The 72089-nt window shown below is 46.3% G+C and overlaps 1 long non-coding RNA gene across 1 annotated transcript; it reads right to left on the bottom strand.

The window, feature by feature from the left end:
• Nucleotides 1-23183: 23183 nt before the first annotated feature.
• Nucleotides 23184-30524, bottom strand: LOC149370194 (uncharacterized). The gene is made up of 3 exons (XR_016285606.1): nucleotides 30231-30524; nucleotides 28880-28987; nucleotides 23184-23310 (listed from the first exon to the last, which is right to left on the bottom strand). It is a non-coding gene; the product is annotated as an uncharacterized LOC149370194 (long non-coding RNA).
• Nucleotides 30525-72089: the final 41565 nt, after the last annotated feature.

Raw genomic sequence — 72089 nt, 5'->3', positions numbered from 1 at the left:
AGAGGGGACCGCAGCTTCGCAGAGGAGTGCTGCAGGCGCCAGTAAAATGCGCCCTCTCCGGCCGACACCCCACCACTGACAGGGCAGATCGGCCACCCCTCCCATTGAGTAACTGCGCGGATTAGTCAAATGCCAACAGCGCGGCGCCCACGCGCTGCGCAGTTCGAATATATCTTCAATGCGCTTTTACCTGGGTGGTAACAAAGACGCACTAGTGTGGTATATGACTGTATCACTGATGTCTCTACCGTAGTTGTGTTGCGAGCCAAGAATAAGTGTGAGGAAAATAAATTCCAACAGCGGAGCGTGTAGGCACCGCTCTGTTCGCATTTCTTTCTGTCACGACTACACTCTGAGATGTAGGTTCAAAGAAGAGTAATATGCGTTGTGGGGCTAGTTGGTTCATGCTCAGATTTCTTTTATGCGCACAGAAAGACGACACAATAAGACAAGGTAGACAGGACGGAGCGCAAACTTTCAACTGTTTTATTCCGGAAAAGGTACATGACACTGATACCAAAAAGAATGGATAGTCATCAGTGCCACGTGCAAGCCAAAACCCGAGAAAAGCACATAGGAAGGGCACAGGTGACTCACCTCTTATGTAATGTATCTAAAAAGGCAAAATCTTTATCATATATTGTCACAGATGGTGCACTGACACATGAACTACCGCCTTTCCTTATATGGTAGGCCTCTGCCAATTCTCGCGCAAGCGTGTCAGTGCTCCTGCACAAGAGCTGGTGCCTTGGAGCGTTGCATCACACAGTTTTCGTGCTGTCTGTTTTTTATCGTTATCTTTTCCACACTCACTGATGTGCGCCGGCAGGTGCCAACCGGTACCGTTCTTCAAAGACAAATTGTGTTCCCTTAGCCGCTCATTAACACATCGGCCCGACTGCCGAATGTACACCTTCCCACACTTCAACGGAATTTTGTACACTACCCCTTTTTCACACTTCACAAACTTATTAACATGTTTGATTTTGCAATCTGAATTGCGGCTACCATCTTGCGAAACTAGACGACACAGTCTTGGGGCCGAGAAAACCACGGGGTACCTTAAACTTGTTAGCCACACGCTTGAGGTTATGAGCCACTTTATGCTGATATGGGATGACCACAGGTTTCACTTTCTTTTTTGCAACTGCAATCATTGTCTGGTTCCTATTCCTTTCTTGTTTGATCTTCTTGAGAAGAGCTTCAGCAACTGAACTCACTACTATCTGGGGAAAGCCTGCCTGTTTTAACTTCGCGATCTGATCGTGAAAGCTTTCCTGCGCCATGTGACAACAGGACTTCTTAGAGATGACTCAAGGCACATCAAAGCGATAGCACGTTTAAGAGTTTTCGATTGCTTGGAATCGAAAGGCAGCAATTTCTTCTGTGCACGCGGTTGGTACTTCCTTTCGCGCAATTGGAGCGTTGCATCACACAGCACGAAAACTGTGTGATGCAACGCTCCAAGGCACCAGCTCTTGTGCAGGAGCACTAACACGTTTGCGCGAGAATTGGCTGAGGCCTACCATATAAGGAAAAGCGGTAGTTCATGTGTCAGTGCACCATCTGTGACAATATATGATAAAGATTTTGCCTTTTTAGATAAATTACATAAGAGGTGAGTCACCTGTGCCCTTCCTATGTGCTTTTCTCGGGTTTTGGCTTGCATGTGGCACTGATGACTATCCATTCTTTTTGGTATAAATGTCATGTACTTTTTCCAGAATAAAATCAGCTGAAAGTTTGCGCTCCGTCCTGTCTACATTGTCTTATTGTGTCGTCTTTCTGTGCGCATAAAAGAAATCTGTTCAAAGAAGAGAGTACAGCGAAATTTTTTTTGCAGCGCAAACATAAAAAAAGAACTACTAGTGGATCAGGTCCACTCTGTGGAGCAGATTGTTGACGAAAACGCTGTTACCGTAAGGCGAAATGTGTGTTGCATGAGAATGACAAGGTCATTTAGGACAAGGAATTCGAGGTAAGTGCCTTTTTTTGGCATGGCAATCTTTGCAAAATACTTAATTTTGTTGGGTTTCTGAGCAATTCGGTGCACGCAACTTTGTTGGTCAAATATTTAGGATTTCGCAATGTTTTTCGCTTAGTAATAATAAAGATAACCGTTATTTGAACACAAAATAAAGTGCCCTCGAGGCGACACGCATGGCTGAAGAGAAAAACGAAAACATGCACGAAATGCGCCCACCAGCTGCTCGCTTATGGCTGAGAGAAAAAATGCTTAGTTTGGTCAGTCACTATAGGCCTACACTGAGTTAAGCAGTTCGTATAATTATTTAAATGCCGATTGCAGCGCACGCGCATCCTCAAATAACAATTTACTGGCAGAGCTATCGCTCATATGCAAATTGTCATTGAGGTAAAAGGAAACTTTTCGGTTACTTTAATTTTTAGAAATTTTTCACATATTAAAAAAACTTCGAAAAATCGCACGTCGGAACAATGAGAAGGTCCCTGACGTTGCCTCAGCCGCGTCTGCATAACACAGTTGTTGATGTCCATCTCCAAAATAATTTCTTGCATTACCTGACCGGCCGCAGGGCTTTATTAACAAGAAAATGAGTATAGTTAGCAGGAGCCCTACTACTAAACACTGCATGCTTAGAGTATTACAAAGAAAACTGCTCATAAATAATATTACAAAACCAAACATATCTACATGTAACCAAGCATATACCAAACGCGTTTACCAAAGAAAAAGCTTACTTCACCCCGCACACAAGAGTAATCCAGGCTTGCCTTCACTCGTTCTCAACCGTTTCGTGCCCAACAATTCCGCACAAAAGCATATCTCAAACGAGAAAGAGTGCATGAACGCATTTTAAGGAGAAATGCTTTAATGTCTCATCGTTGTAAGCAGCAGTTGTCGACAGAAATGTCACGCTTTTCAGTTGGTCGAAACGGTCGTGACGTCACAGTGCGCCAATTTCAAACGGGGCCAATTGTACTTTGGCTAGTAACCATGCAACCAATTGAAGGGATCATATAGTGATGCTCCAAGTAAGTGGGACTGAGCTTAGTTAATTGATTAATTACCCAATTAGCCTAATTAACTTTTCTAGTCAGGCCATATAAATAAATAAAACCGAGTAAGAAATTCGTCGAGCTCGGGAATCGAACCGCGGTCTTCGGAGTGCGAGACGAGCATGCTATCCACTCCGCCATGCCAGCTCGATGGTTTGAAATGAACAAAGGCGCGTCTAGTGAATACGGTGTCTTCGCTCACTGCCATCCTCCTCCCTTCCCTTCCGGCGAGGTTTAGCTGTCCACCGAGATATGAGAGAGAAATACATTTCCTTTCCTCAAAAACCAATTTACCGACGAGCGAGGCGTAGAACCGAATGGGCGATGGCGTTCTATGGACTCCCTGGCAGCGTTGCAAGCCGCTCTCGCGTTCCACTCTTAGAGGCGAAGCTTAACTTCTTAGCCACACATCAGTGACCGCACTTTAGGTCAAAAAAGTGCACCCCCCCCCCCCCTGAATTTTGACGGGTGTCCACCGAGATATGTGAGACAATTACTGCGTAATTTTCTTGCCTCAAATACAATTTTCATTTTCTTCATTACGGGCCATCTTTGTCTTTCTTCTTTCACTCCCACTTCCTCCCTTCCTCTACGGTGCGGTTCAGGTGTCCACCGAGATGACAGAGAATTACTGCGCCATTTCCTTTCCTCAAAAACCGTTGCGTTCAAACGGCAAGGCATCGCGCCGAACGGGTGGTGGCGTTCCGTGGACTCCTTGGCAGCGCTACAACACGATGTCGCGTTCCACTCCTAAAGGCGAAGCTGAAGCGTCATTAATTAGCAGTTAATTAGTATTCAGGCATTAATCAGTAAATAGCCATTAATTATGATTTGTCAACACTTAGTAATTAGTGATCAATTGCATGTGACGCCACCAGTGCCACAGAAGCAGTGAAAGTGGTGCGTAAAATGCTTTCGCCTCTACGCACTTTAGACAGTCAAAGTGTCCCCTGAATTTTTTTTTAATATATTGGAACATTTCACTATAGCAATCTCGCTTCGACAGTCTTGCATATTTTTTTCCTATTAACATTTTTGCTATCAACTACTCGGTGCGAGAAATGAATAAAAAATTAAGATTTTGCTGCGCACAGAAAGAATGGGCCCTTGCCGTCAATATTTCCATTAGAGTACCTAACAAACTTCTAATCAAATTTTTTTCAAGAATTTAGGACATGTCCAGGAAATCTGTAGAATTTCACAGTAAGCTCTAGGCCCTTAGTATTGAGAGAACTATTGTGACAGCCCCTTACACAACAATAAGTTTCTCTTTGAACGTCGCGGAATTCTAGCCATGGCTGACAACGAGTGGCAGCACCTCTTCTCAAAAATTTTAACGAGCGCGCGAGAATTTAACTAGGACTGAAAGAAGACACACACCACAAAGCGCCGTGGTCGTTTCATTCTCGTGCGCTCGCTAAAATTTTTGAGATGTGTAACCAAGCAGCCCGCCAGTTCGTCCTGAGCACCTTTTTTGTGCACTTACGAGCAGGACGGCGCGTGCTCACAATGAGTGAGTGCCAGCTGTGCGAGCAGCACCCGCACCTTCGAGACGTTGCTGAATCATTGCAATGGTGGCTATCAATGCGCTCCGCCAGCGCCGAGCCCGGAGCCCCTGACGGAAGTGCGGAAATGACCACCAGGGCAGAGGCGGCGCTGGTGCAGTCTGGGCAAACCTTAGGTACGCTTCCTTATAAAAGTGAAGCGTGTTTCTTCGAAGGCACGATGACGTGACTCCCGTTTTATGACATCTGCTTTTGATAGTGCTTCGAGCCTGTGCTGGCAAAAGAATGCAAACTTGCTTGTTTTTTTTAATAAACCTCATTTGAAAATTCGCGCTCGTCCCGTCTTCTCCATACTTGCGAATGTCTTTCTGCGCAACCTATCTTTCGACCAACGCGAACAAACTTACCCAAGAGTGTACCCTACTAAAGGAAAGGCTATTCGACTTTTGATAGGAAGGCATTTCTCGGGGCAGCCGAAATCAAGAAGAAGCAATAGGCAAAACACATACCGGTTATCAAAAGTGCGCCCTGGTTCAGTGGGCGGCTGCGAAGAGCTAATAATAAGAAGAAACGTTTCTATAGGCAGGCAGTTGCTGACAACCAATTAAACACATGGGCAAAATACAAACAAAGTGATAAAAACTACCAAAAAATGCTTAAAACTACCCGTCGCCAGTTTTATAATGACGTTTTGCCTACCATGCTATCTAATAACCCCCGTAGGTTTTGGAGAGTAATTAACCCTCATTCGCGTGCTGATTCTTTTTTGACAAGTTCTGATGGTGACCAGCTGGACGATGGCCATTCTGCTCAGCTCTTCAACAATGCCTTTTCATCTGTTTTCACTCAAGAAGTCACCACCTCTCCAGTTCTCAACCCATTTCGAGATTATTCAATGCCCCCAATAGTCATCAGGGAAGATGGTATTCTTACTTTGTTAAGTAATCTTAAAATTACCACAACCGCGCATCCACTGGGCTTTAACAACAAAATACTAAAAAACATCTCTCACAGAATTTTCCAAGTCTTGTCTGTACTTTTTTCTCAGTCTTTATCTTCTAGCTCCATCCCGCACGACTGGCGTATAGCCAAAGTAATTCCAATTTTCAAATCTGGCGTCCGCTCTGATCCTCTAAACTATAGACCCATATCATTGACTTGCACTTTCTCTAAGCTCCTTGAACATGTCATACACACTAAGATCATTCATTATCTTGAAGATCATAACATCATATTTAAATATCAGCACGGTTTTCGCAAGGGATTTTCTTGCGACACTCAACTCGCCGGATTTACTAACGACTTATTTACTTCTTTAGATGTCGGAATTCAAGTCGATGCTTTGTTTTTAGAATTTTCAAAGGCATTTGATCGGGTTCCCCAGCATAGACTACTTCTCAAGCTATCGCACCTTAATATTCACCCTCAGGTACTAGCATGGATTAAAGACTTCCTTTCAACTCGCGCTCAGTTCACTTCTGTTAATGGTTCTAACTCTACAATGGCCCATGTCACATCTGGTGTGCCTCAGGGGAGTGTGCTTGGTCCCCTGCTCTTTCTAATATTTATTAATGACTTGGCAAATTGCATTTCTTCACACATTAGACTGTTTGCTGACGACTGTGTTGTGTATCGAACCATTACAAATGACTGTGACCGACAATCCTTACAAACTGACCTCGATTCTATTAACACTTGGTGTCAGTTGTGGCTTATGACCCTAAATCCCTCTAAGACAAAGCTCGTCTCCTTTACTAGAAATTCTTATCGCATACCAACCGCATACTCTCTTAATGACATAACAGTTGAGACAACTTCCACTTACAAGTATCTAGGAGTTCACGTTCAATCAGACTTAACTTGGAACTATCATATTAACTTGATTCTAGCAGCTGCTAACCGTTCTCTTGGCCTTTTAAAACGTAACCTTCGACATGCTCCGGCGCATGTGCGTAAACTTGCTTATATTACATTAATTCGACCTAAAACTGAGTAAGCTTCCGCCATATGGGACCCAGATCAAGCCTATATCAAAGATAACATAGAATCCCTGCAAAACCGTGCTGCTCGTTTCATTTATTCTGACTACTCACGTTTCACTAGCGTCACGGCTTTAAAAGCTCGTGCTGGACTTGACAGCCTTTCCCATCGTCGTAAACTGGCTCGCTTAACTCTTTTTCACAAAATTTGCCATCATTCGTTGCTTCACGACGAATTCTTTCACTTACCCTCAGCAGTGTTTCCACGCCGTGACCATCCTTTCAAAATCAAACGCATCACATGTCGCACTTCAAGTTATGCTAAATCATTCATACCCAATACCATTATTGATTGGAACCGGCTGTCTTACACAATCGCAACTGAAACGAATGCGACATCATTTCATGAACTTTTAAAAAATCAAAGCCATGTGTAGTTTTCTTCTAGTTCTGTTCTGCTCACCGCAATGGGTTCGAGTTTTGCTTTTCGTTCTGTTTATTCCGTTGTTTTTATCTTTGTCTTCTTGTTGTTTTATTTTGTTTATTTTGTATCTTGTTGTTCCGCCACATTTCGATTCTTGCTGACTACCAGTTATTGCTCTTTTCTTGCTTCTTTTTTTGCCCTGTTACTCATGTTAATGTTCCTTCTATGTATTCAAGTTGAAATTTTTACCACCCCCTATGTAATACCCTCGTGAAGAGGGCCTTTAGGGGTATCTTGAAATAAATAAATGAAATAAATAATTGTCCATAGTATGTAATACGAAGGCAATATAGCTAATGGTCATCTAGGGTAACGTACTGGAGAACAAGAGTAGGCAAGCGGAGCACACACCGGCGGAGAGTTGGGGAGGGGTGAATGACACAAATTTCGCGTTGTTTACGCGGCCGCAGTTGGCACAGGAGAGAATCAATTGGAGATATTTACAGAAGAGTCCATTGCCCTCTAGTGGACGTAGACTGGGTTTTTATGTGGAGGAATACTGCTGCTAGTCGTTGTTTCGTTTCGTCTCTGACGTTTCCTTGTGATCATCCTTTCTCCCAGCGGTACCTGGGCATATCTCTGTTTTCTGGGCAACGAGACCAGAGAAGTCTCGGAAGATTATAATCGTAATTTGCTCTTTCCGTCGTGGTAACAATTACCGCCTTTCTTGAATGCCTTATTCGTCGAATGCTTGGTGCCGTTTTTTGGAGCGAAAAGCTTCACTACGAGGGTCGGGGCCGAGCTTCGCGGGAGCCGGTGCACAGATTTGCCAGTTATGCGCATGCGCGAAACCGACTGACGTCACAAGCGGCGCAGGTGGCCGCAGCCGTCGCCGCCGACTCCGTCGCCTGACTGTTCGCCGCAGCCGCGCGCTACTGCGCGTGTGCACCACCGCTACCGCTGCGCGCGCTATTCCTCCTCACCACCGTTTGACCTTTCGATGTAGCCGCGTGCTAGTGGGCTATAAATGCGCTTGTCAGAGAATAGGCGCTCGCATCGCCATGGAAGGAGAAGCACCCAGACGTGGCCGTAGAAAATCTACCGATCCAGAAGTGCCAGCTTGGGAGTTGGCCGAAAAGCAGCGAAGAAATGAAAAGCGCAAAGCTAAACGTATGGCCGAAACAGCAGAAAACCGGGCGAAACGCCTCGCAAACTAAGCACAACTGAAGATTTTCGCTTATCCAGGCTTAACCAGAGCTGAGCCACTGCAAAATTTTAATTTTGGAGCCGGCAAAGCAGTTGGTGGTTCCGTTCTTTGAAGACAGCCTAGCATATTTCTAGCTATCACCCCCAGTGAATTTCTCAATGATTTTTGTCCACTAATGAGCCAAATAAATATTTTCTTCATTTACAAATATATTGCAGGTCGTTTCTTTGCCCTAGCAGGAGGGACAATAAAAGAACGACTAAAACAACATCACGACAAATTTCACTCCTGCGCCACCTCAGTGCGATAGTTCGTACATGTCATCAGAACATGACAATAGTTAGGCCGCAAAAAATAGAGTCGTTTTTTGACGACTTCTATGGTATGCTAGTTTTTTTTTTGTTTAGACGTCAGAGTTTGTGGACAAAACCAGGGTGTACAACGGCTGCCCTTAATTGTTATGACCATTAAATATATTAAAATGATGCGAATAAACGGTTTTGAACGGTTTTCAGTTTCCTCTAATCTGAAGCAGAGAAACTAGCTAGACACCGGCCAGCAAAAAGGTATGTTATGCTCTTTTCATCAAAACTACCAGTGTTATAACATTTGCGTTTTTCTTCAATGGTTATCCTATGACGAGGCGGGTGCACAATGCTTCCAGTTATGACGTTGTGAGCGGAGCGTCCATTTAAGCAAATCATATTCGTATAAATCTGTGCTGCATTGGTGCGGATTAGATCGAGGACACAACAGCGCTACGGAATGCGCTGTGGGAGTCAAAAATGTGTAGAAACAATGCAAAATAGATTCAAGCTTGAAGAAATGCGTTCGATTTGTTCCAGTTCACTACTAATGAGAGTTTCACCCGCCACGCTGGCTCAGTGCTTAGCGCGCTCGGCTGTTGACCCGAAAGACGTGGGTTCGATCCCAGCCGCAGCGGATGAATTTCGTTGGAGGCGAAATTCTTAGAGGTCCGTGTACTGTGCGACGTCAGCGCACGGTAAATACCCCAGGTGGTCGAAATTTCTGGAGCCCTTCATTACGGCGTCCCTAATAGCCTGAATCACTTTGGGACGCTAAACCCCATAAACCAACTAACCAAGCTGATTACAGTTTTCCCTGTTTATTTTGCCAGCAAGAAACTGGCCAATTATTACTAATACGCAGAATTTATCGCGAATGTCACATTTTTAAAGGTCGTAGTAAGGTGGAAACAAAAAAGAACTATCGAGAACTCCAGTGACGGCATGAATACAGCGACATCACAAAATCTACCGCTTGATAAGTTCCCAAAACAAGGCATCATGGCTGTTTGTGAGTGATCGATTTACTGTCGTTATTTTGCGCTCTGAGCGCGCGACGGATTTTTTCTAGGAACCAGCTGTACAGTGGTAGTGTTTTAGCGTGCTCATTTGTTTTGCATTCATTAAGGTCAATAATGCGTTATCCGTATTAAATGTCATGTTTCTTTTTTTTGCGGGAGGGTAATTAGTGTATGGTAATGCAATGTCATATGCATCTTTACGTCTCAAGTTTTCATAACAAGGAACTCTTCTGAATTATTTACGTTCTTCATGACGACGTAGTGAATTGCTCTCGGCGCTTCCATTGGGAACGTAATTAGGGGGGTAGAATAATTATGAAGCTCAAAATATTTCGGTGCCTGTCAGGCTCGTTTTTAAGGAATCTCAGGAAGTTTCTGTTTATACAAATTTCCTTAACGCTATTAGGGATATACAGATGAACATCACATTTCTGGAAATTCAAAATAACTCGTCAACAATCACTGCGCGAAATCTTACACCTTCTCTTGAGCCTATCAGAGTGGAGCGCATGGACGAATCTTTAATTTTTTAAAAAATTATCTCTTCGTAACACCAATTCACGCATTTTTATGCTCGGTATTTATTCACAAAATAGAATTGGTGATTTCGATATGGACTAGTAGTTCCTGAAGCAATTTGTAATTTGATGAAGCTCTACGACCAATAAAAACCACTCTGGTCTTTAGGTCAGGGAATCAGCCTTCCGCGCATTTTTATTCAATTAGACTTCCTTCATTGAGCGCGATGAACAACACTGTGCTCCTGCCGCTTATCCTGTTGCTCTTTACTTCTCTAGTAGAGTAAGTACTGCCTCGTCGGCCAACGTGTTTGACTCACGTTTTTTCTGCTAGTCAATGCTATCGCACAACTCCTGTTAAGGCACCAATCTCATAAAACTGGTAATAAGCAGTGAAAAACACCCATCAAAGTATAGTTAAAGCTATATTTTCTATTTTATGCCATAAAATAATAGCCACTCGCGTTACCGCGGCTTCAAACTGTGACATTTTGTTGTTCTCCGATGACAGTCGGGCACCTCAAACCAACGGCTTGTCTAGCACGCATATTTAGCGATAATAGTGAAGTTAAAAGAACCAGGTATTTCTTCCTGAATGCTAGTTTGAAGGTCTCGGTTAATTTAGAACACGCATTTCCACAATTTTCCAACGTTTCTACAAGACTTCGCGCCTTGAAGCCCTCTTTTTGAACCATTGAAAAGCTCCCTGAGCCCCCTCACTTATTCACTCCGTGTTCAAAAGAAACCTCTCTACCTTCCCTGTCTATTCCATTGGTTAATTTCAGCTGCAGAGGAGCGCGCACAAAGTTTTGGGAACATCAGAACCAAGCAAAACATGCATTTCGTCTCTGTCCAGAAGCGGGCGTCTTGGGACTGTCATGGTGTGGGTCGAGCACGGCTGTGCAAACCGCACACTTTGGCCCATGGCTGCATGCTTATGCTGCCAGGTTTTGAGGTTTATTTGCTATTTTCTTGTCCCGGAAGCTTGCGAACCTTATGAAAGTCGCCGCTGTGATGATAGCGGGCCGTTAAGTCACATAGGACATGGAGTCATAATTCGAACCGGACGCATTTGAGGGACCGTAATACCTATTTTCCTGATTAAGAATATTGCACTTTAGAGAAAAATAAAGTGCATCAAATTCTTATGTGAATGATTACCCGATGTTCACGTTCAGCATCTGGCTTGGCAGCGTTGTCGCCCTATTCCCTTCCTTATTGCGCATCAAACATATCGCGTACAAAACTGTCTTGGAAATGCTTGACAGAGCTGCCAGACAGGCTGTTCAAATATTTTGCGGAAAGGAGCACGAAGGCATATTTCGAAACTGCCATAGCGGCTTTTGAAGCTTCACGCACTAACGCCATTGGTATAAAGTATATTGTTGGATCGAAGTGTTAAAATTCCTTTGGCGCATACCACATTTCGGACCTTGTTAGAAAACGAGAATCCAGTACTTCTCCACTACGAGCGAATTGCGCCTGTTGGACGATATTCGTTCGGGCATCATAAATTAGCAATTTTTAGCAATCATAATCATTACCAATGTTTAGATGTTCTGCCAAATTATCTTCAAATCTCGTTTTAGCTAAATATTGTACCTTGTGTGAATATTATCCTGCCTTGAACTTTAGGGGCGGTGAGGCTCTGTCAGGCATCTTGCCTATACCTCTGCCGCCTGCACGGACAGAATCCGTGGTGCAATAAAAAATTACAAAATAAATTAAAAATGCAATGGTTAAGTTTAGTTTAAGTTTAAGTTAAGTTTAAGTTACGTTTCAGTTAAGTTTAAGATACGTTTCAGTCAAGTTTAAGTCAAGTTTAAGTTAAGTTTAAGTTAAGTTTAAGTTAAGTTTAAGTTAAGTTTGAGTTAAGTTTAAGTTAAGTTTAAGTTAAGTGTAAGTTAAGTTTAAGTTAAGTTTCAGTTAAGTTTAAGTTAGGTTTAAGTTAAGTTTAGTTCCCATGAGGAGGGAGAGAGAGAGGGGGAAAGGCAGGGATGTTAACCAGAAAGGATTCCGGTTGGCTACCCATGAATTTCTGACAAATGTTCCGAACACAATAAGCTTTTGCGCACTGCTCGAGTTCTCTTTTGTGTGCATATATCTCCCCGGCATGCTAAATTGCGAGAGTTGAAGTCGCACTTCCGATGCAATCCAACCGTACACACTTCATTTCAGTGCTCAGACTGGACTGCCTCGGCGTCTACGAGCTGACCCCTGCGGAATGGTGGTAAGGTGTAGATTAGTAGCGTAATTTTCACTCTTTTTCCTCTTAATGTAATGAATTTATTTCCGATGCAATATACTGGTATTGCCTTGGGAATGTGCTGGAACTAGCTGCTGTTAATTCAAGGGCGGGCGAGCAGATTAGAATTAAAGGTTAAATCAAAATTGCTGAAAACAACAAAGCTCAAGTATACCAAGTGACTAAAATTCGCTGTTTGGCGGATGCCTTGTTACGCGATAAAGATGGTGATTTTTTTCAGATCCTAACAACTTTAAAATGACACTGATAGAAAAAGCTGCCTTCCTTCACTAGTGTGTATTAGGTTCAACAGAAAGAACGTCCCGAGAGAGCGGTCACGGCTGCGCAGATAATTAGCCGGAATTTTTTGTCCTTCACTATTTACTTTACGCTTTCTTAAATAACAATCTTGAACAATGTATTGGTTGGAGTCCATTGCAATTTAAAGAACTGGACTAGGTAAATAAGCCTCAGGTGATCAGCCACATGTTGCCCATGTTCGTGGTCACCTTCAGCGTAAATTTTTTTTATTGAGCTGTAACGATCAAGTAAGTCATGATGAATTGTAATAAACCCAATTTGTACACCTTTCGCGCTGATGGTGTGACACAAATTTATTTATTGATACTGCGATCTTTTACAAGACCTTCGCAGGGAATGGCCGCACATCACCTCTAGTTTTTGAATGTGGTACAAAAAGATAAATTATTGAATAATATCTCAACCTATCGTGGTTTGCCCAGGCCTGTCAATTGGATTCGATTCGAACCAATACACTGCTCAAGGTTAGTATTATAAAAAGCATATAGCGAACAACGGAAAAGGAAAAAAAAATAAATTCAGCAAATTATATGCGCAACCGCAGCCGCTTTTTCACGGCCATCTCTGTGCTGAGCCCAGTACACACAAGTCAAAATTCTTAACTTTCCACCAGCGCCATTTTTAAAAGCTGCAGAGATTTTTAAAAAAATCATCCTCTGTATCGCATAACAAGGTGTAATTTAAACTGCCAGTTGACACAAAGAAATTAGTGTCGCCGCGATGGTTCAGTGGTTATGATGGTTGACTGCTGACCCGAAAGACCTGAGTTCGATCCCGGCCGCGGTGTTAGATTTTTCACTGAGGAGAAATTCTGGAGGCCCGTGTCACCCTTAAGTTACCAGCACTCAAACATGCCGTGACGTCAGCTACCTGCCGAATAATTGCATAGTTTTCTTACGCCTGTGCTTTGAACTGTGAGAAAGTTTCACTCCAATATACCATATTCGGACCGCAACAGGGGCTATAGATGGAATGATATCTACCCTGTCTTGAAAAAAAACACGACAGCAAAAAAGGCCCTCTATTGCCGGTTAAGTGGAGCTTGAGTAGTACATTTATTTACTTTTTCTAGTCAAAATACGTCACGTCCGAATTCGATTGCCTAGAATGCTTCAGGACGACGTTGAAGGCGAATTACTTGAAACATATACTTTAATTATCCCAGATTATGAAATCATTTTCGTTTCTACACAAAGTGCTGTGTTCTCTGTGTGTTTATCGCCCTCCTAACGGTAATATTGCATCATTTTTACAGTTTTATGACATGTTCCTGGCTTTTGCTGTTCAGTATTACAATAAGAAAACCTTATAGCTTGTGGGGACTTTAATATTAACATGGGTAATCCCAACCCATCTGCTGGAGATTTTAATATGACTATTATGTCTAATGGCTTTGTTAACCTGATCAATATACCAACCAGAGTCACAAGCGAATTGCATTCAGTTCTCGATTTAATTATTACTAACTCTATGCAGCTGAATGCTTTTCCTGGTGTTTTATCTTGTTGTGTTAGTGATCATCTTCCTGTGTTTGCTTGCATTGAGAAGGCTATTACCATTGAGAAGGCTAGTAAAATAGGAAGTAAGTCCACATCAATCACATACCAAGCTATTACAGAATCATCATTGAAATCCTTTAGGGATGCGCTCATGAAAGTATATTGGAGTAAGATAGCCTCCCCTGTCCTTTCTTGCTGTCGCTCCCCTCTATACTTCTCCTCACTATCCTCTCCCTTTCCCTTTCGTTTCCGCCGGCTGCAGCTCGGGTGCTTAAGATATTAGATAGCAATTGCCGCGGCCGACAACACTCTTTTGCTTCACTTTTTATTTTTTTTAAATAAACCACTACCACCACCAAGATAGCTAAACTTCATGACGCAAATGTTGCCTGTAATACGTTTGTTGATTGCTTTAAACAGATATATCACGACTGCTTTCCTCTTGTAACACATGTGAAAACTCGCCGAATCCGCAAGCCATGGGTAATGCCAGAGCTTCGCAGAGAAATACAAATGAAAGACAAGCTGTATAAAAAATCTTTGAGCAGCCGGAAGGTTGAGGACCTTGTGGTATTTAAGAAATATAGGAATAAACTGACTAAGAAACTGCGGTCTGCACGAACAACCTATCACGTGTCACTTCTAGAGGTTAAGAATGCTCGAAATGGTGTACTATAGTGGAGATTAAATACACTTCTGCAGCGGGACAGTTCACGCACTGCATTAACAAAATTAAATATTGATGGAAAGAAAGTTTCTGGCGTTGAACTGGCTAATGTATTCAATACTTTTTTAACGAGCTTGGCTACCCGTGCTGTAACACGTGCTGCCGGATCTGACACTTGCAAATATGTTCGAATTCAGAATGATGAAACAATTTTTCTGCACCCAGTCACGGTAGACGAAGTAGTGTCGGTGGTAACAAATCTTAACAATAGCAGTAGCTGTGACATTGATGATATCCAAATACGGCCAGTCAAGCATGTGGTTGATATAATTGCTCCCATACTTGCTCACATCTTTAACATCTGTTTAGAAACTGCAGTTTTTCCGGAAAAAAATGCAATTAACAAAAGTTGTTCTTTACAAAAAAGGAGATCGCGACGCCCTCGCCAACTACAGACCAATATCTGTTTTCCAGTGTCTTCGAAAGCATATGAGAAAATGCTCTATGTAAGAATATCAGATTTCCTTCATAAATTTAACTAGCTAACACCATTTCAGTTCGGCTTCTGCAAAAGCAAATCAACTGAACTTGCATTGCTCCAACAACAGGAATATATAATAAAGCAACTTGAAAACAAAGCTATTGTCATTGGTGTATTTGTGGACTTCTCAAAGGCTTTTGGCCTGGTAAATCATAAAGTCTTACTAAATAAATTACACTACTATGGTATCCGAGGAAAAGTGCTCTCACTGTTAAGTTCTTATTTGTCGTTTAGACAGCAAGTGGTGTTCATAAATGGTATACGGTCTAAACCGAAGCCGCTCTTCTGCGGTGTCCCCCAAGGCAGTACGCTAGGGCCTCTACTCTTCAATATTAATTTTACCTAAACGATATTGTAAACATTAGCGATAATACAAAGTTTTTGATCTATGCCGACGATACGAGCGTATTTTTTTCAGGTGAAAATGTTCATGAACTTATCAAACAATGTAATGCCCCAATGAAAGCTCTTGAGGTCTGGTCTGCAGTTAACCTGATGCAAATAAACGAGAGTAAGGCCAAAGCTGTCATATTTAGGCCGAAAAATAAAGTTATCCCTCCGCACGATATTATTATATCAAACTCGCGGGCTGTAGAAATTGTTGAGCAGTTTAAATGCCTCGGGGTTATATTTTCTGCCAGTATGTCATGGGATTATCATGTCAATTATATCTTGAAAAAAATTGCTCAAATCATTGGTGTTACAGGCCGTCTAAGATACATGCTTCCCACAAAAACTAAGATGCTGATATACAATTCAATATTCAACTCGCATTTAAACTATTGCCAGTTAGTGTGGGGCACTAAAGCATTCACTAACCTTGAACCTATTCATTTAATGCAAAAAAGATATCTCCGAAATACATAAAATTTACCGTTCCGACATCCAAGTACAGCTTTCTTTTGTCATTCCACAGTTATTAAAGCACATAATCTTTATAAATATCGCCTAAGTGTTACTTTTAAAACAGAAATCAGGAAAAATGTAACAAATCTTCAACATTTATCAGAACTAAGGAAAAAAGAATCAGTCTATCCAACAAGACGTGGCGAAGAATGGACAGTGCGAACACCTCGACTAAATCTTGGTAGACAATGCCTTCAGTACACTCTTCCATCTCTTCTAAATAGGTATATCCACATTAACCTCGATTTGTTTTCTTTTTCTCGTCGTGAACTACATAATTTGCTTTTGAATAACATGGTTTAAGTTTCATTATGTATACATATTGCTGTTTCGTGTATTCTCTGGTGCTTCCTTGATGTGCTTGTTTTTTAAAATTGTATAAACTCTTGTGTTGCCTTCCTGTCAATAACTAGGATTGTAGACTCCTAAAGCTGCAAAAGGGCAGCTTTTTTCTACGATTCCTCCATCTGTAGTGTTAGATGGGAAATAAACTTAAAAAAAAAGATCGAGTCATATGTCAAAAACCAGCTGAATATGTCAGCCGGTCAGTTGTTATTAGTGGTAGAAAATAAACGCCCAGCTCCTCAAAGGGGTGTATTCTCAACGATACAGCCCTTACACGGCCCGGAAATGACGACTATTACTGCATGCCAAGTGTTGCTGTTTATACTCCCTGAAGTCATTTTACGCCCTGTGCAACCGTGAGTTAAAGTGAGCGAGGCTGTCCGCTAACTGCGGATGTCGTGCAGGTGGTCCTGCGTATTTGTGCACGTTAACTTTAAAACAGTCAATGCCTTATTAGTCAAAGATGAAATGGTTTGACCGAACGCATGAACGTCATTTCAGCAAGCATTTTTTGATGTATGTGACTTCGGGTCACAAGAACTGTGACACCATACTTTCTTTCATCACCTAAGCTTTAAACGCCGTAAGCAATGAAACGACCACTTACTGCCCCTTCTTTGTCCCGTACCACTGTCGACGTTGCTATCCCTAGACACAACTTTGACATATTTGAACCGTTTACCTCCCTACCATCGCGGGGATCCTGCGCACGGCGGAAACAGGTCGACAGGCGACAGCCTACGGGCGAGCCCTTCTTAAGAACTCCTCCAGAGACGCTAGGATTAGCGTCCTGGCTTGTCAAATACGCTCACTGCGAGTGGTCTGCTTGTGCGGCCTCTGACGTGGCGCGGAGTGCATAAGAGACAACCAGCGCACTGCAATGGGTTTTATGTGGTCGTTTCCAGAGTGAGCGACAGGATTTACAGGATTACAGGCCTCACAGTAACTGCTCGTTCTTGGACAAAAACCGAGCTGTCTAACTTCTCCCGCTTGAAGCCCTGCCACTCTCGCCGGACTACATATCTGGCTCCGTGGTTTAGGCTGTCCAAGTGAGAAATGTAACAGCTGAAAACAGCTTTAAGCGCTCGGAACATGCTGAAGATGATGATCACGGGTCCATATAGCAGCGGCCCAACTGCTGACATCGAAAATCTGAATCGATCCCGTCCGTACTAAGCTCCTTCGCACGTAACAGCATTCTATAAAAGAAGGTCTTTATAATTATGTTAAAGTGAGAGAAAAAGAAACTACTACGTCATGTGCCGTCACAAATGTTATGCTACTCTCGAGGAAAGTTAAAAAAGATTTATTAAGCATGAAATGCTTTTAGCTCCCGTTGTCGGCAGTGTGGTGACGTCATGCTGAGACAGAGAGCCAACATCCGGGCACTAAATTCCACTCATCCGGGCACTGAATTGCACACATCCGGGAGCTGAAACGAGAGCATCCGGTCACCGTACGAGCTTTAACGAGAGGGCCGCTTAGAGCAAGAAGGGAGCCCCAAGGCGAGAAGGGCTTTGGGCGGAAAAACTGCTTCCGCGCCGTCCCCAAGGATGGCGCCGCGGTCCCACACTGACGCATGTAAAAGACCGGCCGCTGGGCCTTCAGCTCATGACGTTTGCCCCTTTGGCAGGCAGATGTATACACGCTCGCGGAGCATTCGAACGCGCTGCATATACATTCTTGTCAGGCCTGCGTCTCGTCGTGTCCGCGTACGCTTCTGCATCGTCCTGCATTTAAATGCCGCCACCGTCACAGCTGCTTAAGCCGAGCAATGGAGCCTGATGAAAGGAGAGGTAGGAAGCGTCTTGCGGAAAGCGATCGCTTTGCGAGTGATACGTCACAGCAGAAGACTGCTCGCCCCTGCCGACAACGCCATGATTATGCGGCCGCCCCGAAAGCGACAAGGCTGGCACGGTTCGCGGCTGCCTACCTAAGCCCGCACTATTGCAGGCGATCGCTTCGACGCAACAAGGAGAGTGTTGTGTGGTGCGTTGAACACTAGACCTATTTCAAGATTTTGACTAGTACCATCTACAGCCAATGTGTTATGCCCGTAAACATTTCATGCTTACTCTACTCTCGGTTACGGGAAAGGCAGATATTTTTTCTGATATCTTGCCCTCAAGCGGAACTCCGCCGAGTTGACTGCAGCCAGTGCATATCGATGTCATGGAAACACAATCACTTGCGCTGTCGGCCGTGCTCTAGGATGCTGCGACCTTTTCAAATATAGTGCTCGCTACAACGTAGGGAGACAGAGAGAGAGTGAGAATAAGCTTTGTTAATATAGAGTAATTACGCGGGTGGTTCCCCAAGTCCGGGAATACGGCCCTCCAGGCCTGACCGATCACCTGGCGCTGAAAGGGGAGCTTCGTGTGAGCCAGCTTCGCCTCCCACTGCTCATGGCTGAGTTCCTGTGAACGGTACGCTTTACGTTGCTCGGGGACGATGCAAACCATGTGGAGGATGTCGGCCCTCCCCGCGCAAAGGCACCCCGCAGGGTTCGATAATCTTGCCACTGCTGTTCAACGCTGCCATGATCTCCCTCGCACGCCTGCTCGCCGACCAGCCTATCATTTGTCATGCGCTCTACGCCGACGACGTCACGGTCTGGACGACCACTGGCCTTCGGTACCTATGCAGAGCACAAGGAAGCCCTCATAACTGCTCAAGAACGCCGCTTGTGCCTCAGCTGTACAGGCATCAGGACACTTCAGCGTCTAGGACGTCAGCCCCACACAGAAAACGTTTACGCACCATTGACCAGGCTACCCTTGGCCACCCGCGGAGAGTATCATGTCCTACCAATTCCATCCAATCTGGATCCCATACACCGTGGTGCACGACGAAAGGCCCGAACCAAGCAAATATAACATAAGGTCATACGCCGCAAAGCAAATATCCTTTACACTGACGCCAGCCTCCACCAAGGTCGGTCGGCTGCGGCAGCAACCGTCACAACCGGCCTTGGAGGGGAGATAGCCAGCGCCACGGTTCAAAGCCGAAACAGCGTAGTGGGCGCTGAGGAAGTCGCAATCGCGCCTGCCATTACGCATGCTCACACCAAGTAAATGGCTTCAATCATGAGCGACTCGCAGGAAGCCTGCAAGGCGCACCTCAATGGGGACCTCTGACAAGCGGCCGCCCACATCATGAGGAATCACACTCCCGGTACGCGCACCCGTCACAGTATTCTGCGGGTCCCTGCCCACGAAAGCATAGATGGCAATGAGGCGGCTGACAGGACAGCTCGCGGCCATACATTCCGAGCCCCGTCACCATTCTCCTCTGAACCTTCTCCTCCACTAACATACAGTGAAATTATTAACTACTACCACCTTAGTCGAAGAAATACACAGCCTCTTACAAATACATCACTCGTCAGGAAGCCACTATATGGCGAAACAAGCAAGCCCGCACAATACCAAACTTAGCTCGACACAATAATATCTGGCCCGCCCAATACCGAAGAAAGGCATGCCCGGCCTGCGGAGAGAATTGAGACATACTCCACAGGGTTTGTTACAACGCAGAAGCGGCTTCGCATGGGAGTGGTTCTTTGTCCTCTTAGGGTACCAATTATACCCTCGTTGTGTCAAGAGGCTCAGGCAAGCACCGGAGGGCTGTGAAATGAATTGGGACGGGGTAGAAAGATGTAGTGGATGTTTGAGTTTTCCTAAATTCGAAGAAGACTGCAGCTGTTTACACGGGTTCATTAAGCCAGGGAGTGCCAGAAACATTATAGGTGCTCCATGGGCCATCCATCCGACAGAAGGAGCAACCAGGTGATGGGGCCCTTCCGGGTTATAATTTTTACGGCTACCGCTAATGAGCAGTCAGTGCGGAGCCTGACAAGAAACAACAACGTTGTATGTTCTTTGGGAGAGGTTTAAACTGAGCACTTGTGCCAACAATAGAGTCATAGTGCAGTTCTGGCACAACATTGTCAATGCCAATTCATGCAGCGCACATCTTTCACTACCATCACGTAGCTTAAAGCACGATTGAGGGGTCCACAGCTCCAAGTGGGCAGTTATGTGATTTCCTTTTGATGGTAAACGGCAGCGGTAGTTTACAACAGCAGCACAGTTAACGGCCTCACTTCCAGAGCCCGCAGTGCAACACAAGCAGAAGAGGTCGCGATTGCCCTCACGGCCTCACATGCCGATTCAAAATACATAATCACCGTCTCGCGAGGGGCCTGTCGGAACGTCGAACAAGGCTGCACTCCCTCCCTAGCCTATCGAATATACCAAAATTGCATACTGGATACGGACCCCGCACACCGTTACCGTATATGGGCCCCTGCTCATCAGGGGCTGGCAGGAAACGAGGCAGCAGACGCAGCCGCCGGCGTGCTCTCTCACCGGGCTGTTTTCTCCTCCCCACCTGATCAGGAACCCGATTTTAATCCGGTCTATACGTTCAGAGATATCACAACCTACTATCAAGATAGCCATAGCCTTTACCCTAGCTCATGTAAAGGCCTCAAGAAGGCGAATGAGCGGCTCCTTCTCCGCCTCTTCACCAATACATTGCCGTGCCCGGCAGCACTAAAAGATTTCGACCTCTCCTTTAGCGGCAACTGCCTGCACTGTAGTACGGTGTCTCCGGACACCTATCACATGGTGTAGGCCTGCCCCTCCAACCCGGCCATTCCCCCCATCCTCAACCCAACTCGGGACGACTGGGAGGCGACACTGCTCGGCTGTCACGACTTACAGGCCCGACAAGCCTTAGTCGGGCGCGCCCGGGCGGCGGCCACCGCCACTGGGGTCCCAAACTAGGGACCTCCACCTAGTGTTTGTAAGGATCGGTCCCTCACGGGCTGATCCAAACATACCTCCTGTCCCTTCTGAATAAATGTTTTCACCCCCACCTCTGGTTCAGGTGTCCACCGAGATGTGTGAGACAGATACTGCGCAATTCCTTTCCTGAAAAACCAATTTACAAATTTTACCTTCTGCTTTCCAAGCCACCGCTTTATAGGTTTCGCAGCTGTGGGAGACAGATACTGCGCCTTTAGTTTTCTCAAAAAATACCGAAGACCACTGCCGCTGCCTCGAACTGCTTGGCACGGAATCACGGGGCCGCTTCGGAGCCGTACGTCTCACTCACTCGACTGCAACGAGACGTCTGGCGAAAGCGCGGTGGTGTACCTGCCACCGCCGACGCGCGCTGGTTCTACTGCTGCTGTGTGACGTCACGATTGCTATGCACAGCTGCACCCCCCACTGGCGCGCCGGTTGCTAAGGCGGGGAGGAGGTTGCACTTTTACTTTCTCCTTTCCAAGCTTCCGCTTCATTGCTTTCGTAGCTTCAAGGGTGTCCACTGCTGGTTACAACGGGCAACGGCGACGCCGCGAAACGCAGAAACGGCCGCCTAATAGCTGCGGTCTAAAATTGGATGCAGATCATGCATGACGATAATGAATTGCAATCGTCCTACAACGAAGCTTGGCGCATGATAGCCTTAGATGCTTATGCGCTACTAAACCCAACACAACAAAACACAACATAAAATGAAGCCTTTTGAGACAATCAACTATACCTCAATTAGCAAAAATTTATACAAAACGAAGACCTTTCAGCACGGGAGATCAGAGCAAAAAAGATAAGTCGAACTAGGCAGAGAAACATGTGAAGCTTCATGGCCGTTTACTTACCCTGGATATATCCTGCCTTGCACCAGCCCAGCTCCCGTCCCCACATTGCCGGCCATGCCAAGGCTGGGTGGCTAGCTTTGACCAGCTACTTTGTGCTCGCTATGGGAAACGCTGCTGAGAACCTTGTCCAGTGAGGCTAGCCTTGCAGTATTGTTTGAGTTACAAGAGGGATCCGCTATCGTGTATTAGCCGACAGACGAGAACTAGGTGTAAGATTACTCATTAATATGATATAGCTGGCAACATACTGTAAACGAGACGAGCAGCAGGGAAGAAAAGACGAAAGCGAAGGTCGCTCTTAAATGGTTGGACTCATATGCGAGAATATGGGGAACTGGACGCTTCCTAGAAGGCTTTCAACCCAAATATTTGTGAAGACGCGTGAGAAGCATACATAAAATTATGTTGTTGGCTTGATCTGTTCTATATACAAATCGTAATGCAGAAAAAACACGGCACACCCTATTGAAAATACTGAACGTGGATTCTGCGTGCCTATCTTTGCGTGTTTATTGCCACGCACATTGTGACGATTGAGCGAGGTCGCAGAACACGAGACATATTTCACACAATTTGCGCAAGCCGAGCAAGCTCGCAAAAGCGAGACATCTGTCACATAAAGTGCGCAAGCCGCGTAAGGCTCGTACAGCAGGAGACATCCTCGCGTGATATGCGCAAGCCGGGTGGGGCTTCCAGAATGTCCGAGAGCCAAGGGTGAGTCCCAGAATGTTCAAGAGCCTTGTCTGGCTCACAGAGCACTAGACAGTGTCAAATGGAGTTACCATCATGATACCGATAATACCTTGCATGGCTGCAAGGCTCCTACATCACTGCTCAACAAGTTACGCCAATGCCCTACCTAAAGGCCTCCTCACCTGTCTGTCACTGCCTCATTCAGCATGCATGTTGTGAGATAACAAGCTTTGCAGCAATGGTGCTTCGTGGGATGGCTCTCATGTGTGTAGCATGCTTGCAAAAGGACATAGATAAGGTCACCTTAACTGGCTTTATTAATGCCACATCCCTCATGACGGGTGCCACACAGTGGCTAAACAATTTCTTCAGCTTCTCCAAGTCCAGCAGGTTGGCGTCTTGATCCAGGTTCTCACTATGCAGCACCTGCAAAAAGGTAGCAGTATATGCAAAAAAATTCAGTTAATTTGTTTTCTGGAAATTCCAGAAAAGGGCACAAGTAGTTCCATTACTGAACTAATGATGATTTCGAAAAGTATCAGGTTTGAAATACAGACATTGGAAAACCCGACTCAAGCACGCAGGCTGCTCAGCATCAAACCTGCACAAAATCTAATAACCGTGTCACACAGGCATTTTGAAGGCTTTCAAATTGCCATCAACTCAGTGACACTTGAATGCAGCTAAATGGGCATTTCCAATAGCCACAGAGTCCCTAGAACAGTGTGGACATCTATCAAGATTTTGAAATTTGCACTCAGACATGGAGCACTCGCAACTTACACTAAGGAATAAAATCAAAGCAATTTAATCGCTGAAAGAATACTCAACATGAAATGTACAACTTATTTCACTGAAAAAAAAGAAGGCTGGCCACAAAACACTGCAGCAAGCGTATTATCACTGTTGCCAATAGCACAAAAACAATGAATACCACCTTTTCAAAACTGCGTGAGTGCTACAACAGCTTCCCAGCAAAATTATCAACTGTGACAGTGGCTCCACAGCAGTTTGGTGCGAGATGATGAAATATCTCTACGGCGATCAAGTATTCTGTGTAGCAGCGGCATAACTCCCGAGTTGAAGTGCAAATCTCAAAGCTCAATCTCCCACCTTAACTGTTATCTTTAAATACATATTTAAATTCATTGCAGCGTGCTGCAGAAGTATGTGGTCAGATCATTCGAGAGGATACCTGCAAGCTATCTCAGGAGACGAAAGATCTGATGAAGAAACGCCAAAGCATGAGGACGTCTAACTTCAGAGATAGAATAGGACTAGGAGAGCTATCGAAGTTAATTATAAGTGCAAGGTAGCCAACATAAGAAAGTTTAACATGGAGAAAACCTAGCATGCTCTAAAGCATGGAGGTAGCCTAAAATCAGTGAAGAGAAAACTAATCACTGGTAAAAACCAGATGTATGCGCTAAAAGACAAAGAGGGCAATGTCATAAGCAATATGGATAAGATAGTTAAAGTAGCCGAAGAGTTCTACACAAATCTCTACAGTATCACAACGTTACAGAGAGAGGCAGTAGAGCACAGCAATGGGACACCCGCCAGTAACGAGGGAGGAAGTAAAGAAAGCCTCAGGAGCAATGCAAAGGGGTAAAGCAGCTGGTGAGGATCAGGTAACAGCAGATTTGTTGAAGGATGGAGGAGAGATTATGCTAGAGAAACTAGCCACCCTGCATACGCTTGCCTCGTGACCACGAGCGTATCAGGAGCTTGAAAGAATGCGAACATTATTTTAATTCATAAGAAAGAAGATGTCAAGGACTTGAAGATTTACAGACCGATCAGCTTACTATCCATTGTCTACAAGGTATTTACTAAGGTAATCACTAATAGACTCAGGACAACCTTCGAATTCAATCAATCAAATGATCAGGCAGGCTTTCATAAAGGATACTCAACAAGAGACCACATTCATGCAATCAATCAGGTGATAGAGAAATGGGCAGAATACAACCAACCCCAATATATAGCCTTCATTGACTACCAGACAGCAATTGACTCGGTGTAACCACAGCTGTCATGCAGGCATTGTGGAATCAGGGTGTAGAAGAGTGTTATGTGAAAATATTGGAAGATATTTATAACGACTGCACAGCTACCATAGTTCTGCATAAGGTCAGCAATAAAATTCCAATAAGGCAAGGTGTCAGGCAGGGAGACACGATTTCACCAATGCTATTCACTGCCTGTTTACAGGAGGTATTCCGGGGCCTGAAATGGGAACAGTTGGGGAGAAGAGTTACTGGAGAATACCTAAGTAATTTGAGATTCCCTGATGGCATTGCCTGGCTAAGCCACTCAGGATATGAACTGCAAAGCATGATGAATGAGTTAGACAGGCAGAGCAGAATTGTGGGGCTAGAAATGAACACGCAGAAAACCAAAGTAATGCTCAACAGTCTAGCAAGGGAACAGCAGTTCACAATTGGTAGCGAGGTGCTAGAAGTAGTAAGAGGATATGTATACTTAGTGCAGGTAGTGACCGCTGATCCGGATCATGAGAGGGAAATAACTAGAAGAATAAGAACGAGGTGGAGCGCATATGGCAGGTTCTCTCAGATCGTGAAAGCCAGTTGCCAATATCCCCCAAGAGAAAAGTCTAACACAGTTGTATCTTACTGGTACTCACCTATGGGGCAGAAATGTGGAGGCTAACAATGAGGGTTCAGCTTAATTCAAGGACAACGCAGCGAGCTATGGAAAGAAAAATGATAGGTGTAACGTTAAGAGACCGGAAGCGGGCGGAGTGGGTGAGGGAAAAAATGCGGGTTAATGAAATCCTATTTGAAATCAAAAGGAAGAAATGGGCTCGGGCAGGGAATGTAAGGCAAAGGCAAGACAACCGCTGGTCCTTGAGGGTAACAGAGTGGATTCCATGAGAAGGTAAATGTAGCAGGGGGCGGCAGAAAATTAGGTGGGCGGATGAGATTAAGAAGTTTGCGGGGATACGGTGGCCACAATTGGCAGAGGACAGGGTTAATTGGAGAGACATGGGAGAGGTTTTGCCCTGCAGTGCGTGTAGTCAGGCTGCTGCTGCTGCAGATGATGACAGCCTGAGCACACCTACAAAGTAAAACTGTGAACTCGACCCAGCAGCACTTTACTGTGTTGAAAGAGAACAGGTACAATTGAATTACTGCATTACCTTGTTATTATCATTAAAAAGTACAGGGCTCTAAGGACTTCCTAATTTACATCGAAACGAATGGTTTACAGTGAACTTTCACAGATTACACTAACAGGCACTGAAAATCCAACACAGCTGCCCAAGAGAATATTAGGCAGCCGTGCTAGCCTTCTTTTGCGCTATGCTACCTGATACGAGATTAAAATTCGAGAGCAATTTACTCATACTCTAGCAATGGGATACGTTATGCCCCAGACTGATGCAGCTGTCTTACTAAAGGCAGAGAAGCTTTCAGTGTGGGTCATGTGTGCTGTGGCGTGAACACATGCACAGGATCGCCTGCTACCATCCAAGTCCTCTGTGTACACAAATGCAAGTGCAATAGAGAACCCACATCACAAATTTGGCTAGTCTGGTCGGCCAAGCATGGGCCAGCTGATAGCACGAAGCAGCAGGTGCGACACATACCATCATCCTCAGCCTGACTAGGCCCACTGCAGGGCAAAGGACTCACCCATGTCTCCACATTAACCCTGTCCTTTGCTAGGTGTGGCCACCATATCCCCGTACACTTCTTAACCTCATCCGCCCATCTAAGTTTCTGCCGCCCCCTGCTATGCTTGCATTCTTTTGGAATCCACTCCATTACCCTTAAGGACCAGCGGTTATGTTGTCTTCCCATTACAAGTCCCGCCCAGGCCCATTTCTTCCTCTTAATTTCAAGTAGCATGTCATTAACCCACGTTTGTTCCCTCACCCACTCCGCCCCCTTTTGGTCTCTTAATGTTAGACTTATCATTTTTCTTTCCATAGCTCACTTTGCTGTCCTTATCGTTTGGCACGTGTTTTTTTCTTTGTAATAAGGCATAAAGTATTATACATGAATTACCACATGGCATCCTCCTATGACCACTAAATAATTTATAATCAAATTTCTTTCTCCTGCTGTATTTGTTTCGGTTTCGACAGCTGAATGATGGCTGTGACGTCAAAGCGAGGTTATTGGTCATGTGAGGCATGAAAAACTGCAATACAATTGGTACTTCTGGCTCTTAAGGAATGCTGGTGTCAGCGCTGTAGCGAATTAAAATGATGAAGCAGCGATTATAAGTGCAGTTTTTCCACGCCTCACGTGACCTATAACCTCTCTTTGATGTCATAGCCATAGTCAAATTGTTCACCGAAACAGGATGGCAGAAAAAGTTGATTATAAATTATTTAGCAGTCTCACGCGAATACCAGATGGTGATTCATGCATAGTAGTGTCTTCCGCAGCATTATAGAGAAGAAAACATGCCACCAAGATTAGGTGTCTATACTCTTTTAAGCTGAACTCTTTTAATTAGCCTCCACATTTCTGTCCCAAAAGTGAGAAACATGCAGGCTAAAGAAAAGATTTCAACTTAAGTACCAAAGTGGCTCTAATCACACGATGAAGCGGAAAAACTCTCGACACTTGAACAGAGAACAAATAGGAATTCCAACAAAATTTTAGATTCTTGTAAGGCTATCAAGCATTTCTGAATATTGTAAACTGCACTTTCACACATACAGTACGCATGTATGCCAAGCTCACATTCAGTAGCCCTGTTTTCCGGCTGTTATTATCACGGTCTGAGCTCAGTTACAGATTTAAAACCAGCCAAAAGATGCAACACAGGAAAAGAGAAGAAAACAGGTTGGACTATCAATTGAATTTTTTGTGAAGGAAAAGAAGGCTCGCATGAAGATGCGCACACACATGACCCACACCAGCGAAAGGCAGGACAACAAATAACTGTCACTGATATACAAGCACGTCATCTAAAAGAGAAAATTCTTTCCGTTGAAGATTGACTAATGGCTTCGCTACTCATACAGCCGTTGCCTTGGAGATATGCATCAAATACCTTACAGATTTGTTTACCACTTCTATACACCACTGAAGTGTCACAGAAATCAGGCGTACACACTGATGGGTCATCTTATGATTTACACTCACGACATTGGCACTGTAGTGCCAGATTAGAAGCTGCCTTCCCCCTAACGAGTTAGTGCTCACTCAGGAACACATTAAAGACACCTGCACATATCCCTGAAGTAGTTTCTTGCACAAGCTAGCGGAATGTGATAAACCACTTCCTGCAAGTCCTGAACCTAGTTTTATGGGATACCATACTGCTATCCCGGGTTTTAACAGCAGCGCAAAGGCCATCAACACAATGATTGGCGCAAAAATTACATTTAAAAATTTTCCCGACACTCGATTTGAACTCATGAAGTCTACACAAAGGACTCCATGATAACCGTTCTGAGGTGAATGGCAGTTCAGCCTAGCCTCTGGAATCTGTGCCAAAAAAAAACGGAGTCAGTGCATCGCAATTTATTTCCGATATCAGCCGGTGCTGATGACAATTGTATGTTTTGCTTTCTCTGGCTTATAAAGCTCCACTTTCAGAAAAAGTGTCGTCTTTGTGGTTAGGATGCGGAACTTCATCATCACAGGTCAACTTCAGCTTGCCATCAGTGTCCCTTTAACGCCTCAAAGTTGAACAATAGCTCCATTCATAGAGGAGGGCTGTGCATAAATTTCGACCACCAAAGATTCCTTAACATGCACTGACATTGCATAACACACGAGCAAATATGCATTTCGCATTGTCGAAACGAAGCCACCACAATTCAATCCCGCGTCTTTGGGCTCAGTAGCCGAACACCAATGCAGCAGGCCACAGCACCAGGTGAAAAACAAAAGAGAGCCCTTAATAGGCAACCTAACTTGCAAAAATCAACATAACGAGGGGTCACACAAGTAGCAGTGGACTAGGAAAATAAAAGCTACTTGTGTCGGAAGATGTCTTCAGTGCTTACCTCAAAAGCCTGCTTGCTTGCTGGGCATCCTAGCACCAAGTGAAAGGCTGGCACAGCTATACTGGAGAGCTTGGAAGAGGCATTGCTGGTAAAGCTATGTGGAGATTGCTGCAAGGTAAAAAGACACATTTAACAGCAGCACAGTGCAAAAAATGGACTAGAATCAAGCATGTATGGCAAAATGCAAGGCACAAAAAGGAGCCGGTCGCAGAATGGAACACGACTGTTTAACCACATTTCGAAGTGGGCCAGGCAACAAGAAATTCATAACCAAGGCAGTCATACGAGACATCACTTGCATATCGATATCCAGCATCGTTTCTACAATACATGCCACCATTCAAAAGAACAGACCACAGCAGAACGATATTTTCAGTAGAAGGCTGGTTTGCTTCAAATTCTGCATGCGTCCCTCAATTTGAAATCTGGCATGATTAGCACTGATTTCACATTCTCACAGGTATGATGAATTAATAGTGCCAATTGCAGAAAAACCACACTTTTTCCTTTAACATCAAATAAGGTATTGGAGAGGTACCTCAGCATATTTAAGTCAAAGTCAGATTTATTTGCGCCATTGGTTATAATCATGAAACAATTAAGTTTATTCTTCGTACATATTAAAGGCTCAATTACCCTTAAATTTCACTGCAACTTCGGGATTTAGGCCAAATGGAGCTAGGGCACCTGTGTGCATTTTGCAGTTGTTTGTACCATTTCAGCTCCGAGCCAAAGTATGAAAAAGCGAATGCCAAAATAGAGGCGAAAAACTTCAGAGCAATTTGTTTTTATCTCACCGTTCTGCTATTCAAGGCTCGACTACACTGGCTCGGCTATAAGTACGAACGCAGCTGGATCATACGGAGCTTCGTACCTTAAATACACAATTTATAAAAGTACAAGTGAAATACAAGTGAAAGAGGAGGAAGCTCAATCCTAACGCATACAGCTGAATCGCAGTCTACGTAGTTATACTGCTCGAGCGCTGTTACTTCAATTACAGCGTAACATGCGGCGAGAATGTAAAGCCCGGGCCGAAGATCTATTCGCGGGCACATATTCCATTCTCGGCGAGAGATGAATGGCAGTACGGCGGCAGTACGGCGCCGATATCGTGCACCCCGCGATCGGATCAGCTGTGCATATTTGCATGGCATACTGACCATGACCGTGTGACCACTGACACTACACGCGCATTCATGCCCGTGTGCCGCCAGCAAACAACCTTTCAGCGCTGCGTGCTGCCGCGATAGGCACTGCGTCTTCGCGTCTCTGTACTAGCTGTGTTGACGTGGCCAGTTGTGCGCAAAGGCTTTGAAATAATGAACAGGTTCGAAGAAAATTAACTTACCCCCAAGATGCGAGATGTCACCCGGGTAGTGGTCTCCCACCAGCTGCTCCGCCATGGAGGAAATGAGCCCCGCCGTCAGCATAGCGTTTCCAGTGAAGGCGCGCAAAGGACGACGCGCTAGCCGTCGAGCCCGCTGACGCACGCTATAAACACAGGTTTACTCAGCACCTTACCACGTTTTCGTACATCGCACCAGCGAATTTCACTGCTGTCGGCACATCACATATCGGAAGAGTGACAAATGCTCATGCCAGCGATGGTTCACGCCCTCGGCACCACAAAGGAGGACCACGATATAGTGTTCTAACATGGTTCTAACCACGACAAACGTAGCAACGCTGTCCGCCATGCTGTCCCTTCCCAGACGCTGCGTTCGTTGGCTAGCGCTTCGGCCAGTTCCGGCTTCCTTCGGCCCGTTTAGAAAGGCATCGCCTCCAGGCATTCCTCCAGGTCGTCTCTTTCGGGCTCTATGCTTTTGGGCAGTGCGATAGCAAAGGATTAAAACCAAAGGAAACTTTCGTTACAAAAATAATTAAGTTCTTGTGCACATATTAGCATTAAAAACTTGAGATATTTGTGACGCGTGGACGCATGAATATGCGTGTCGGTACATGCGTGCGTGCGTGCGTGCGTGCGTGAGTGGGCATGGTCTAGCGCGTCAAATCCAAAGCCTATCCGACATGCTGCATGGTTTCTGAGATCACCGCCGTGAGCTTCGCTTGTTTTCTCGTGCTGCTGCTGGGCGGTCTTGTGCGCCGCTGTTACTGTGCTGGAATCGCAAAAGAAGAAGGATTACCGGTGTGTGCTGCCGGTGGGCGCGCTCTCATCCAAGAGTAGTAGCAGCTCCCAATTAAGCGATCCGTCGGGGCATATGTGTTATGGATGTCTGGTCGACAACGATAATGAGGTCAGCAGTGCGGTGCCGTCGTTTGATGAGTCGAACCTTTCGGCCTATTGCTCTGCTAACTTCGTTGCAAAAATGCCTGGCTCATAAGCAGCGACAGTGGCCATTGTTTCTGTGGTGTGTTTCGATTACAAGACGGCGCCCTTCTACAGTGTGGCTTCCTTGGAAACTTAGTCGGCGGTGTGCCTGCAACGCCTGTCGCTGTCAGCTCAAACTGACCGCCTGCGAGCGCTGCCTTCTTTTGCGATGTGAACGGTGACGGGACACTTACTGCCTGTGGCCGGAGCTTATAGCAAAAGCGAAGAGTGTTTTCTGTGAAGGTTTGACGAAGTGCGTGTGTCAGTCTGGACCCTTAGCAAGTCATACGATATGCGACATGCAAAAGTGGTCCACCAGTCGCTTCAGCAGAAAGAAGTGCGGATGTTTTTTACGTTACTTCAATCGAGAACTGCCCATGCAAATATTTCAACTCGTCTCTTGCCTAAACAGCATAGTAAAGAAGCTAAAGCAACAAAACTGCTGTTTCCATGCTGTATATTGAATCCGCCCTCGTGCTAGAGGTGGGAAATATGTAGCAGTTATTGGCGGAGTTACAGCCTATGAAGCACGTGCAGCTTCATGTAATTGCAGGTTAGGATATGCGCCTTACTTGGTATTGACTTTGTGACCAGACATAGCCATCTGTCAACTAAAAGAAATTTTCTTGCTATAGGATTCTGCAGCATTATGTATGCTTCTGGACACTGAATACCGGGTGCGTCACCTCTCTTGAAAGCACTCAGATTTGTGTACTTATCAGTACGCTTGAGATGAGAAAATTTTATCAGCTTCTTTTCTTTATTTTATAATTAGCTACACAGCATGTTGCAAAAAAAAATGTTTTAAGGAAAAGTATTTCAGTTTAGAGTTGAATAGTTCAACAAAGTTGTTTTGGGCATTCTGGTAACTTCAAGATGGTATCTGATGGTTGCATACAGACGCGCAAGTCAAACCTCAAAGGGCATCAAACTTAACAGTACCGCTGAGCTTATCCTTTCGTGCTTTTTATGTGTGTGTAGATCACCTGGGGAAGTTCAGTATTGGATGTTGGATTTCATAGTTCTGCTACAACTTTTATCTTCCTTTCTACACATGAAACATGACTGAACTTGATTACATTCCCCAAGCAAATACCTGACGCCTTACAAGCATTCCTTACTGTGCACAGTTGTCCCAGTGCATTATATCCACTCATGTGCAGCACACTGTTGTGTTGCTCTTGGTCTCCAAATGTGACTCTCAGCAATATGATGGAATCATAGTCCATCCAGATGGTCTTTGTGGTAGTGCAAATTTCAAAACAGATTGAAGAAGAATGAAGAGTGTGATACTTCGTCATGCATCATGCAATGCTGGTGCTAATCAGGCAACATGTGTGGTATATATACTTCGCACATTTGAGATTCATTGGATTTGTTCTGGAGCCATACTGGGAATTAATTAATCGATCTGTGATTTGTCACTGAAATTGAGAGAGGGCACTAATTTCTGAACTTTTCACACCAACTGTGAATTCAAAACTGTCTTTTCATGTAGGCTTACATGGCTTTATTACGTGTATGTAAATTTATGCTAATGACTTTGGAAATTGCTTTGGCAATGGTTTTAGAAATTGCCTCGTAACATTCCTGTTACAGCTCACAATTCGCTTTCTGCACGTCATGTTTGATTGAACCTGATTATATCCCCAAGCTTGTTTGTTGCACCTAACAAACACTGTTGCCCTTTCAGAGTTATTCCATTGATTGACTCCTTTCGAGTGCAAGCAACAAATGGTTGTGTTGCTTCTGATTTCGAAATATGGCTGTCTGCATGACGGGCGACAACATAAATGCTCTGGATGGCTTTCATCATGCATCTATAAGATATCTGTAACTTTCAGAATTGGTTAAAGGAAGAACTGAAGGATGCTGTAAGAGTCATTAGAAGCTTGTTTTTTACATTATTTTACAATGAACTTGGAATGTTGACAAGTTCTTGCTCAGTGTGCATGTTGTCATGTACAGGTCCCTGCAGTATCGAAGGGAACCATTTTGCACTAAAAGATAATTTTTTGGTTATTTGTTTGCTGAAGTTGAAAATGATTAATGGGTACTTACGCCAAGACGAAAATTATAAAACAGCAAAACGTGAGCTTATTGCTCATTATTGAGAAGTAATCATTAACTGAATGCTCGAACTTTGTTTGCTTTCACCCTAAATGGGCCTTTACAGTCTCGACAAGTTGCTACTAAGCAAGCAAACGCACACATGGCCACACATAAGCACGCACAGCTTCGGCAAGCCCCCTCTCAGCACGCAGATGTCCACGCACAGAGAGTTGTCCACGAGAGTCCACGATTTTTTACACACAAAGAGTGTGCGTGTACGTCTTTCAGCTCACAGTACGCGATCATGTACACACAGGACGCACAGAATGCGTACAGGTAACGCACAATTTCTGCGCAATCGTGTGCAAAATGAACGTGATCGTACAAAAATCACTGTTCTCGTGCAAACTCACGCAGAGTTTTTTCAATAGGGCAGCTATCCAGAGGCTGGTACGCAAGATCGTAATACTATCAAGAGTCGATCGAAACAGCAGTAGGGTAACAACCTCGTTAAAAAACTAAGTTGAGGTGCACGATTTCTTTAAACGATAAGTACATAGCTTTGTTGGTGAGTACAGAGGTTCAAATTTTCAAAACAGAACCACGGATTATAATTTGTTGTATTCTGCTTGGATGCTGCACGATCTAAATACAATCGACCGTAGGTTGTTGTCCATCATATCATGAAACGAGTTTTGCTTCAGGTTGGTCGAAAGAAAAGGAGACACGAAAATCGCGTTATTAGCCAGCTTGCCGCCTTTTCTTCCTTTCGACCAAATCTAAAGCCGGTCATTTTTTAATCATATGACCAACCACTATCCCAGTTTCTAGCCTGGCTGGACTGATGCTGTAACATATGTGGTAACTGAATCGGAAAGTTAAGTCCCTAAAGTAAATTAAAACTACGTTTTTCAAAGCTTTGTTTTTTTTGTGCTCCGGGATCTTTGTTGACTTAATTAACCCCCCTGCAATGATGCCGTGCAGGACACGCTAGGTTCTTTGAATGAACAAATAAAGTATGCTCCTGGAAACATTTTTAAACAGCTCTTATAGTGCTCTTCGCACTTTGGTACATTCAATGCACCGGGAAGTTATTATGCATACTTCGCGTTAGAAAGATGTTACGTAAATGTTAATTTTGTCCTTTGATTCCTTCATTTTACTCATTCAGTGCTTTCCCGCCATAAACGGACCATGCCCCCGTGAATGTGAGTGCTACGCATTCGAAGAAAACGTGGAGCTGGGATTGTGCCGCCTCCGCGGTTCCCCCGCTCCTCATGGCTTCTTTCCTCCTCCGGATACTCACAGGGAGCCTAGAAGGAGACAAGGAGTGGGAAGATGAAGATCTGGTCGAAAATAAAAAGTCGTTTAGGTCCTGTGTGATTTTTTCTCCATATCCATTTTTCTTCCTCTCAGCGCCGAATTTGCTCAAGCGATTTTTTGCATCTGTAGAATTGCTGATAGTGCAGTTTAAATTATCTGACTGCACATTTAAGCGCGCAGTAATAAGATTATCAGGCAGAGCTAGGGTCTCAGAATTGCCGGTTCCAGTCGCGTTGTTTAGGAACTCCTTGTAGGGGTGTGGAAGCGTTTAGGTAATCTGAATATGAGATCTCGCCCGTATTCATTTCGCTACGTTCGCATTAGCGCCGTGGTCAGGTTTGTGAAATATTCTCGCAGTTTTATTAACATTATGGATTGAAGAGCCGTGGAGAGTGAGTTAAGATGGGGCCTGGTTTGCGGATATGTGAGATTCTGATGGCGCGGCATGCTGTCGTGCATACATCCATATAATGTGCGTGCAGCGGGACCGTCCCACCAAGGGAAGCAGCCAAGAGGTTCAAAAAAGGCAGCTCGTGGGATGCCGAATGCTCGCGTTACATGTGCTCTTTCGTGACTTAAAATTCTGGTGAGGGGTAGGCTTGCGAAATGCAACCAGTGCTCTAGGGGCGGTCACGCATGGTCGCTGATATGTCTATATAAGGCTCGCGTCGAGCGTAACTTGCTCCGCAAATGAATAAAAGCTATATTCGGTCGGCTGAAAAGGAAAACTACAATAAAATATGGTAGCATCTTCCACAAGCGTGCGGACTTAATAAAATCTAACATATAAGGAATGGATGTTTCTCAGTTCAGGCAATTACGAACTATCAGTGCGGCTTATCCAGCAACGCGTTCCCAATGGTCCCCTATGAGGCTGGCGGGTGGTGTGATGCAGATGATTACTAACCTTGTGGAAGGCAGGGCCGCTTCACTGCTCACAGGATTGGTTAATTGGTTAACTGTGGTTTAACGTCCCAAAGCGACTCAGGCTATGAGGGACACCGTAGTGAAGGGCTCCGGAAATTTCGACCACCTGGGGTTCTTTAACGTGCACTGACATCGCACAGCACCACTGCTCACAGGACGCAATCGATCAATCATAGTGTACCACGGCGTACTCCCCCACCTCTCCCCTAGCCCTGGAGTCTGACGACCACTCTGTTCCTCATTCCACTCGTCTCCTCCTACTTACTCTTTCCGCATGCACTTTTCCCCACCGTATCTCTACTTTCTCTTTCCTTCCCTCTCTCCACGTTGCCTCCTTTCCACTAAGGTTTCACACGCCTCAGCCAACACACGACACTGTGCGCCTATTGAGGTGTTATAGCTAACGCATAAAACGTCTATATAGTGGAGGCATATTTCCTGGAACGAAGTGTGGGAGTGGGATTTATAATAAAAGAACGAATAGTGTCCTGTAACGATAAATGAACAAAATATGCTCTGCATAATGCATTTCTATTTTACTTTTGTACAATATAACGACGCAAGTTATGTTTACCTCAGATTAAGAGGTAGTAGAGGTCTTTCAGGAAAGCTTTAAAGGAAAGCGGAGATGATCGTTTCTTTTAAATACGAATCAAAGTTGATATGCTTGGCAATTTTCGAACTTGAGAATGCTAAACACGGAAATACAAAAAATTACACGTCGTTTTACCATACAGTAGTAGAAAAGAACGATTATTATTGAGGAAATGTTCGATAGTGAATTGCTCCATAGTGAATTGTCTTCATTTACCTCCGGAAAAGTGCCGTTGCTGGAACGCAGAAAATTTTGAACAATGCATGGCAATTTTTTTTTTGCTTCGGTATCCCAAGCGGTAACAAATATATGAGTGCATCCGCGCACATAAAAATTTGCATAAACTAGAAGTACAATAAAAGTGCCCAGAATATTTTCGCTGCTTTTGCCCAAATGCTACCTTGTAGTTGAGAAGAGTAGAATAATAAATGCGGTACTGGGGCTACAAACGTAAAATAATTAAGTGTTGTGTTTTAGCGCTTGATTAACACAGATCTCCCAGTTGTCTTCATTTGAAAGCTAAAACCTTTCTGGGCTCATGAGTGGCGCGCATGGAAGTTATAGACAGAGGCTATCCGCAAAAGTGTCCGCTCGAACTATTAATCATAAGAACAGAAAATTCAGCTTTGGGCGGTATAGAACCCTGGCCGCCAGCGTGCGAGACGGGACGCTGCCATTCTGCCAAAACATTTTTTTTTTCAAGATGGCATTTACTAAATGAGGTTATGTATGTACAGAAAGAGGATGCATACAGATTTTTACAAAGCATGTAGCTAGGGATGGCAGTGCACGAACTAGACAGAAGACAACACAGCTGAAAGGGCAGTAACAATACACTTCGACGTTTGAAGCTGAATAAAGGCGCTCTTATTGAATGCACACTTAAAAACGTGTCTTCGAGATATGTGCTAAGGCCTACATGAGTAATTATGAGCATGGTAATTACAGATGTCGCGATCAAGTGAGTACCACATTTCCTCCGTTTCCGGTAGGTTACCCTCGTGCTTAGTGTGCAGTCGTAGCGCCATCATGCAGCACCCATTAAAAAGCCCCTTCGCGAAGTTCGGCGCTGCCCCAGCAGATGGCGCAGGTGGCGAACCTCTCAAAGGTTTCCCATTTCCACACATAAGGAGAATTAAGTGTGTACGTCTCATAAATTTTTTACGGTATGCAGCTAGGGCACTAAAGAGATCCCGCAGGAGCAGAGCGCTACCATTCTTTTCTACAAACAACTTGTTTTTCCTCACCATCCTGCAGCGCCTGCTTTCACAAATCAAGCACCTGCACAGGAAACACCGATTAACTGAATCTAGTCTTGCTGAGTGCAGCCTACGCAGTGCAATGAGTGCATCAGAACATTATTCCATGGCGTCCTCCAGGTGTAGCTCGGGACGGAGACGGAGTGCATGGCAGGCGCCCTTCATCGACGGCAAGAAAAGGAAGCTCCCTACCAACTTCCAAAACGATGCAAAAATTCGACTGCCACATGCGAAATCATGAGGAACAAGAAGCTAAGCAGTTGGGGTGTGTTATACGCGACCTTTTAACACGCACTGTAAAGCGAGTTGAGCGCGTCTATTTTAAGAGACACCGAGAAAAAAAGTTGGCTTGCAAGACTAGATTACCGCGTTACAATGAAAAGTACGTGCGTGCACAGAAAGTTGATATTTTGTAATCTAGAAAAGGTAAAAAGTAAACTGCGATGTACGAAACCGTATGGTGCACATCATACGCACGTGCATGAGATCTGTGAGCAAAGTTTTTTTAATGTCACGTTGTTGAAATGTTATAGCAGTTGTAAACGTGCTGCACCCGTAAAAGTTTAATCTTGCTCACAAACGGGCAGTACAGCCCTCCAGTTTTGCTCTCAATGAATGTGCACGTGTCTGCATCTGGCTGAGTTGGGAAGGATGATGCCAAGCGCGGCTCATAACCCAGTTAGTGTTCAATGGACCTTTCAGTGATGTTCATGATACGCCCCGCACCGATGTCGTCCACGTCTATTGCCTCAAGCCTTACTACTCGAACTCTGCCTTCCCCGTGTAGTACGCACCAAGACTGCTTTTGTCGCGAAGGGTATGGCTACGTACGCTAAGAGGACGAGGAAGTGTTTTTTGAGAACGATGACGACGCTGTGTTGCGCATTTGTGAAACTTTGTGAGTGGTTCGGTTGTCTGAAGCCATCGGCCCTTGTCCTCAGAGAATTCCTTTGCCATCACGCAACATTATTAAATGCTGCAATCTGTTTTCATTGCGTGCGTTCGAGCACCTGGTCATGCCAACTGCTGCAGTAGTGCATTCACCTACAGAGTGGAGAGTGGAAAAAGCATTCAAAGGCATGAGTTCTTGATGTGGAATGGCAAATTTTGGCTCATAATATGGGTTCATTCCAGTTGTGTCCCAGCAATGCCTTTTGATTCAGAATTCGTAGAGCCACTAGTAAAGGCGAGAGAAAGACCTAGAGAGGACCGCCAGCGACAGAGAACGGTTCACATCCATATCCAGGTTTGATGCATAAGCCGCATGACCAAATCTTTTCATACTGCTTCCAGAAGTCTTAGAGCACCGACAGCTCGTAGTACAAGTTTTATAGAGTACATTATTTCAGTGCTGCTTATCTTGTTTAACGTGCACAACTGCATCTATAATAAGGGAGTAATTACTCATTGTCATCCACCCAAGCGCAGCCATACGGCTACAAAGAAAAGCTATACAGCTTTCTCAGAAACTTCGTAGTTAAAGAAAAATTCGTCCTGGTCTGGGGTTCGAACCCGGGACCACCGCTACACCGGAGCAGTCGCTCTACCAACTGAGCTAACCGGGACGGCAAGCTTATGGTAGGGCGAGAGCGAATTGATCAATAACTCGAAGTGGGAACAGTGTTGGTCAAATGTTTAGGGGAATCCCCCAAGGTGGAGTAAATTTGTAATAAGGGAGTAATTACTCATTGTCATCCACCCAAGCGCAGCCATACGGCTACAAAGGAAAGCTATACAGCTTTCTCAGAAACTTCGTAGTTAAAGAAAAATTCGTCCTGGTCCGGGGTTCGAACCCGGGACCACCGCTACACCGGAGCAGTCGCTCTACCAACTGAGCTAACCGGGACGGCAAGCTTATGGTAGGGCGAGAGCGAATTGATCAATAACTCGAAGTGGGAACAGTGTTGGTCAAATGTTTAGAGGAATCCCCCAAGGTGGAGTAAATTTGTAATAAGGGAGTAATTACTCATTGTCATCCACCCAAGCGCAGCCATACGGCTACAAAGGAAAGCTATACAGCTTTCTCAGAAACTTCGTAGTTCTCTCGCCCTACCATAAGCTTGCCGTCCCGGTTAGCTCAGTTGGTAGAGCGACTGCTCCGGTGTAGCGGTGGTCCCGGGCTCAAACCCCGGACCAGGACGAATTTTTCTTTAACTACGAAGTTTCTGAGAAAGCTGTATAGCTTTCCTTTGTAGCCGTTTTGGCTGCGCTTGGGTGGATGACAATGAGTAATTACTCCCTTATTACAAATTTACTCCACCTTGGGGGATTCCCCTAAACATTTGACCAACAACTGCATTTGTCCGCACCAGTTATATATACTTCGTGAAATACTAGCACACCGCACAGTACCCTATTTTACTTGCTGTCCACAGTTCCCACAGTCAAAATCCAATTGCTGTGGATAATGAATGCGTATGGTTAGATTTCCTGAATATAATTGAACAAACCATTCATATTGAAAGCACATGTACATTGTTATTTCATAAGGTACTTTTTGGTTTATTGGGGTTTAACGTCCCAAAGCGACTCAGGCTATGAGTAATGTCGTAGTGAAGGACTCCGGAAATTTCGACCACCTGGGGTTCTTTCACGTGCACTGACATCGCACAGTACACGCGCCTCTAGAATTTCGCCTCCATCGAAATTCGACTGCCACGGCCAGGATCGAACCCGCGTATTTCGAATCAGCAGCCGAGCGCCATAACCACTGCGCCACCGCGGCGGCCCGTAAGGTAAATTTTGGACAACGCATTATAATGAGATATCAAAACCTTAAACAGATTCCGTAAAGGCTTCAGAACAATACCGTTTATTTCTAACGGGAAGGGTGGGAAGTAAAATGCAGAAACTATTACGTAGTTGAAACATGTTCACTGTCATGAAATACCTTGATCCTTGGCGCTTCTTGACCGTGACCGCAAGCCAAAAAACCAAGCAAAAAGCTACAACGAACATATATTGAAAATCGAGAGTGACGAAAAACACAAACGGAACCCTCATTTGAAATAGAACACTTCGGCCCTCCACGTCCCAAACGCGATTAGCTAGCGAGATGCCGCAAAAGAGACACTAATGAAAAGAGCATGCAGCTATATTGCAAGGTTCTAACCTAAGCACAAAGCTAGCGCTTTTCTTTACCATATCGCCCTCAGTCCACGTAATGTCTCTCATCCGGTGTCATCGTCGGCCGCTGTTCGTCACCCTTTATACTGAAAATTCCCTGGCGCAAATAAAAAAAAAAAGCAGAACTGGTAGTTGGTTTACGCACACCATCAGTTACGATCGCTGGAACGTTGCAAGAAAGTCATAAGCGGCAGCGGTTTACCACTGCCGCAGTGGTATTAACGGAAAGCAAGCACGGAAATGCGACCGTGTGACACGCACACATACACGGAAGCACTTAACGCACAGGACGCAAGGTATTCGTATAGTATGTCGACGACCGCTGTTCAACCGATGCCGTTGAATCACTGCTGAACGAGCAACGCCCATGCCACCTTGTGAACAATTGCGGTCTCCTTTTTTAAGACTTTTCGCTAAATGTCTCCGCGGGATATGGGTGACGAGCACTAACATCTGACTACGAGCGCTATGACAGCAGTCTGAATGGCTACGCCGACCCGCTGAGTCGACCAGCAAAGGCGACCATATTGGTAAAGGTCAATGCTTGCTGTAAGCGGGGAGGAATACCTTTTAAGACGAGTGAATAAAGTCGGGCGAGTTGGTGTATATTCATGATGCACAACAACGCAGCAAACATGGCCAGAAAGGAGACAGACAAAACGAAGGCTTGTTTTGTCTAAGTGTCCCTTCTGTTTGTCGTTGCTCCGCTGTTATGAATTATGAATATACTGTTTCTTCCTTTATTGTTTCTCCGCGTGAGCCATGACGTCGTACAGTATCGGCGACGGCATTTTCTGCAGGGGGCCTTTCTAAGGGCAACGGCCGCTTCGTTCTCTAGGGACTATGGTGAACGCCCTGATTCCGCTAAAATTCAAGCTATAGGAGACTTTCGTACTGCATGCTAATCCAAGTATATGAACAGCTTTTCAGCCTGTGTTCGTGTTTAAGCCCCTTTATCAAACTTTTCGCCGAACCTCTCCTCTCCTCGCCCACCCTCTCAAAAAAGACACCCCCTTTATTAGGTCCCGTTCAGGAGAACGTGTTGTATCAGCTTATTTATTTACATGCAGTCCTGTCCATGGTACCCCAGCGTTATGAAGGCCAAAGCCGTGCCATCGGTTATGCCACAGCCTTCTTCCCACAGCTCAGCGTGACTACTGAATTTCAGAGCGTGAGCCCACCGCACTTCTTTCGACTTTCGCAAGATTTCGGCCTTACCTGTTTGGCCGTTCTTTCTCAGTTGTGATTGAGCACTCTGCCCTTTGCTGGCTTTCTTCAGAGAACAATCGCACATGCTGGCTTGGTCATTGGGCCTCGCGCCACCAAGCATATTCTAACGCCGTTTTATGCACGGTAAGGCACCTCCATTAAGACGCCGGCTACCTGTCTCGCCACCTTGTCAAGTCCCCTGATGACGGAGGCAATTACATAGGCCCTTCGCTCTTTTCTATCTCCGATCTGCTCCTTGCGCCATCTTACAGATCACCTCAGCTGTGCCAGCCCAGATCCTTCACTGCAACTTCAAGGAGTAGATATGTTGGAAAAGCAATGAAAAAATCCGATTCATTCCTGACCCTTCGCTTTATGTAGTCCTGAAAAAAAGCTACCTGAAGAATTCACAACAGGCGATGGGTGGCAAACGATGCGCTTGTTTTATTCTCGAATTCTGATCACATCACACAGTTCCGTAGCCTGCTGCTGAGCGAAGATAGCGTGTTGCATGCTCTGGAAGCTCCTTCTTTAGCGGGCCTTTGGGCCTAATACACATTCGAAATACTAAACTGCGGAAGTATTCAAATTCCTTATTGTACAGAAAGTCACAGTTTAAGGGTACCGCGATTTCGTATCAATGCTATACATCATTTCGGTTTATTTTTACGAATAACTGTGGTGAACACTCTAGGGGCTCCGCAACAACGCGTAGTGCAGCAATACTCGATTTGGCCTTGGATCACGACTGCCAGCAGTGCAGGCTGGACACGTCAGCAACTAGGCAGATGGAGAATTTTCTGAACTCAATGAAATCTGCGTGGCGGAATATGCAGATGCATGGAGATAGTTGCGTTTAAAAACTTGTCATGAATTCACTTGCGTTCTAGGCATGAAAATCCAAGTCTCAGTAGTGGGAAACATCTTGGCAACAACGATAGCAGCAAATATAAACTTCTTGACGTCGTTATTTTTAACAAAGATTCATCTCTGCCGCCTGCATAAATTATTAGGTTCTCTGCTCTGCTTCAAATTAAGATACAACTGATTATGCTGATGTTTGCTCATAAGTAATTTCCTGGGCCAGAGTGTGTTATAATGCATATAAGTACCCAATGAAAATAGGCACGTCGAATGGTCGTAGCATAAGCAACCCTAAGTTTTCTGTTTTTGCATCTTGCTTCTTTGGACGCTATGAACAGCGCTGCGCTCGTGCCGCTTTTGCTGCTGGTGTCTGCTTCTCTGGTGGAGTGAGTACTTCCTCATGCGACAGCGTCTGTGTCATAAACTTTTCTTATAGCCTATTCCTTCACACAGCCGCAGTTAAGGCTCCAAAGTGACTGTGCTCTGAATCGACAGTGTTTAAAACAAAACGCCGTAAACGTAGCAAAGTACGCCCATGGACGTACTCATAGAGTAGAAAGTGTGATGCACAGAAGAATATCTTCTGGGAGGCAAATATTGCACAGCACCAAAAATATAACGTATAAAATGCCCCGACTGTGTGGCGTGAAGACACAAAGGCGGTTTTCTGATGTGTCAAAGAATTTTTTACAGGCGATCAGTGGAATCATCTTGTCGTGCTGTTTTATTTATAATATTTTGTTTCCGTTCGAAATGCAACCTGTGCATTAGCCCCTGTATCCATTACTGCTCGTTTTTCTCATATAGTTTCTGTAATTTTGCTTCTTTGTTGCTACCCCGCATATACATACTTTTTTTCTGTGAAAGACCGACTACGTTGGGAACCAGCTCTTGGGAGCAAACTTCATAGTGTTCCTAAACTCAGAAACAAATTTCCTTATACAGGGGAACTGGGGGTGTTAGCGATTAATTTTCCAAAGAAATGTACAAAAAAAAATGTTTGCTGGCTTTGGGAACTGTCAGTACTTTCTGGCCTAAATCGTCTGAACCAGACAAAAACGAAAAAAAAATGCCGAGTGGTACAGTGAGGACGAAACGCAGCGCGAAACGACAGGAAGAAGGTACAACAGAGGAAAAACTATCTGCAGCCTAGAAGAAAAAAAACTCATTGCCACAAACCCATTCACGATGATGAGGTAGAATAAACACAGTTACTCACGCGCAGAATAACATAATACCCGGTTAAAGTTGCGTTCGTGCAGTTAGTTCTATTTATTAAGGCGGAAGCCTTTAATGCCTCATCGTTGTAAGCAGAGGTTGTCGACAGAAATGTCACGCCTTTCAATTGGTCGAACCGGTCATGACGTCACAGTGCGCGAATTTCAAACGGGGCCAATTGTACTGTGGCTAGTAACCATGCAACCAATTACAGGGATCGTATAGTGATGCTCCAACTAAGTGGAACTGAGTTTAGTTAATTGCTGAATTACTTAATTAGCATAATTAACCATTTTAGTCAGGTCAGATAAATAAATAAAACCGAGTAGGAAATCGGTCGAGTTCGGGAATCGAACCCCGGTCTCCGGAGTGCGAGACGACCATGCTAACCACTCCGCCATTCAAGCTCGATGGTTTGGAATGAACAAAGGCGCGTCTAGTGAATACGGTGTCTTCGTTCACTCCCATCTTCCTCCTTTCCCGTTACGGCGAGGTTTAGGTGTCCACCCAGATATGCGAGACAGATACATTTCCTTTCCTCAAAAACCAATTTACCGACGAGCAAGGCGTAGAACCGAACGGGTGATGGCGTTCTGTGGACTCCCTGGCAGTGTTGCAAGACGAGGTCGCGTTTCACTCTTAAGAGTCGAAGCTTAACATCTTAACCACACATCAGTGACACCAGCAGCAACACCGCGCTTAAGGCTTTCGCCTCACCGCACTTTACGCCAACAAAGTGCCCCCCTGGATTTTTTCAAAGATACACAAGCCGAACGTGTCACCGGACCCATATCAAGGAGTACGGAGTTGTACAGTGCCTTCTGGCAGGTGGGGTAGTTATACATGTTTCAAACAAGCTCTGCGTGCATCTGTGTACACAGAGGACAGCTAGAGTGGTGCGAGTGGATTTCTTTGCGTTTCGCCTCCTGCGCGAATTTCGCATCTCAAGTGTTTCTGTACGATCTGATCCCTCATTTCACTCTCTTGAATGATTACCTAGCATTTGCTTCGCCTGTCTGTTTGCGATACACCCCACTGGAGTTGGTAGTTTCGACAATTAAATATCACAATATATTTTAACTGTGTCAAACAACCGGGCGGTTCATATCAATGGCACTACAGAAAGTGCCTTGGAGATGACTTTGAGGTGGTCGGCATGCTAATCCGCGAGTTTGCGAGAGTATTTTGATATGATACAACGAAAAAAATGGCATCATAAATGAAGAATGCTTCACCCTGATACATAAACTGCTTACAAGAGATTAATTAGATTTCACATATGTGGGATGATCCCGAATTCAAACTATTTCAGAATAATACTGCAAAAAACGGCTTTCCTCTGCCGCGAGCATTTTCCTCATGATTACAGTGGGTGGGCAGCTTCATTAAATTTCCGAAGCGTTATCAGTTTTCTGAATTCATAGAGAAAATAAACACGGCGCTTTATGTGAAGCCCGTTTAAATACCTTAATGCATGCATGGTTCGGTTTGTGGTGCCTTTCGGTATTTCTTGACGCGAAAATGGGGGGAAAGTCAGCGAATGTCAGTGACGTCGTTGCCCGCGTGGAGGATGTCTGCCTGTCAAGCACGCAGATTCAGAGTTTTAAATCGTTTATGTTGGCCGTGTTATGTTTTGCCGTACTAGTAGCGTGTCCCACCAGGCATCGGGTCCAAGAGCACCGCCGCTGTGCCGTAGGAGGAAGGAAACGTGGGCCGGAGACGGGGAGTAGGGGAAGTGAAGGGAAAAACTGTATTTACAAAGTTACATGATTATTTACATTATTTACATAGAGCGGGACTGAGAATGGCTCTCAGTGGAAGGGGAACGTCTTCGTCAACCGTAGTCGACTGGAGCTAGCAGGCTTCTCCCGGCCACACTCACGGCCGAGTTAAATATCATTCGGTTTCCCCAGATCCCTGGCTGGGGAATAATGGTTGACGAGCACTGTCCAATAGGATGGACCGAAGGGGACGTTCTTGTTACCACCCACGGCTGGGCAGGTGCGGGTTTTTCCACTCTCTCGCAGCTGGGTCGATGAGAGGGGGAGATGCTGACTCATCCAGCCCTGCGGGAAAGGAATCTCCCGAAGTCCTCCAGCAGGTGAATGAACTTGCTTCCCCGCCGATTGCCCAGAACGCGAGTCGGGGCCACAGAATTCTTCAATTATCCGCCAGCGTGACCGGCGCCCGCACGTCGCCTCCTCTGTGGTCGCTCGGACAATACCTCCGGCGCGTCCCCGGCTTTCGATCTCCGCTGTGGTCGCTCGGACAATACCTCCGGCGCGTCCCCGGCCTTCGCCGCTATAGTGGTCACCTCCGCTCAAGGAATTTCGCCGGGGTTACTGCTGACAATGGCCCTTGACATTCCTGCTACACTAATCCGCTGAGGCTCGGAGGGGCATTCCAAGCATCCCACTTCCCATGGTCGTCGCGAGGTTGTCGGCCTTGGTGATTGTTCACGGTAGATGCCTGATCGCGCCCACGTGGTCCGAAGTACAGTCACAACAGCACGTCCGCCGCCCGAAGAGGTCTCGTTGTGGTTGCAGCCAACGCTGCTGCGCGCAGAGACCTGGAGTTGTGTCCGTTCGGCTTTTGGTCACAGCTGGGCCCAAAGGTTCTTCTTGCTTCGTTGACAACTGTAACGGTCTCAACCAGCAAGGTACACAGCCCAACAAGCAGAAAGCGCCAAACCGACTTTAAGAACTGCCAAGCTGTTTTCGCTCGACAAAGTCTGTTTAGAAAAAATGAGCTGTCGCGTGAAATTTACGTCCTCCTCCGAAAGTTTCCAAGTTTGACCAAACCAGAATACAGAGAGCTTGTTTAGCCAAAAGGGAAAAGTTTCCTAAAATTTTGGGGGGTGCCGTAGCACGATTGATGTCACAGAAAGCCACCGCCCGTGAGAGCACAAAGGGAAGGTGGAGCTGCTGAACACACATACAAAACAGACAAAAATGATTCCCGCTAAAGCAAAAAACAAAATACAAATTTGCATAGCGGATTAACGTCCGGGGAGTCAGGAAAGGGCATTACTCGGGAAAGCTTCGGCTGAGGCCATCAGCGTTGCCATTACTCGCGCCTTTCGGCAACGCATGTGAACTGAGTCCCGCAATGCCAAGCTCCGAAATTTCGCTCTCATCTCGCATAGGAGAGTGTAATGAACAAAAGACAAAAAACAAGCATTAAAGTCAATATGAGATTATGCCTCGTATCCGCTCACCAAGAGCGTTGCGACTCAAGGAATGTACTGATTCCTATTCTTCAGCCGCCCCTTGCGCGGCCGCGGTCCGACAGCTGCTTTAGCAGATGAGACATTGACATAATGTTAGGAATTTCAGCTTGCATTTCTGTACAGGAGAGTTAAATGAACAAAAAGAAACAAGCAATAAACTGAATAGGATTATTCCTCGAAACCGTCCAGAAACAACGTTACGATTAGAGGAATTTACTGGTTCCTATTCTTCAGCCGCCCCCTGCGCGGCCGCGATCGGATTGCTGCTCTAGCAGGTGCAACAGGACACAAGGCTAGGAATTTCAGCTTGGGACCCTTAACTGTTCCTCGTCCAAGTCTCGCGGTTCTGAAGTTTGGCTGACGCTCAGAAAGCAGAATGCGAGAAGGGAACGAACGAGTGCGAATGCAGTGCCAGCGTATCCGTCTCTCTCGGATTGGGTTCGCGCGTGGCGTTCTCTTGGCTTGTGTTCCCACGGGGCGGGTGCGAACTCTTGAGCACCGAGGTGCCAAATTGGGGCGGCTACGCGGTTCGGATTTCAGTCGAGCAGTCAACAAGAGCCGCACTTTCCCCTTAATTAACTCTTCCCGTTTGGCCACCTCTTTACGCTGCCGCTCCGTGGAAACCCTCGCTGTTGGTTTGCGGGGCGCGTCACTAGCCATCGCGGAACCGTCACAGGTTAAGTCGTCGGCGTTCTCCTCATTTCCAATTTGTGATCCAGCCTGCTCTGGTTCACTACCGTGAGAGTTTATAAGGGTTACAGGGCCACGTTTGCCCTCTTCACCCGCGTGCTCTGCTGGTGCTGCGAATTCTGGAGCCTTCGAACTGGTGAGGACCTGCGCAGCGTTATCTTCAAAACTAAGGCCCTTTTCTTTGGGCAGCATATCCAAGCGATTTGAGAAAATCGAGGGATACTGCATAGGCAGGTTTTGGGAGACGACTGCCTTGGTCAGACGCAGCCCGAGCGGGCTCTCGATCGCGACACGGGCAGTAAGTTGGTCGTGCTCGATACCTTTCCTATCCTTATACTGGCGGTACAGCAGGCCAGAACGGAGTTGGAAAGGTATGTTCTTCCGTGACACACCTATGTCACTTTGGTGACTCAAGTTGCGTAGATTTTGGTCTTTCTCTTGCTCAGCGGTGAACGTTTCTCTGTCCACACGAAGGAGCTCGAGAAAGCCATCCGAGTGGGGCAACACAAGATCGGTATTCAATTCCTCACCTAGCCCCAGCTCATCACTTGCGCCTGCTTCGGAAGACTCACTATAGCCTGCACTACTGTCGGTACTCTTTACCCCTGTGCTACCAGTGAGTAAGTCCTGGGCTGGCTCGTCATTTGGTAACGCGGAGCCGTCACAGCTTAAGTCGCCGGCGTTCGTCTCATCGTCTGTTTGTGACAAAGCCTGCTCTAGCTCATCACCGTGAGAATTTACAGGCTTCGGGCTTACAGGTTGAGGTTTGCCCACTTCAACCACGTGCTCTGCTGGCGCCGCGACCTCACGAGCCTTCGAAATGGTGAGGACCTGCGCAGCGTTATCTCCAAAACAAAGGCCTTTTTCTTTGGGCAGCATATCCAAGCGATTTGAGAAAATCGAGGGATGCTGCTTAGGCAGGTTTTGGGAGATGGCTGCCTCGGTCAGACGCACCTCGAGCGGGCTCTCGATCGCGACGCAGGCAATTGGCAAAGACACGCAGTTTTCATTGACGCATAACTCGTTTTCGGGTGTTCGGTCGCGAGCGGCTGTCGTTCCCTTATCGCTGAACTGATCTTTGTTTCCAAGCAGCGATGAGGCGCATTCCTCGCTTACAGTAGAACTTGCAGTTGCCACTTTCAGCGCGCGACTGCTTTCTGGAGGACTACATTTTTGCTCTGCGCCTACGCCTTTCTGGGTTGCAAGGACAATCTGCTCGGCATCGCGCTTTTCAGCTAATGCCGCGCTCTGGCTTGGAGCGCCATAGTCGCTGTCAGGTGACTGACAACGACGCTCCGTGCCGCAGATTATCACATCAGCTTCCCGACTGCCACTGTTCTTCTGAGCAACTACAATGTGCGTAGCTGACCAAGCGGGGCTCTTTGGCTGGTCGCTGACGCACTGATGGGAGCGCTGCCCGCTGCTATCACTTCGGCTTTTAGATACGGTCTGTACACGAATTCCGAAGTATCGGAAGCGGGCACTTTTCGCTTTGTCGTAGTTGCGGGCATCCTCATCGGACAGTCGCGCTAATACGGCAGCGACATCACAAGGGAGGATAGCCAGCAACATCATTGACCATTCGCCCTGATCTAGCTCCTCCTCCGTACATATCCGTTCAAAATTCGCGAGGAAAGTTCTGACGCTCTCGCCTCTCTGAAAAGTCCTCAACCGATCTCGGGCCCTTTTCCGTCTGAGAAATTGAGTCGTACGTATGATCTCCTGCTGCTCTCGTTTACGTAGTTCCTCGAGCTCAGCGCGTCTCTTACGGCATTGCTCCTGCCATTCTATCTCCTCCTCCTGACGAAGCCTTCGCGTTTCCTCCTGAATGACTTCCCAAGTCTCCCAAATTTTGTCACCCTCTTCCTTAGCACCACATTCCTTAATAGCCTCAATCAGCTGCGGCTTTCTGTGACTTTTCCTGGCCTCAATACCCAGCTTTTCACACAGCAACATCAACTCTGGCTTCTTTAGCTTGCTCAAACCCATGGCAATTCCCGAACGAGGACTTTCAAAAATAAGCTTCTACGTGAAATGCTTAAGCGAGCACGTGCAGAAAAACAATCTACAGGTATTGATAAATTTCCAGAGTTATCAAGCCTGGCAGATTCTTAAGGAAACTCAAGCGCTCACCACTGCTGAAGCCAGGACCAAGCGTGGAAGATCCCGCCGCTGCCAACCAGTTGTTATGTTTTGCCGAGCTCGTAGCGTGTCCCACCAGGCATCGGATCCAGGATCACCGCCGCATTGCCGAAGGAGGAAGGAAACGTGGGCCGGAGACGGGGAGTAGGGGAAGTGAAGGAAAAAACTGTATTTACAAAGTTACATGATTATTTACATTATTTACATAGAGCGGGACTGAGAATGGCTCTCAGTGGAAGGGGAACGTCTTCGTCAACCGTAGTCGACTGGAGCTAGCAGGCTTCTCCCGGCCACACTCACGGCCGAGTTAAATATCATTCGGTTTCCCCAGATCCCTGGCTGGGGAATAATGGTCGACGAGCACTGTCCAATCGGATGGACCGAGGGGGGCGTTCTTGTTACCACCCACGGCTGGGCAGGTGCGGGTTTTTCCACTCTCTCGCAGCTGGGTCGATGAGAGGGGGAGATGCTGACTCATCCAGCCCTGCGGGAAAGGAATCTCCCGAAGTCCTCCAGCAGGTGAATGAACTTGCTTCCCCGCCGATTGCCCAGAACGCGAGTCGGGGCCACAGAATTCTTCAATTATCCGCCAGCGTGACCGGCGCCGGCACGTCGCCTCCTCTGTGGTCGCTCGGACAATACCTCCGGCGCGTCCCCGGCTTTCGCCGCTATAGCGGTCATCTCCGCTGTGGTCGCTCGGACAATACCTCCGGCGCGTCCCCGGCCTTCGCCGCTATAGTGGTCACCTCCGCTCAAGGAATTTCGCCGGGGTTACTGCTGACAATGGCCCTCGACATTCCTGCTACACTAATCCGCTGAGGCTCGGAGGGGCATTCCAAGCATCCCACTTCCCATGGTCGTCCCGAGGTTGTCGGCCTTGGTGATTGTTCACGGTAGATGCCTGATCGGGCCCACGTGGTGCGAAGTACAGTCACAACAGCCGGCAAGCTTTGTGCATCTCAGTTTCACTAAGAGAAGCAAAGATTTTTGTTATCATCTGGGGCTCAACACTCACATGCTAGTGCCCACTTCGTATTTTACACTCGTCGCTATCACAACGTCATCAAAGTTTGGAGTACCTTTTTGCGCGTCACTCATAATTACAGTAACGCATGCTTTTAAAGCATGCATCTAAATTATTTCGCGCCTGCGAAATGCTATGAATAAATTATCATAGTCATTATGTAATGCGTGTCTGTTTCCTGTCTGCCAGCATCTTTGTCTTGTCCCCCATGCATTAAAATGTTCACTGCATCCCAGGACTACGTTTCATGTTAGTAACTTAATATTTTATTTGGTTTAGTTTGGCTCTGCTCGCAAGCCGTCGTCATTGGGCCCTTAATTCCAAAAGGGGATAATTTTAATCAGTCATCTGTCGATAAATCTGGTATGATTTCATATGTGTCTCGTATATATTCATATTTGCTACACACGAGCTCCTTGTGTTACAAATGTGTCTCGTATGAGGTCCTGTCGAACGCATATGAGTTTTATGTGTCAAGATATGTGCCTGGTATGAACACATATATGCTTCATACCAGGCCATATTTGTCGGAGTTGTGTCTGGTATGAAATGAATGGGCAGCATATGAGTTATATGTGTCAAGATTTGTGCCTCATTTGAACACATATTTCATACAAGGTCATATGTCTCTGAAATATGTCTCGTATGGACTCATATGAGGAAAACGTGTCGAGTAACGTGCCCCATAGGAACACGTTTCATACAAGCTGATATGTGCCAGAAACGTGCATCGTATGAATTCATATCGGCTCAGTACGAGTTCTTACGCGTTGCGAGTGTCTCCGATCAAAACCTATTTTCAGATTATGGGCTCACTCGCGCTGAAAATTCCTCTTGTATGAACTTTTATGCAGTGTGCCGTAAATGACACGCGGCGCTCGTGCGCAGACAGAAGCTTCGATGTGCATCTTATCAGCGCGCATCTACCTCATGCGAAACATGGCCGCTCATGAGTGCCGCGAATACATTCGTGCGTGCTACGTGAAACTCGCGGAAAAGAAACGACCAAAATGCGACTACCAAATGCCGAACCAGGGCCTTAAATGAAAAAAACCTTGGCCTGTTTCACACAAGTTTCTCTTTGTTTCTCTGCTTGGGCCCTCTTTCTTGTTTTCAACACCGGTTACCCAAGCTGTCTGTACTTCGCTGTTTCCAACGTGCTCGCATATACGTGTAGTTGGAAGGTGAATATGGCGTTTTCTGCTTTTTGGAGCTGTTGTAGAGCAACGCAGTTAATAATTTGGCGCCTATTCATGGCAGAGCTCCCGGTGTTGTAAAAAACTACTTGAGCAGTGAGAGTGTGGTGTCCGGTATCCGGAGGGAGGAAAAGAATAGGAGGAGGCGGCAGCTAAGGGTAGACTGTTTATTTCGAGGAGAGCTTGAGCGTTAGGGAGAAGAGACAAGTGCTGATGATGATAGTACAGGCTGTAGAGAAAACGAAACTGAAGCTCAGGCGGCATGCAACAGAGAATAAGATGTTTAAATGTTTATCGCACTGCTCATCAAGATTCACAATATCAATCGAAGTCCATTGGTCGAGTTCCTTTTATTAAACCAGGCAGATCGCCCCTTTACCTTACGCTTTACCATCCAGTTGCAAAGTAATAGAAAGGACTGCGTTAGTTTTCTCGTTTGAGAATAATTGCTCTTTAGCTCCTTTTGCGCATGCAAAACCTCGCATAGTAAATATCACGTTGGAAAAAATATAATGCTGCTATTTCATGTGGCAGTCGTGGTGCAATCACTATGTCATTCCGTCACGCGTGTGTTCCGCAGGCTCTGTAATCCAAATAAAAATAACATATCTAAGGATTCATCAACAAATGGTAGTGCGTGAAAAATCGCGCACAAGTCAAGTAGCCATTCAGTGTCCGTTGCATGATGTCCCAGAAGGAAGAGTATTGCATTTTGCAAGTAATGAAACAATGATGAAACGTTTCAGGAGCATCACAAAAGCGACAGTTGACCACGGGCACGAAAATTCCCTTTTTCGCTAAACATGATTTAACGGGTAGTGTCTCAGTGTGCTGTTTAAAGAAAAATGTTACCTACATGGCGAGAGGGCATTTTACGTACTTTCTTAAGTACGTCATGTCCCGAAAAACCAAAATACACAGAACGGTACGTTGGCGGATTAAATGGCATACAGATTGTTTTTGTGCAACCTGTTTCTGCTAAAGACCAGTTCTGTGGAATGATTGTATGCCTAAAAGAAAAGTGTCCCCAAAACGAGCTTGAACAGGAGTGGCACTCACTCTTAGTCCTTTATTGTTCATTGCCATTCTTTTTAGTTTTTTGTTGCTTAGATGCTTCGTGTTATGATATATTAACAATGTGTTCCGAATAGGCTCTTTTCTCGCGCTTGTGATGTATTCGCTGTCACCTCCGAATTGACTTCTTCCTCGTGCTTCATTGATTATCTGTGTACGTGTGCCGCTGTTTCCTTAATGTTTGTAGATAGCTCATGCACATAAAACATCGCATCATTGTAATAAATACCATGTTAAAAAAAAGCAGTCGTGGTGCAATGGTTTGTGTTGTGCGATGCGGATCAGCATGATCGTGGTTGGAATCCCCGTTGGGCTCGTTCTTTATTTTTTGCCCAGTAGTTCTTTTACTTTTTTTTGTTTCCTAACTTGTATGCCAGCTACTTTATCGTTCCCAGCTTTTTAATTCCAGCCGATAGTTTCTCTTTCCCACTGCCCTGATGCACCATATTACACGTATGACATGCGGTCACGTATTACTTATAGGGGCATGTATGACACATATTCCATAATCTCGTATGGGCTAGACACATATGACACATATATACGAAATTTTTCAGTGGGGTCTTAACGCGGCACGTTTAGGCTCTCGTTCTGCAGAAAGCTCGGCGTTATCGTCGTCGACCTCGGCTTCGTGGACGCTGTGAGAGAAAAATCTTGGAAGAAGCAACCTGGGAGAACCGCTTTTGTCACGTGACCTTGTGATGTCATCATAATATCTCACTGGATTGTGAGAAACGTTACCATCGTGGCAGGTGGCAGTTATATTAGTGAGCGAAAGATTGCTCAGGAAGATCAACCTGGATCGTACAAGCCGCATTGTTGGCAGCACCTGCCATCCCAGGTCAATGGCGCATCGCTTAACTTCTGTACCAGTCAGTCAGGAGTTAGATGAGCACTGCCATTGAGCTCTTAATTTAAATGAGAGAAAGGCCAAATCTGCATATATGGGAATTAGCCCACTAACGCTCACGCGGAATACTCTTAACTGGGAACTTAAGTCTCCCCTCCAGTTTTAATGCAATCTTAGCTCTTAAGAAGCTTAAGAAATGTCTGGCTTGCACCGTTTGAGAAACATCATTTCTCCTGGGAAATAGGATCCTATGCGAAGATTGACGGAATGTTGAAGGCATCCCATGAGAACGTGTGATAAAACCACGTTTTCTATCCTCGTAGTTCCTGCGCGGAAAGTATCACAAATTGTATAATAAAATTAGAGCTTTCTCTTTATTTCTTCCTCAGCTGCTGGCCCGAAAGACGCGTGTTCGATCCCGGCCGCGGCGGTTGAATTTCGACGGAGGCAAAATTCTAGAGGCCCGTGTACTGTGCGATGGCATGGCATGTTAAAGAACCCCAGGTGGTGGAAATTTCCAGAGCCCTTCACTACGGCGTCCCTGATAGCCTGAATCGCTTTGGGGCGTTAAACCTAATGAAATGAAATCAAACCAAATCTTTATTTCTCCTTTATTTTTCTTATTTTTTATTATTATCTCTCATTCACCCAATTATTGCAGCATTTATTCTGGTCGACGAATGCCGAATTTGAGAAACAGATTTTTCTGCGAAAGTAGAAAAATGAGGAGCTCCAAACAAAACTGATGTCGGCTAAGAGATCTTGGTGTAAATTGCTTCGAGGTCTGATCGTTTATTAATGGAGTCCTTATTAGTAATCAATACGACAACTGGATAATGATTCTTGCGGCATCTAAACAATGCATCATGCCTACACTTGCATGTGTCAACGTAGTTTCCTTGAAGATAGCACCAAGAGGGCGGAAGGAAGGGCGCTTTCTTTTTCTGTTCAAACTGGTATTTGGAGCTGAAACAAACAGAAAGGTTGGTCATATCTGGGAGGTTTTTTTTTTATTCACGAATGCAGTGGTATCCAAAATATGCTCCACAAAAAAAGATATATAATTTTACGTTCCGACCATGATTATCTTGAATAATCTCTGCTTTGAATGATCTCATCCTAACACCCTAACATGCCATATCTCAAACATCAACCATATGATGACTGTGCGAGAGCACTTATTCTGGCTTCCCTATTTCTCGTTTTTTTTAATGTTCTGTGGCGGCTTTGGGGTCAGGTCACGCAAACGTTTTTTGCCTTTGCTATGACACATACCGATTTTGCTGGAACGACGACTAGGACGCTTTTGAGTTATTAAGGTTTATTTTCTACGATGTTTTTTTTTATATGGCGTGCAATATTTTCTTGATGTCTAGTTCAGGTGCTCATTTTTGAGTGTTTAAATTGTACCTGTGATGTTATTGGGTTTTTTACGTTTCCTTTCAGAGCACAGCCCTTCAACCATCGACGTCGGCGCAGTGATCCGTGCGGGACAGTGGTACGGTGTAAATCAGTAACTTAGTTTTGATTACGTGTCGTTCTTGTCCATTGTACATGGTTTGTATGCAATAAGGTTTTTATAGTTTTGGGAGTGCAGCTGTTCTAGCTATTAGTAATGCGCAACATGATGACTGCCACTGAAGCATGCACTTGAGAAAGGTGAGCGAGGTGGATTAACGCATAAACAGTGTTATTGTTTCTTAAAATCTGCGCGAAAAAAATGAACTCTCATGATAATTTTGATGCGCACTTCGCTCAGTACGTGCTGGAATCAGTAGTTAAAAGGTTGCGAGACAGCAGTCGCCATTTTGCGAATAATTAGTCTCAATTTGTGTCTAACTTACCAACTACATACTTCATGCTGCTTCTTCGAATCTCAATTTTGAAAACTTAATTCATACGCGACTTTTGAAACCTACAGGACTTGAAAAAAGCAATAGTTCTTGAGAGATACAACTATTAAAACGCCACTTTCGGCCAGCTAAATCCGAAAATAGACGCTCAGCATGCACCGCAGATGGCCGCACATTCAGCTCTAAGTTTCGGAATAAAAGGCGTCGAGGAGATAGTTCTTAAAGACTATCTTAAAGGGAGACTGAGGCGGTTTTCGAATCAGCTAATTTTTTAGGCTTTTGAAGTAGTGTCATTGCTGATCACGTCTGTGAAATTATTTTTTCGATTTTTGTCAGAACAGTGGCGCAATCACCAATTAAAAACGTGATATTTAAATCTCCCGCGCCGCGCGCGACCGCAGGAGAGGAGAACAGCGGAGAGGGAAACCTCGTCCATGTCGGCCAACGTGACGTCACGTTGAGGAGCCGGGAGCTTCGGCGCACCCGAGAGAGCTTTCAGGGCGCGTTGTTTCTCGTGCTGCATGCGTTGTTCCTCGTACTGCGTGCGTTGTGACGTACAAAGCGTGTCAGCCGACCTTGAGAATCAGATTCAACACGAGTTACTACTCTGCTTTCGTGTCCACGAACAACTACGCCCGCGACTGTGTCGTCTTCCACTATTTTGCGCAAGATCATACGCTCGCAGCGCAAGCGCTCGCTGCTTTGACGAAGAATTCAAGCCGACCAAAGCAAGCGTACTCTGCTCGAAGCACTTTCGTGAGACCGGCTACATGCAGAGCTTGTCCCTAATGTGATCTCTGGAGATTTCGGTCGCGGCTGAACCATGAAGCAGTTCCTTTCATTTCCTCGCGCATGAGAGGCGTGTCACCATTTCGAAGAAGCGCCTCTTCTAAAAGCAGAAATATGCTCACTAGAAACACGCCCCTGCAGAAACCTAATAGATGCTCAAGCATGTGTTGCTCTTCTCAGCAAGGCTCGGTTAGCGATTTTGTACTCGGTTCGACGTGTCCAAGCAAGCAAGCAAAGCAAAACACAATAAAGCAAAGCAAGCAAGCATTGAAGCTCTTCATATGCGGCATCTCGTTTAATCGTATCTAAGCGATTAAAATGAAAGCGTTCGACGTTCTGATTTCGGATGCAAATTTAACAGAGAAATGAATGCAATCAAGTTTTTGCAAAAAAACATCATGTCTCGCAACCTTAGTCGGTTTAGTTGTGGCAGCGAACGAGTTGCAGCTAGCTTGGCTTTTAAACACACATATAGTTGGCCACTACTTCACTGAACCTTAACTGCAAATCTAGGAAGGGCGAACGTTTCCGAGGCAGCGATTAATATTTTCTGGCATCTGCTGAACGCGCCACGAGTGAAGCAGCAGCCTTGTGGGCGTATTTAGCTTGCTTTCCAGCGCACAATGATTCCTTCAATATCCTGTGGTCACATGCCTCGCAGTGCTTGGCCACTGCGCTTCGCTAATTTTGACATCAGCTTTGTGCTGCTTCATCGTTTCCTTGAAATACTTTCTTGCCCCAACCTACGCCGGGTAGTGAGAATAGGATTTTTTGTACACAGCGCTTTGGGCCTTTTCTTTAGGATGACGCTCTTTCGGGCGAGCCAGGAGGCGTCCGGTGGTGGTAATTGACTCGAGTATTGTTCGCACCTCTTCCTTTCCGAGAATACCAGCCGAGGTTGTGCTGGCACCTTTTACGCATGATCTGCGTACGTGTCTTTCACGCTAGCGTATGCTTGTGCTAGGCGTAGAATTTTTTGCTCGTGTCTTTTTTGCTTTCAGGTGATACGTGGAATGAACAAACTGTAGTATCCTTTTCTTTGGAGGTCAGTAAAAAAATAGTCGCCATATTCGCTATTACAACGCCACGGAAAGCGACGATCTGCACTCAGCGCAGCGCCGGATCCGCATCGGCAGCTTCTCCAGTTCTCAAAATGACCTCACGACCTCGCTTGACCAATCACGGGCGGCGGCGCGCCGCGCGGCGTGCCCCGCGGCACAGGCCGCATATTTCTGCTAAAAAAGGCAATTCGCGCTTGTTTTTGCCTTATTTGGATGCGATATTCGAGCATACAGCATGAAAAACTATAGGTCGCCGCTGCCAGCCGGATTTTCAAAAAAAGTGCTTCAGTCTCCCTTTAAGAACTATTCCACTTTGGCACGCTTTTTAAATTTCTTTGATAGCAGCAAAACAGGAAATTTATTAACGAATTTAGACTAAAAGCGCGTATAACTTTGAGTACCACCTACTACCATCTGTATGTCGAGCCTGACAGATGGCGATTATAAAGGATTTCACAGTGACCATCAGCATTACGTTTAAAACTGTCAAGATTGTAAAGTAACACGTTGCATTTTTCGGTAAGGAGCTCCACAATGAAACTATCACGTTCACGCACTGTCTCTACTTCTGCTTCGTTGTCTTCAGCTGTTATCCTTTTACTTTTACGTGTGTAGGGCTTAGTCGCTCCAGCAATAGTAGTACCAAGAGGGCATGATCTTACTAAGGGATAAAAACATATTGACGGAAAACTTGCGGTTGTGCGCTCATTTCTCAAAGCCGCCGGCCCACGGCTTGATTGCTTCGTTTGTGACGCAAGATGCGACGAGATATACCTCGATTGATCGCAACCAGGCGGAGCCGATCCTATGTTGTTTTCACTTTATAGCGTTTATTTTGGACGCCGGGTCTGCAAAGTTCGTTGTCCGCTGTAAATTGAGCACGGCCAAGAGCGGCGGGCGTCGACCACCGAGCACGCTTGTTGCTACAGTGCCGCCGAGTTATTCAGTTCGTTTATTCAGAGTTATTCAGTTCGTGTCTATCAGAAGCCCTCTATGGCTTTTTTCACTTCCGTCACGTGACATCTAGTGGAGGTGCAGCTTCATCTTTGCGCCATGGTTACGAAGATGGAATCTCTCACCCAGTCCTCGCCACTTGTTTTCGAACAACCCCCGGAGCCGCCATTTTTCCACGGACTACCTCATAAAATGCCGAAGAATGGTTGTATCAGTGTTAGCTGATGGCAACGTTCAGCAGGTGAGACGAAACTGCGGTACGTCTTCTTTGCTCTGGAAGACGCAGCATGAACGTGGTTCAGTGATAATGGGAATCATCCACCTTCATGAAAAGAACTTAAGAAAGAACTCTAGAAGATATTTTCACACATCCTCGTAGGGAAAGAGCGGAATTGAAGCTCCCGATGTGCATCCGAAAGCCAAATGAAAGTGTCCTTGCATAAGCGGAGGAGATGGAACACTTTTTCAGGCGAGGCGTGCCACCCCAGCCATGACTGAAGAAAAGAAGGTCACCTTTCTGATAAGTGTCCTAAAGGACAAACTGCACGCAGGCCTCATCTGTAATCCTCCTAAAACCATTGCCGAATTGTAGGAATAAGCGTCTAGCCTCGAAACTACCCTTAACGCCCGAACCCGCCAGTACAACCGACCGTTTTAAGTGCTGTTGGCAAGCCCCTAAGTAAATACACTGAGAAGCGGAGATACTGTGCGGGATCTCATATGCTTAATTGCCATCTTCCCACCAGACACTCACAGACATCGTTCGCGAAGGTGTGTAGCATGCACTTGGCTCATCGTCACCGCAGGCTCATGCTATGTGAGGTAGCGCAAAACAGGACAAGGAATAGAGAAAGACGCACAGAACACAGGCGCCTGAGTTGTGTGCGTCTTTCTCTGTACATTATCCCGTTTTGCGCCACTTCACATATCATGGATCACCGTTACCGACTCGACCAAGTTTTTACCGCAGACTCCGTAACGACTCCCATGTAACGTTTCATTAGAGAACGTTTCATCTTATAAATATCTGGGTGTTCAATCACTAACAACTTATCCTGGCGCATGCACATAGAATATGTTAATAACAATGCAAACCGTGCCCTTGGTTACATACGGAGAAACATCTCTCAGGTTCCATCCCATTTGAAGTTACTTTTATATCAGACACTAACACGGCCGAAGCTAGAATACACATCATCAGTATGGGACCCCGCACAACTCACTTTAATCGATGCTATAGAATCTGTTCAGAACCGGTTAGCTCATTTCATTGTTTTCAATTATTCTAGCACGACTAGTGTTTCTTTAATGAAAACTAAACTTGGTCTGCCTAATCTTGCACTTCGTAGAAATATTTCACGCCTGTCTTTTCCACAGCATCTTCTTTCATAACGGGACACTAAAACAGGAATTTTTTTCTTTTATACCATCATACCCGTCATCACGTGTTCATCATACGCATAAAGTTTCCATCCCAAGTTGTAAAAGGAATGTACTTTTTAATTCTTTCATACCGAGGCCTAGCACTGAGTGCAACCACCTTCCACCCCATATCGCCTGCATTGAAGACTCGTCATCTTTCAAGCCACTTATCACCAAGCATATCATCGAGCAAGCGTCTGCATCATGATTTCTGCCTGTACTTTTTACTATGTTTTTTTTCCGCCCACCCCATATATAATGCCCTGCTGCCCTGAGGGTATTGTAATAATAAGTAATAAATAAAAAAACATAGAACCATTACCTACGTCGCCGCACTACGCAGTCTTGCACCCCGATTAGACACACCAATCAATCTTAAGCGTGAAGCAGCTCTCCCAGAATGACGCCTTCTAGCTCGCGCATGCCCGCCTTATGAGCGACACACCGGCTCTAGGAAATGCGACGACTGGAGGACTTCCGACGGCGACCAACTGTGCTTTCATTCTGGTCGTGGCGTCCACATCTTCGTCACTGCCCACACTGACGAATGAGCCTGCGCGGGCTCGCCATCGACGCCCCACGACCGCGCCCCCGCCAGCGACCTCGGGGAATTCACGACTACCGGCGTCGTCAACCCGCTCCCCATCACTGTCCAGCAGACGATTTGCGTTGCCAAACTGCAGTTACACAGCGGCTCCTCGAGGATCGTCCGCCCCCCTCCCCACAGACGACACTAAAGAAAGGAAGCTTTGGCGGTGACGTTGCTTACCAGTGAAATGACGAAGATCATCCACAGACCACGACACATAAAGAAGTCGCACCCACAACGCCGATGCCGCACACAAACACGAGCTCGACGAATCCACGATCCGACTTCAGAATGATGCCGCCACACAGGAAAGCCCCGCGACATGCCCTACTCACGATTCGCATACCCCACGAAGGCGTGGTCCGACGCTGAGGGCGACGTGGAGCACAAGAGCCAGGACATCCGACGTAGAGGTGGCTATCGACGGCCGCAAAGTGGCCGCTTTAGTCGAGGCAGAAGCCGATTATTCTGTGATGAATGAAGCATTCGCCAGGCAACTGAGGAGAGTCACGACAGCTTGGGACGGCGCAAAAATGTGCACTGCCGGAGGCAACCTTTTTACTCTATCGAGGCAATGCACAGTCCTAGCGACCATCGATGGACATAGCTATCTTGCAACATTCTTAGGGCTACAGCAATGTTACCGTCACGTGATAGTGGGCATGTATTTCCTTAGTGAGCATCAGCTGATCATCAATCTTCTTTCGAAGCTCATTACGCTTTCGAAGGAAGAATTCATCCCTTCGATGACAGCCCTGCAGCATCATGGTGCCCTGAGTGTCGTAGATGAACAGTGAGCGTCCCTCTGCGCTGAACCGTCATGGTCACCGTAGATGCAACGGAAGCCAACAATATCGAACCATCATCGAGGTGAAGACCGAGTTGCTTTTATACTTAGAAAGCGGCATCGCAAGAGACAGCGCCTACTTCCGCAATCGCCGAGATGAAGTGATTCTGACAAACTTTAGTGAAAAATATCGACACCCCAACAAAGGCACTACGATTGCATTTCTCGGCGAAATCACGGCCATACTAGATACCTTCACTTTCTTTGACTCATACAGAAGATGCCCGTTCCCTCAAGACCGCACATACCAGATCCGCAAGTCTCCTTCACAGTTATAGCGACTCTTCTGCCTAATGAAAGATACGAAGACGATATGTTGCAAAACATTGCATTATAATCGATGAAGACTGCCGCACTTTTCGTCAACGCCTTTACCGTGTTTCAACTGATGAATACCAAGCAATCCGACCAAGTTAAAAAATGCTGCGTGGCGATGTCATTCAAACATCGAAGAGCCGCTGGGCTACTAGCACCGGTCATACTCGTCAAGAACAGCAATTCATGGTTTGGCGTCGATTACCACTGATTGTCAACATAACAAAGATGCTTGTATCGTACCCTGCACCGACGATACCCTACGCTGCCTCTGCGCCGCCAAATATCTCCCGTTCATGTACCGAACAGAGGGTATCAGCAAATCAAGGAAGACGAAAAGTACCGTGAGAAGACCGCCTTCATCACTCCAGACGGCCTCTTATATTCAAGGTAATGCCATTTGAACTTTGTTCTGCCCCAGCAACATTTCAGCGTGTAACGGACACAATACAGGCAGCCCTAAAGTAGCCAATTTATGTCGTATACTTAGATTACGCTGTCTTCTCGACTTTTGACGCTCATTAAAAATGCTTCGAACCGTGTTAGAGGCAACGAAGCCATCAAGGTGCACTCAGAAGGAAGAGAAGTGCCTGAAGTAACAATGAAATACACCCGGACCTGCAGAAAACCATCGCTATCACCTAGCTTTCACAGACAAGCGACAAGAAAGCGGTGCACCAATTTTAGGGGCTGTGCTCATATTAGCGACGATTTGTAAGGAAACTGTCGCGCATCGCCAGATCCTTGACACCGCTAATGAAGTGGGGGTGGTGAAAATATTTATTAAGAGGTATGTTTGGATCACCCCGTAAGGGACCGATGCTTACAAACACTAGGTGGAGGTCCCTAGTATGGGACCCTAGAGGCGGTGGCCGCCGCCAGGGCGCGCCTGACTAAGGCTTGCTGGGCCTGTAAGCCGTGTCAGCCGAGCAGGGTCGCCTCCCAGTCCTCCCGGGTTGGGTTTATTTCGCTGCTCTTGCCCGTCTGCCTTTTTTGCAGTTTCACGGCCTCTTGGGACATCCTGTTACTCGGAGGTGCCCTGTAAGACGTCGGGGACCCTCCGAGTGGCCTCCCCCTTTGAGGTCTGTGTTTTCTTTTCGCAGTTTCGGCGGCTTGTGGTCTCTGGCGGCTGGCTGGTTAGGCCTACCAGCTGCCAGCTTGGCCTTGGCCGATCGGGTTACTCCAGATGGCCCGCCACCCTCGAGCGGCTCTTCTTCGTGTGCGGCAAATCCTGAATCTACCTCGGACAAGTCTTCGGACCATCACACGGACATCCCTTTCCACGCTGGCGTGCTTGAGGATCCTGCCCTTGCACACCATTCCGGAGGCACCTCCTGTGGCCCCGTAGAACCTGGAGTCTCCCAGGTCTTGTGGTCCCCTGGTCTCTCGCAGCCAGCAAGGCTTCCGGAGTTGCCTCAACCCGCCCGTTTGGAGTTGGGCACGGACGCTGTTGCCATGCGGGCTCACGAACAGCTAATGACAGCGATCTTGGACAAGGACAATAAGATAGGCCCGGCAGCTCGCGCAGTGTTACTGTCTCTGGTTTGCGACCTGTACCGCCAAACAGCGCATTTTTTTGCGTGCGCGGTCGCCGAGACCAATTTTTCAAAGACGCTGCAGACCTCATTGGAAGCCAGAGAGCGCGAGCTGGACGCCGTTAAAGTACAGCTTGCGGAGATGTCTGCTAGGGTCACCGCGGCTGAGGCGGAACTTCGCGACCTGAGGCAGGAGGCATTGGTCCCCCGGACTTTCGCAGATGCCCTGCGTGGTGCTCCTGTTCCGGTTCAGAGGGACATCGGAATTTCAGCCCTGGACGCGACCCCTGGCCAGCCACAGCCTCCACCTGCTGGGAACACCCTACCGAACCCCCTGCCGCATCAGATGTTTTTAACTTCCGTCGCGGCTTCAGCAGACGTCGGCCGTGAGGTGGCTGCATTGATTAGGGAAAACATCGATCCCGAGGCCGAGGGAATCAGAGCTGTTGCCCTTCGGCCTTCCCCTCGTGCCCTCACGGTTGCCTCCAGTGACCCTGCAGACCTGGACCGTCTCAAGGCCGCCATTACCCGCATCGAAGCCACTAGAACCGCGATTAAGGTCCGTGTCCCGCGACAGAGGAACCCGCACATTCGCCTGGCAGGGGTCGACCCCGACGTGCGGCCACAGAACCTAGTTACGGCACTCAACCGCCGGAACCCTAATCTTCATCTGGACCCATCCTCCTGTAAGGTCAGACTCTCATTTCCCCAAAAATCCGGACAGTTCGTCCACGTCCTCGAGGTGGATCCTCCTGCTTTCGTCCCTTTATGCGAGGCACGTCGCGTGACCCTCGGGTGGACTTCAGTTGAGGTGCGTGAAGACCTGCATGTGCCGCTCTGCACTTATTGCGCTCAATATGGCCACGCTTTGACGGCTTGCACGTTGAAAAATGACCTTTCAAAGGCTTGTTGCACCCGCTGTGCGGGGTCACATGCATTGGCCGCCTGCCCAATTTCCATCCAGGATCCCCAACGGAAGTGCGCCCCTTGCGCGGCCGCCGGTCGCTCGTCCGATCATCCTGCCGGGCATGTCTCTTGTTCACTCTTGCGTGAACGTACGGAGAGAATCCGTTCCCGCACTAATTATGGCTCGTAGCGCTCCTCATGTAACCCCGTGTCCTCCGCCCGGCCACATCAATTTTCTCCAAGTCAATTTGGATCACACCCGGTGTGCGACTTCCCCGATGGTTAAATATATTTTGGACAATAATATCACAATCACCACTGTCGGAGATCCATATATTAATACCCATAACGAATTTGTAGGAATTCCCTCCACTTTTTACAAAATCCTGTCTCCCGAAAATCCTCGGTGTGTCATATTGCTACACAATCCTACCTTTGATATCTTCCCTACTTTAATTTCTCCTGAAGTTGTTTCCATCTTATGTTCGACATCGACTGATCAATTCCTTTTTGTAGCAGTATATGTACCCCCTCGCGCCGATATTACAGTATCTCTGGCTTTGCTCACCACTTGTATCCAGACTTCACCCACTGACAAAATTATCATTTGCGCTGATTTTAATGCAAAAAACATTTTATGGGGTGGCAATACCACTGATGCTAGAGGAACTCATGTTGAAGCTTTTGCGGCTTCTAATGCCCTGGTTCTTCTGAATAATCCGGACTCTTTACCAACTTATGAAACTCCATATGCTTCCAGTTGGATTGACATTAGTCTCGCTTCACCTAGTTTGCTTGCAAAGGGCTACTCCTGGGAAGTCATTCCTGATTTATCTCTTTCCGAACACAGATTTATTACATACTCTTTTCTTTCCCAACCGTTGTCGCCCTTCAAGCGGCTTACCAGAGCCAGCTCCAGCCGCTTAATTGCCCATTTAACTTCGTTGCCTTGGTTCAAATCTTTTTATAATTATCAGTTTCATTCGGCGTGTGCTCTTGATCATGTCCTCTCAAAATTTAACGCCACCTTTATGTCACTTTACAAGAAAAACTTGCGTTTGGTTAAACCACATTTTCCCGAGGGTTCCATTTGGTGGACGGCTGATTTGAGCATGGAGAGGTCCCGTGTGCGCGCTCTTCGTCGCCGTTTTCAACGCATTTCAGACCCACAGCTGAGAATTCTTCAGCGTTCAATTTATTATAAAGCTCTTGCTCAGTATCGCTCTAACATCAGAACCACACATGATAGTTATATAAAAGAGATCTGCTCCACAGCTACACATAAATATCTCTTTGGAAAGCCATATAAACATGCTTTTGGCAAGCTCAGGTGCCCTTCCATTATACCTCCTCTACGGTACGCTGATGGCACATATACTGAAACGCTTCCTGACGCTATACAGTTGCTCCTTCGTACTCACGTCGCTACAGATGATTCTTCCCGTGATCTCCCTTTTCATACTCATGTTCGGGACATTACTGCGCAGCCTTACAATAACCCAGTCCAAGATTTACCGTTCACTGCTGCGGAGATCGAAGCTGTCATCAATTCATTAGATTTGTCGTCTTCTCCAGGGCCTGATCTTATCTCTCCCCGTTTTGTTGTCGCCTTGTTTAACGCTCATCCCTTGTTTTTCGTCTCCCTCTTTAATTCTGCTTTGCACTTGGGTTACTTTCCGCAGACATGGAGAATTGGCAGAATTACTTTCATTCCCAAACCGAACAGACCAAAGCACATTCCAAATTCTTACCGACCGATCTGTATTAATTCGTCTTTCGGTAAGGTGCTCGAGCGTTTAATATATGGTCGGCTGTATCACTTCCTGCGCCAAAATAAATTACTTCATAGAAATCAGTATGGTTTCACGCATGGTCGCAGTTCTGTTCAGGCTCTATATCATTTGCGGGAGTTCTTACATAGTTATAAACAACAAAAAATTCCTGTGGTTCTAATTTCTCTGGATTTCAGAGGAGCATTTGATAGTGTTTGGCACCCTCTGGTTTTACATTTTTTACGAAAGCATCGTTGCCCTCGAAATCTATATTCCCTTCTGGAGTCTTTCCTTCATAACCGCCATTTGACCTATCAATCTCCTTCTTGTACTCTTTCTGTGCCTTCTTCCCTCGGCAGTCCGCAGGGTTCACCACTTTCGCCACTGCTTTGGAACATTTTGCTATATGATCTCCTAAACCTTCCTGTGCCCTCACCTATCCACATTCAGGCATATGCAGATGACACCATTGTACTCATCCCTGGCAAAACTAGCCGCGAGTTGTCAACGCTGGGCTCAAATGTTTTAACTTTAATCCAAAACTGGTGTACCACGTCCCGCGTTCAGTTAAACCCAGAAAAGTGTTCTTATGTTTTGTTTTTTAATGGAGCTCCGGCGTTACATAAGCGTAAGCCGACTATTCGCCTAGACACTTACAGTCTCAAGTGTGAACCGAGTATTAAATTATTAGGTGTTGTCTTTGACTCTTACTTAAGGTTTATTCCCCATGTTAATTATTTGCAAACGAAAATTCTTGCATCTACCACCAAGCTCCTTAACTGGTTCCATTTCCATTTTCGTGTTTCTCCTTCTCATATGCGCCAAATTTATCATCAGGTTATTCTCCCTACAATTACCTATGCAGCCCCAGCTTGGTGGTTTCAATGCCCCCTTTCTCGGCTAAGAGATCGTGCTTTATCGCTTCAACGAATTCCCCTTCTGGCTCTTACTGGTGCCTATCATACTACGCGAACCGCTGCTCTTCATGTTCTTGCGAACGTTCTTCCTCTGCCTATCTATCTGGACCAGTTATGCGCAGAGTTTATGCTTTTCACGTTACGTCAATCCGTAGTGTACGGCAATACTTTTTATGATCCCTCTCACATTCAACCTTTTTTTGATCCCTGGTCAGACCATCCCTCATTAAAATTTAAATTTTCTTTTGTTCAACTTAGTTCTCAAGAAGCTGTATTCTTTTCTTGTCAACGTGCCCTGCATATTTACACTGATGGGTCTTTCACTCCTCGCTCAGCTGGTGCAGCATTTGTTGTTCTTAGCTCAACACAAAATATTGTCCATGTACACCGTCTATCTTTAGAACCACCCTCTAGCGCCTATGCCGCTGAGCTTGTAGCCTTTCATTCTGCTGTTTATGCTATTCACAACCCTCCCTCTACGCCTGTTCATTTTTACACTGATTCTCTGTCTCTGCTTTCTGCGCTGTCTTCAGTTACCTCTTACAATCCGACTATTATTGCAATTAAGAAAGATCTCTATCGTTTGTCTTCTTTAGCCCCATTTCTTTTATTTCATATCCGGGGTCATTCTGGAATTTCTGGAAACGAGTTAGCCGACCAAGCTGCTGGTAGTGCCGGCCAGTTTGGAAGTTTACATATTTCTACCCTTTCACGCCGTTGCGTTCGTTCCCGTTTGCATCATTCTTCACTTATTTTATGGAGCATTTTTTGGCGCGAGAATAATGGTCGCACTGAACTATTCAACTGGATCCCTGATACACTTAACATTCCCCTTATTCGTCTACACAGGAATCCTCTAATAACGTTACTTACTGGGCATGGTAGATTTCCGTTCTATTTTAAAAGATTTGGCCTCTCTCCGTCTTCAACTTGTTCCTGTGGATTGTTATGTGAAAATATCCGTCATTACTTCCGGGACTGTTCCGTTACTGCTTCTTTAGTTTCTCGTTTAAAATCTCTTTGCTCATCGGAGATCACACCATCTGTTTACCCCTCCCTTCTCCGAAACCCTGCTGCTTGTGCTCTTCTCCTTCAAATGATTCACCTCATAAGTAGTACAATTCCAAATTATTCACGCTGATTTCTCTCTTTCCTCTAATCTCTCTTCCCCAAGCTTTGCACAGCGGAGCGCCCAGTGCTCCTTTATTGAGTATAGGTGGCTTTGTCGTGGCGTGACTGTGACTGTGACTACGTCCTTGACTGTGTGACTGCGACTCTGTATTGACTGCGTGACTGTGACTGTGTCCTTGTCTGAGTGACTGTGACTTCGGTTTTTTTTTTTGTCTTGATTATGTTTTTATTTTTGTGATCTTTATTTTGTGGCCGGCGCTCAGTGCTTTCTTTGACTGTTACGGTGACAATGACTTTGCAGTGACTTGGGTTTTCTTTTTTTTATTGTTATTATTATTTATTTCGCGGACTGCACGCTGTGCTTTGGCTATCTGCCTGCGTCTAACTTACTATGACGAGACTTTTGTTTTCTTTTTTTGTTATGAGTTTTTTTTTATGCTCTGTTTTTCGCTTAATTTTTTTTCTTCTTTGAAACATTTAGTTATTTTTCATTTATTTTGAATTGGCGTTAAGCCTGGCAAAGCATTGCTGGTCCAGGCATCCTCTCTCTTTCTTTTATGTTTTTTTTTACCTCTTTTTTTTTAGAGGACCAATAAAAGGGTAAAAAAAAGGGTTGGGGATGGGGGGAATAGCCGGGTTGGTGGGGCAGGCCCACACCATGTGATAGGTGTCAGAAGACACCGCACTACAGTGCGGGCAGCTGCCGGTAAAGGACGGGTTAAAATGTTTCAGTACTGCTGGGCACACTATTGTGCTGGTGAGAAGGCGGAGAAGGAGTCGCTCATCCGCCTTATTGAGGCCTTTACATGGGCTAGGGTAAAGGCGATGACTATCTTGATAGTAGGTTGTAACATATTTGAATGTATAGATCGGATTCGGATCGGGTTACTGATCGGATGTGGAGGAGAAACAGCCCGGTAAGTGAGCGCACGGGCGGCTGCGTCTGCTGCCTGTTTTCCAGCCAACCCCCTTATGAGCAGGGGCCCATATAAGGTAACGGTGCGCGGGGTCCGTATCTCGTATGCAATTTTGGTAGGTTCAAAAGGCTAGGAAGGGAGTGTATCCTTTTTCGACGTTCCGACAGGCCCCTCGCGAGTCGGTGATTATATATTTTGATTCGGAATGTGAGGCCGCGAGAGCATTCGCGACCTCTTCTGCTGGCGTTGGACTGCGTGCCCTGAAGGTGAGGCCGTTAACTGTGTTGCTGTTGTGAACTACCGCGACCGTGTACCATCCCCCATGGTGAGGACCGGAGGCGTTCACGTAGTATACACCTGTTTTGTTGCCATAATATCGGGCTAGGGCTTCCCCTCAAGCCAGGCGCCGACCATTATGGTCTTGGTGTATCATGTTGACTGGAAGAGGCTGCACGTGGAGGGCACGTCTCCACAGCTGTGAGATGTGAAACCTGTCTTCCATGGGAGTGGAGTGTTGGATATGGAGTCGAGGAAGAAGGCGGCGACCCGATTCCGTTAGCGTCAAGCGCGTGTACTGGTTTGTAAGGTGCGCATCCCGGAGCTCCCGGAATGTGTTCACCACCCCAAGGGCCATAAGCCGGCTGTTTGAAATAGTTATGGGGAGATCAAGGGCACGCTTAATAATTTTGCGAAGGATGACCTCAAGCGCATCCTCCTCTTGTTTCCGTAAGTGGAGATAAGGAGTCGAAAGAGAATTCGACTGGTTACAAAGGCGTTTGCCAGCGGTAAGACATCCTTACTTGGTAACTCCCCGCGTTTCTTGGAACGCCGGTGGACCATGCGGCCCACCTGGTCCCCCACCTTACGTAGTTTGGCCAATGTAGTGCCTGGCCGTCTGTGTTTGTGGATGTAGAGTCCGAGTACCCGTATCTCGTCACTTTCGCGTATGGGACCATTCTCAAGGGAAAGAGAGATTTTAGTTGCGCACTTTTGTGAGGGGCGGAAGTGCACTAATTCCGATTTTTGAAGGGAGCATTGAAGACTCCAGCGGCGTGCGTAGTGGTCTACTATTGTCGCCGCTGTTTGCAGGCTGGTTTCAATGTCTCCTGTGCTTCCCTGCGTGGACCATAGGGTGATGTCATTGGCGTACAGGGCGTGCTGCACGCCGGCGACACCAACCATCTGGGCCGGCAGGTGCGTCATAGCCAGATTAAAAGCGGGTAAAGCCGTGACTACGGACAACTTGAGACCCACCTCATTGACCTCGTGTGTGGGAAAGCTCATGGAGACGTTGGTTCGGGATCGCCTCTCTCCATACATGGAGGGTGAGGGCCTCTTTGCAGACACTATGTTCGGGTTCCGCCCGCATATGTCTGCACAGGATGTCCTACTCCAACTAAACAGGGACATAATACGACCCACAGCCATAAAACAAAACGACAAGTCCATTCTCGCCCTCGATCTTAAGGGGGCGTTTGACAATGTTAAACATGGTACCATACTCTCTAACTTGAACGCCACTAACAGCGAGGCGAAGGTCTTCGCCTATGTCAGAGACTTCCTCTCTTCACGTCAGGCACTCCTCCGGGTCAAGGACGAGGAATACGGCCCGTACTCTATGGGTACATGAGGTACACCACAGGGGCCGGTGTTATCACCGCTCCTTTTCAACATCGCCATGATGCACCTGCCCGGCCGACTGGCTCAGGTGGAGGGCATAAAACACGCACTCTACGCAGACGATATTACAATCTGGACCACCGAGGGGAGCCTTGGGGAGATGGAGGACCGCCTTCAGCAGGCCGCCTCCATAGTCGATGCATATGCTGCCGACTGTGGTCTCCAATGTGCTCCCGCCAAATCAGAGCTTCTACACGTCAGGACAAACCACAAGGACAACACGTCTCTACACATATCTCTGTCGGGCGGTCCCATCAGAGAAGTGGCAGAGCTCCGGATCCTTGGTCTGTTCATTATTAACAAACTTAGGCCTGACTCTACTATATCGAAACCCATGAGCATAGGTGAACAGGTAGGGCGCATGATCCAACGTGTTTCCAACAAGCGGGGTGGTCTGCGGGGCAGGGACGCGCTACTGCTCGCCCATGCCTTCGTGACCAACCGGATCCTCTACGCCGTGCCGTACCTACGCACCACCCAACAACAAGAGGAGCGCATTGACGCTATCATCAGGAAGGCAACAAAGCGAGCACTCGACCTCCCGGTGGCTACCTCCAAGGCCACACTGAAGGCGCTGGGAGTGGTAAACTCCTATCAGGAGTTGCGGGAGGCCCACCTCGTGAACCAATATACGCGGCTATCGCCGACGGTACCTGGGCGCCGCCCGCTAAACCGCTTACACATCCAACACATATGCATACCAAATGGGACGGAGAACATCCCGGTGCTGTGGCGCCACATGCTCTGGGTCGCTCCGCTCCCGCGTAACATGGACATGGCTTCACATGAAGGCAGACGACCAGCGCGGGTTCGCACGCTTGAGCTGCAATATGAATATAAAGAGGGCGTCTACTACGTGGACATCACAGGGCCGTCGCCCGCGGGATTCTTCACGGCTGCCGTAGTACACCGGGGAATGAATGTCGATGGGCTATCTTTTCGGGCCCCAAATTCAACACAAGCGGAGGAAGTCGCAATAGCTCTCGCTGCCGCCGATCCAAATCGAGAACGGTTATCACAGACTCTCGCCTGGTCTGTGAACATTATCTTGCCGGCGAAATATCACCTCTTGGCTCCCAAATTCTAAGACGCGCCCCCACCGATCCAACTCACACAAAGGTGATCTGGGCTCCTGGCCATCAGGGTCTACGAGGCAATGAGGCCGCTGATGCGGCCGCCCGAGCGCTCACACACCGGGCTCCTCATCCTAGCTCTCCTGGCTCAGAAGCTCATAAACCGCTTATGCGGTTACGCTAAATCCTAATTCATTATTGCGACAGCCACCGTCTCTACCCGGCACCTGCCAAGGGGCTGAGTAAGGCGCAGGAGCGAACTCTGCGGCGCCTACAGTCAGGAACTCTTCTCTGCTCTGCCATAGCAAAACACTTCGATCCGAACACAGATGCGCGCTG

Source organism: Amblyomma mixtum, chromosome 1 (assembly GCF_055824585.1).
Source record: "Amblyomma mixtum isolate Tamu chromosome 1, ASM5582458v1, whole genome shotgun sequence".
Classification (NCBI taxonomy): domain Eukaryota; kingdom Metazoa; phylum Arthropoda; class Arachnida; order Ixodida; family Ixodidae; genus Amblyomma; species Amblyomma mixtum.
This window is presented reverse-complemented; position numbering and strand designations above follow the sequence as displayed.